Source organism: Moschus berezovskii, chromosome 8 (assembly GCF_049115385.1).
Source record: "Moschus berezovskii isolate FMDL1 chromosome 8, NW_MosBer_1.0, whole genome shotgun sequence".
In the NCBI taxonomy this organism is placed as follows: Eukaryota; Metazoa; Chordata; class Mammalia; order Artiodactyla; family Moschidae; genus Moschus; species Moschus berezovskii.
Window position 1 is genome coordinate 69,231,041 of NC_142467.1, and position 72,089 is coordinate 69,303,129.

At 43.9% G+C, this 72,089-nt stretch overlaps 1 pseudogene; it reads right to left on the minus strand.

Annotated features, from left to right (window-relative positions):
• Window positions 1-10,215: 10,215 nt before the first annotated feature.
• Window positions 10,216-41,361, minus strand: LOC129558924 (histone-lysine N-methyltransferase PRDM9-like; annotated as a pseudogene).
• Window positions 41,362-72,089: the final 30,728 nt, after the last annotated feature.

A 72,089-nucleotide genomic window follows, 5' to 3' on the forward strand; every position in this document is an offset into this window, starting at 1 on the left:
TTGCACTCCCACCAACAGTGTAGGAGAGTTCCCTTTTCTCCACACCCTCTGCAGACTTTATTGTTTTAGGGTTTTCGATGTGGCCATTCTGATCAATGTGAGGTGATACCTCATTGTACATTTGATCTCCCTTTCTCTAAGAACCAGTGACACTGAGCATTGTTTCATGTGCCTTATGGCCATCTCTATGACTTCTTTGGAGAAATGTGCGTTTATTCTTTGGCCGACTTTTCATTGGGTTGTTTGTTTTTTTGGTATTGAGCTGTACAAACCACTAGGTTTGTATGTGTTGGAGAGAAATTCCCTATAGGCGTCTTTGTTTGTAAGAGTTTTTTTCCATTCTGAGGGTTGTCTTTTTCTTTCACTGATGGTTTCGTTTGCTGTGCAGATGCTTTTAATGTTTATTAGGTCCCATGTGTTTATTTTTGTTTTCTTTTCATGATTCTATGAAGTGAATCAGAAAAGAACTAGCTGCATTTTTATGTCAAGGTACGTGCTCTTTTCCTCAAGAGTTTCATGGCATTTGTCCTTTGACTTAGGTCTTTAATCTATTCTGAGTTTGTTTCTGTGTATGGTGTTGGGGAGCATTCTAGTTCATTCTCATTTTCATTGCTAAGGAACTGCCCCGGGTCCCCCCCAGTGGCTGCTCCCAATTTCCGCTCCCAGCATCATTGTAGGAGGGTTCCCTTTGCTCCACACCCTCTCCAGCATTTACTGTTTGTAGTTTCCACCTGTGGCCATTGGGACTGGTGTGAGGTGATACCTCCTTGAAGTTTCGATTTGCATTTCTCTCATGTTTAGCGGTGTTGACATCTTTACATGTGATTTTTTAAACAGTGTGAGTTAAACTTATTCAAATTGGCTTCTTGAACGCCTGCTCTGTTTTTAATTTTTTTCTGTTTTCCTCCCCTAGGACACTTCTTGAGGGCAGGTGTTTTTTACTTACAGCCCACAGGCCTAGTGACTATTAAGTACCCGTGAGCAAAGGTTTCAGTTATTGTTATGGGAAATGGCCACAAGGCAGCAGCATGCCTTTGGGCCCCTACCCTGGTTACTGGGGGAACCAGAGCCTTAGGGAGAGTCCTGTTCCTGGATTGTCAGTTAGAGTGGCATGTGCCAGAAGAAACACCCAAGGCTTGGGTCCCATTCCTTCTTCCTTCCACCCCTATCCCCTGGACACTTCCCAGTCTCTGCAACACCACTTTGTGGAGGGTGCTTTCATCATAGGTGGGGTGACCCTAAGGAAGGAGGCTGGAGGTGGGAACCTCATCATCAGGAGACATGGAGCCCAGGGGGCTTTTCACAGATCTTCCAGCCCAGAGGCTCCACATCCTTTGAGTGCAGTAGGTGTAGTTTCACTGCAGGAGAACCCGCCTGGATCTGGAGATTGTGGACCTGTGCAGAGGGGAACAGGCATACCAGGGCCATGGGGAAGGGCTCATTGACAGGCATATCCTCCCCAACTCCTTTAGCCCCAAGATGGTCCATCCAAGGGACACAAGCCTGCCCAGGCTTCAGGGATGTGACAGTAGCCCAGGTCACTAAGGCCTGAAGGGAAGAGAGTCAGCATTTTCTTTGTGTAATTTGTATTGGTGTAGAGTGACTTACAATGTTGTAGAGTGTGTTTGGTTTTGTTTTAGGTGTACATGTCCTTTTTTTGGATTCTCTTCCCGTGTAGTTTATTATACAGTGTTGAATAGGAGTCCTCATTCTATAGTGGGTTCTTGTTGATTATTTTACAAAGAGTCGTGTATGTATGTCCATCTCCACCTTCTCATTTCCTCTGCCCACCAGTTTCCCTTTTGGTAACCATAAGGTGCTTTGCTATGTTGTGAGGGTGTTTCTGTTTGGTAAAGAAGTTCATTTGTTTCCATTTTTAGAATCCACCACGAAGTGGTATCAAATGATGCTTGTCTTTCTTTGTCTCACTTCACTTCTTATGATCGTCTCTACTTCCCTCCCTATGATCGTCTCTACTTCCCTCCTTAAAACAAAGATCATGGCATCTGGTCCCATCACTTCATGGGAAATAGATGGAAAAACAGTGGAAACAGTGTCAGACTTTATTTTTTTGGGCTCCAAAATCACTGCAGATGCTGATTGCAGCCATGAAATTAAAAGACGCTTACTCCTTGGAAGGAAAGTTATGACCAGCCTTGATAGTATATTAAAAAGCAGAGACATTACTTTGCCAACAAAGGTCCGTCTAGTCAAGGCTATGGTTTTTCCCGTGGTCATGTATGGATGTGAGAGATGGACTGTGAAGAAAGATGATCGCCGAAGAATTGATACTTTTGAACTGTGGTGCTGGAGAAGACTCTTGAGAGTCCCTTGGACTGCAAGGAGATCCAACCAGTCCATTCTAAAGGAGATCAATCCTGGGTGTTCATTGGAAGGACTGATGCTAAAGCTGAAACTGCAATACTTTGGCCACCTCATGTGACGAGTTGACTCCCTGGAAAAGACTCTGATGCTGGGAAAGGTTGGGGGCGGGAGGAGAAGGGGACGACCGAGAATGAGATGGCTGGATGGCATCACCGACTCTGTGGACATGAGTTTGAGTGAACTCCAGGAGTTGGTGATGGACAGGGAGGCCTGGCGTGCTGTGTTATTCATGGGGTCGCGGAGAGTCAGACACGACTGAGCGACTGAACTGAACTGAACTTCCCTCCTTGTTGCTGAACATGGCATGATGTCACCCTTTTATGGCTGAGCGATATTGCTCTGTGCGAGTACCCCATCTTGTTTACCCACCCATCTGTCCTTATCCATTTAGGTTGCTTCCAAGTCTTGGCTCTTGTCCATAGTGCTGCCATGAACGTTGGGGTGCACCTGGCTTTTAAAATTATGGTTTTCCCTGGACCTATGCCCAGGAAATGGGATTGCTGGGTTATATGGTACTTCTCTGTTTAGTTTTTAATGAACATTTGTCCTGTTCTCTTTTGTGGATTTACTGACTTTCAGCAGGTGGGAAGGATCTTTTTCCTTCACATCCTCTCCAGCATTTATTATCATAGATTTTCTATGATGACCATTCTGACCTGTGTGAGGCAATGCCCCATCGTACTTCTGATTCGCAGTTCTCTAATACTTACAGATGCTGAGCATCTTTTCATGTGCTTCATGGCCATCTCTGTGTCTTCTGTGGGGGAAGGTCCGTTTAAATCTTGTGCCCCATTTGACTGGGTTGTTTCTTTGATATCGAGTATGTTTTGGAGATAAATTCCTTGTGGGTGTCTTTGTTTGCACATGTTAGTTCCACCATGAGGTTTGTCTTTTTGTTGTGTTCGTGGTTTCCTCTGCTGTGCTAGCACTTTTAAGTGGAATTGGGTCCCATTTATTTATTTTTATTTTTCATGATTCTAAGAGGTGGGTCAAAGAAAAACTTGCCACATTTTATGTCAAATTGTATTCTGCTTTTTTCCTTAAGAATTTTGTATTATCTGTCCTTTTATTTGGGTCTTTAATCTATTTGGAGTTTATTTTTGTGTATGCTATTAGGCAGTGTTCTAATTTCATTCTTATTACCATTTCTAAAAAAACCCCTGCATGCTGTTCTTCATAGTGTCTGTTACTAATTCACCTTTTCGCTAACAGTGGGGAGGGATCCCTTTTTCCACACTTTCTCCGGCATTTATTGTTTGTTGACTTTTGGACAATGGCCATCATGAACCATGTGAGGAAATGCCTCATTGTAGTTTTGGTTTGCATGTCCCTAATTTTATTTAGTGATGTTGGCATCTTTCATGTGATTCTTTTAAAGGGTGTGAGTTAAACTTACCTTTTGAAATTGGCCACTCGAACACCTGTCTTGTTCTGAATTCTTTTTTCAATGACAGCACCTCGGACATTTCTCAAAGGTAGATGTTTTTTATTTACTGCCCCTTGATCCTTGTGCATATTAAATACCAAGTGGCACTACTTTTTGGATGTTGTTAAATTAAAAGGCCACAAGGAAGCAGCACTTCTTCAGGCCCCATTCTTTTTTTTTTATTTTCCTGTAATTTCCTTGTTATTTTATGTAGGAATATCCTTAATTTCTGATGTGTTTGTTTCAGCAGTACAGATATGTGATTCAGTTATGCATCAGTTCAGTTCAGTTCAGTCGCTCAGTCATGTCCGACTCTCCGCGACCCCATAAATGTTTATTTATTCTCTTCGGGTTCATTTTCATATATAGGTGATTATAACGTGTTTGTAAACTTTCCTATGCTATTTGGTAGTTACTTTTTGATCATCTATTTGGTATATGTTACAGTGTATATGTTAATTCCAAATTCTTAATCTTTCCCACTTGTATCAGGAGGTTAGAGGTTAGGGGTCCTGCAGAGGGCAAGAGGCGCTCCAGGTCCATTGTGGAGGCACACTGCCTGCTACATGCTCCTAGCTTTCTCAGCCCCAGGACACTCCAGCCTTAGTACCCAAGACAAAGGCTCCAGGGATGTGACACCAGCCCAGGTCACTATGGCCTGAGGGGAATAGAGTCAGTTTTTTTTTTTTTTAATGTTTTTATCCTATAATTTGAACTGGAGTATATAGGTGAATTACTATCTGTGGGTCTTTTTTTTTTTTCCTTTTCAATCTAATGCAACTTGATTCACTTCTACATAGATGTACATATATTTTTTCAAGTTCTTTTCCATATAGGTTATTACAGAGAGTGACATAAGTTTCCTTGTGTTACACAGTGGGTGCTAGTGACTTATTTTATAAATAGTAGTGTGCATACAGGGAGAAGGCAATGGCAAGCCACTCCAGTACTCTTGCTTGGAGAGTCCCATGGATGGAGGGGCCTGGTGGGCTGCAGTCCATGGGGTCGCTAAGCGTCAGACATGACTGAGCGACTTCACGTTCACACATTGGAGAAGGAAATGGCAACCCACTCCAGTGTTCTTGCCTGGAGAATCCCAGGGATGGGGGAGCCTGGTGGGCTTCCATCTATGGGGTCACACAGAGTCAGACACGACTGAAGTAACTTAGCAGCAGCAGCAGCAGTGTGCATACATAAGTTAGTCTGAAGCAGCTTGTGTCTCCCTGACCCACGTCTTTCTCAATTGGTGACCAGACATTTACTTTCTAAGTCTTTGAGTCTGAATCTCTTTGGGAAAGAAGTTCATTTATATACATTAAAAGATGCTTTCCTCCTTGGAAAGCAACCTAGACAGCGTATTAAAAAATGGAGACATCACTTTGTCGACAAAAGTCCACATAGTCAAAGCTATGGTTTTTCCAGTAGTCATGTATGGATGTGAGAGTTGGACCATAAAAAAGGTTGAGTTCTGAAGAACTGATGCTTTTGAACTGTGGTGTTGAAGAAGACTCTTGAGAGCCCCTTGAACAGCGAGGTGATCAAACCAGGCATTCATAAAGGAAATCAACCCTGAATGTTCACTGGGAGGACTTATGAAGCCGAAGCTTCCATTCTTGGCCACCTGATGCGAACAGTCAACTCATTGGAAAAGACCCTGATGCTGGAAAAGATTGAAGGCAAAAAGAGAGGGGGGCAGCAGAGGATGAGATTGTTAGAAAGCATCACTGATCCAATGGACATAAGTTTGAGCAGACCCCGGGAGATGGTGAAGGACAGGGAAGCTTGACTGCATGCTGCAGTCCACAGGTCATAAAGACTTAGTAACTGAACAACATCCTGGATCCTCCTGAGTGTTAAATGCCCGGCTGCGGAGTTCTTCATGGTGTTGTAACAGAAAATGGCCTCAAGGTGGTAGCACTTCTTCATGCTGCACTCTTTTTCCCCCTGCAATTTCCTTGTTATTTTTTATTGAAATATAATTGATTTCTGATATTGTGTTTGTTTCAGGTGTACAGGAACTTGATTCATTTATATTAATACATAGACATTTATCTTTTCTCTTTTTTTGCATATAGGTGATTACAGTGTGTTCAATAAATTTCCCTATGCTATTCAGTAAGTCCTTTTTGATCATCTGGTTGATATATATTAATGTGTATATGTTAACTCCAATCCAGTAAATTATCCCACCTGTATCTGGAGGGCCACAGGCACTCAAGTTTCATTTCAGAGGCACACTGTCTGCCACATGCTCTCATCTCTCTCAGTCCCAGGATACTCCAGCCTTGGGACCCAAGCCAATCAGACTCCAGGGATATAACACCAGTCCAGGTCACTAAGTCCTGAGGGAAATAGAGTCAGCATTTCTGTTTCATTTTTGCTGTTTTTATCTCATCGTTTGAACTGGAGTATATAGGTGATTCACAGTCTTGTGGGTGGTTTCTTTTTCCTTTTACAACAACTAGTTTCACGTCTATTAATACACAGATGTATATATGTATATATATATATATTGAGGTTTATTTTCCATATAGGTTATTACAGAGTGTAGAGTAATTGTCCTTGTGTTATACAGTGGGTCCTGCTGCTGCTGCTGCTGCTAAGTCGCTTCAGTCATGTCCGACTCTGCGACCCCATAGACGGCAGCCCACCAGGCTCCGCCATCCCTGGGATTCTCCAGGCAAGAACACTGGAGTGGGTTGCCATTTCCTTCTCCAATGCATGAAAGTGAAAAGTGAAAGTGAAGTGGTTCAGTTACGTCTGACTCTTCTCGACCCCATGGACTGCAGCCCACTAGGCTCTGCCATCCAAGGGAGTTTCCAGGCAAGAGTACTGGAGCGGGTGCCATTGCTGTCTCCAACAGTGGGTCCTAGTCGTTTTAAAATAGTAGTGTGCATATATTAGTCTGAAGCAACTAATTTCTCCATGCCCCACATCTTTATATCTTGGTGACTGGAAGTTTCTTTTCTAAGTCTGTGAGGCTCTGTTTCTGGGCAAGAAGTTCAATGGCATCCATCTTCAGATTACACCTAGAAGTGACATCATATGATACTGATACTTGTCTCTCCCTGTGTCCCTTCCTTCATTCGGAATGATCATCTCTACTTTGTTTCCTGAAGCTGGATTTGGCATTATTTCCTACTTCTTCATGGTTGAGAAATATCGCATTGTGTGTATGTACCCCATTGTCTGGATACACTCATCTGTGCTTCGACAGTTAGCTTGATTCCCAGTCTTGGCTATTGTATTTTGTGGGGCCGAAATCACAAGGTTAACCATCTTTTAAAAAATTTTGATTGTCTCAACCCCACTCCAACCCAGACATGAGACACAAGCCTGCTCAGGCTCCAGGGATGGGATAGCAGCCGAAATCAGGGAGGTTGTAGGGAATAAATTAGGCACTGCTTTTTTTCCTTTTGTTTTCTTTAATGTCATGCTGAAGCTATGTTGGAGTACAGTCAATTTGCAGTTTTGTGCTTGCCGCCAGTGTACAACCGCCTGATTGAGTTATGACATATACATACAGCGTGTCTGTTCTCTTTTGGATTCTTTTACCACAGAGGTTATTGTGAAAGGTCACTCAAAGTTCCACTTGCTGAACATCAGGCCCGTTTTGAGCATCTATTAGACATACAGATTTCTGTGTATATATAGAAGGAAGGAAAGAGATAATCCTTTTGGATTATCTATTACAGCTACAGATTTCTGTGTATATGTAAGTCCCGATGCTTTTGAACTGTGGTGTTGGAGAAGACTCTTGAGAGTTCCTTATACTGCAAGGAGATCCAACCAGTCCATTCTAAAGGAGATCAATCCTGGATGTTCATTGGAGGGACTGATGCTAAAGCTGAAACTGCAATACTTTGGCCACCTCATGCGACGAGTTGACTCACTGGAAAAGACTCTGATGCTGGGAAAGGTTGGGGGCGGGAGGAGAAGGGGACGACAGAGAATGAGATGGCTGGATGGCATCACCGACTCTGTGGACATGAGTTTGAGTGTACTCCGGGAGTTGGTGGTGGACAGGGAGGCCTGGCGTGCTGTGATTCATGGGGTCGCGGAGAGTCGGACACGACTGAGCGACTGAACTGAACTGAACTAAACTGACCTCCTAATTCATCCTGTCCTTTCTCTTCCATGTCTTCCTGGTTTTTCCCTTTTCTTCCCCCACCCCACCCCGCCTTGGGGACCTTTTCTTGGGCGTTGAATTCTCAGACTCTTTTCCGGTTGTAAATGTGTTAGTTTCTACTTTGCCTAGAAGGTACATCAGAGACTACTGTCTTCCTCTGCCTGATGGATTTCCTATAGTGTCTGACCCTTCAAAGTCCATCCGTGTGGCGGCCATTGTCAGAACTCCGTAATTTCAGTGGTGGATTTGTACGGCTGAGCAACAGTCCATCGTATACATAGACCACATTTGGTACAAGCTTTAACCTCTTGGTGGAGATTTTGTTGGTTGTCTGTCTTGGTTATTGGAGTCTGTGCTTCAGTCTTGGTCAGGGTGCAGCTTCCTTTTGATCGATGAATTTCTCGGGATATAGGCCCAGGTGTGGGAATGCCACGGAGAAGGCAATGGTAAGCCACTCCAGTACTATTGCCTAGAAAATCCCATGGATGGAGGAGCCTGGTAGGCTGCAGTCCGTGGGGTTGCTAAGGGTCGGACACGACTGAGCGACTTCACTTTCACTTTTCACTTTCCACTTTCACACATTGGAGAAGGAAATGGCAACCCACTCCAGTGTTCTTGCCTGGAGAATCCCAGGGACGGGGGAGCCTGGTGGTCTTCCGTCTATGGGGTCACACAGAGTCGGACACGACTGAAGTGACTTAGCAGCAGCAGCAGCAGCAGTGGGAATGCCAAGTCCTAGCATTAGTGCCTCTTGAGAGTTTTGTTTCAGATATTAGGAGAGTGTCCATTGCACTGACAGTTGCCAACTTTTTTTCCCCCCACATACAGCATAGGGGATTCATTTTCCTCCAGGTTCTCACCAGCATGTATTCTTTGTAGACTTGTGAGGATGAGCATTGTGACTGATGGATTTGATTTCCCATTGTGGTTCGGATCGACATTCCTGCAGCAATTAGAGATGCTGAGGTTGGTGTCCTGTGGTGGAGGTTTGGGTGCATTCTGTTTTTCCTTAAGGGGTGTGAAGAAAATTTATTGGTGGCAGTTGACTTCCTGAGAGTCGGTTGTGTCTGGAATTTATTTCTGTAATACCCACCCCAGGACATTTCCTGAAGTCAGCTGTCATTCACACAACCCCAGGCCTTGTGAATTCTAGCTGCCTTGAGTGCCTGCCCTGTGGTAAAGTTGTAGTTACAGGAAGTGTTCACAAGGTGGCAACGCTTTTTCATGCCCACCGCCTGCTCCCCGGGGAGGGGTGGGGGTGGCAACCAGAGCCTAAGGCAAATACAGCTTCCTGGGATGTGAATTGAAGTGGAATGTGCCTAAGCAAACGCAGACGGTCTTGGAATGGTCAATGGGAAAAATAATAGAACTCTATATCACCAAAAGTACCATGGAATAGGAAAACCTCTATTCACTTTACAAAATCAGGAGCATATCAGAATTATCTTCGAATTTTTTGAAAAATACAAATGCCCAGGTACTGCTTTCTTCTTTGGCCACAGACCCACATAGGTATCTGCTGAACAGAAATCTATGTTTAAAAACAGCTGAACTGTATGATGACTTTTTCCATTTACCTCATTTGTTTCACTTTTATATTTCCTTTTCAGAGCCCCCATGTCAGTTAGTTGATGTTCTCCAATCTCTACATCTCTCCTTTTTCTCTGGATGTTATTTCTCAAGCCCTCATCACCTGTAGTAGTAAAGCTTCTGTATCCATATATATGAATAATATGTCTATCTATTTTAGAAACCTTATGAAATTTTGCCTTACTAAATTTTTTTTCACATTTGATTTCACTTGTTTGATGTAGTAGGAATAGGATGCTACCTTTTTAATTAAAAAAGAAAGATATGCAACAAACAGCAAGGGTTTACTGTAAAACACAGGGAACTATGGTCAATATCTTGTAATAACATGGAATGGATAATCATTTCAAAAATAATGTGTGTGTATATGGATCACGGAGTCAAATTGCTATGCAGATGAAACATTCAAAGTCAACTATAAGGTAATTTGCCTCCAATAAAATAAATTAAAAAAAAAACAAAAAACAAAGTCAACTATATTCTGTCAAACATATATATATATTAAAATCAACAAAAACACCTGTGGACTTGTTTCTCACTATTTCTTCCCCCTAAAGCATCACACACACAGCCCCCAGCGGACTAATTTCCTGTGGGGTGAGGTGGCATGGGTGTGTTGTGGTCAAGGCCAGGAGCTCAGAGCAGGTGCTCAGTGGTAGGGGGTGGGGTGGGACAGGCCTCCTGGTCACAGTGCATCTCTGGTCTCCACCCGTCTCGCCCTCTCCTCCACATATGGGTAGAAGCTCTCCTGGCCACTCTTCTTCCAGTAGCCCTCGGGGTCGAAGGACAGCTTGTAGGTGTCCGCCTTCATCTGGCCTGGTTGCAGAAGCCCAGGGCAGCGACCATCCAGGTGGGTCTTTGTGACTGGGGAGAGGCGGGGGCGCTGCAGAGCCGTCCAGGCCTGGGTCCGTGTGCCCAGTGGCCTGAGTCGGACCTGGGTGAGCAGGGCCTGGACGTCTCTGCAGCAGGGCAGTGTCGAGGACCAGGGCTATATTGCCTCACTGTCCTTAGGGAATCACAGAGAAGAAAAGGGAGAGAACCTGCTCGTCCCCTAACACAAAGACTTTTCAGATTTTTTCTATGCGTAAGTGTGCTCATTTACAGATTAAAAAAAATTGTTTTTAACTAGCTGTACTGTTTTATAATGTGTCCGTGCGTGCTAAGTCGCTTCAGTTGTCTCTGCCTCTTTGCGACCCTTATAGACTGTAGCCTCAAGGCTCCTCTGTCCATGGGATTCTCCAGGGAAGAATACTGGGGTGGGTTGCCATGCCCTCCTCCAAGGGGATTTTCCTGAACCAGGGATTGAACCGAGGTCTTGTAAGCCTCCTGTGTTGGCAGGGGGGTTCTTTACCACTAGTGCCACCTGGGAAGCCCTTGTAACATGTCCTTGTTGTTTACTACATTGCGCATGGCTTTTTGGGTCAATAACTGTGCCCAGGCTGCCGTCTGCATGGCGGGCTGTTTGCAGCTGCAGCGCTGGAGGCTCTGAGGGCCTCTGCTCACTGCAGCCATGCTCTCAAGTGTCCGTGCTGTGATCGGCATCGGCAGCATTTACCAGCGCAGTTTAGAGAGGTTGGGAGTGGCTCCATGTGCTCCTCCAAGCTCGGATGTGACCTGGACGCCCCTTTCGTGAAGGGCTCCATAACCCGAGGCTCCGAGCCTTTGGGGTCCACCAGGGGCAGGCGTCTCCTGCCTCACTCTCGGTCTCCTCACGTGTGAAGAGGGTGCTTGTGGGGTCTGCACACAGGGTGCAGTGAGCACCTAACAAACGTCCAGTGCTCGAGAGCTGCCCAGCACAGGTCACCCGCCAGTCATGGTGACGACCAGGCCTTGCCGAGTCCTCCTCAGGCTTCAACTGGCCAGTGGGCAGGGAGAGACAGGCCTGTCTCTGTCTCTGGGACCTCCGGGTGTAAGCTCTGCGAGCGTGGCTGAGGCCTGACCAGAACTACTCAGCCCATTGAAACAGAGGCTCCGAGGGTCTGCAGGGGGACCATCTGGCCGGGTCAGCCCTGCCACCTGCTATCCGTGTCCACACCCCTTGCCCTGGTGCAGGGCCACTTGTGGGGGTGGGGTGAGGGGTATTCCCGACTCGAGCCCTGCCCCAGACCACCCTCCTACCTTTTCTTCAGCCCGGTCCACTGCTGGCCAGGGTCCTCCTGTCTGGACAGAGGCAGAGGCCTTGGGCTGGGAGCCCTGAGGCAGCGTCCAGCACATGGGTGGTCAGCAGGCTGCAGCCCGGCTCCATGCCTCTGCCCTGGACCGTGAGAGGGGCAGGCCTGCGCCTGTGGGGCATCCTTGTGTCCACACCCCACGTAGAGGCAGTGCCTTGGAGTAAATAAACTACCTCAACTGAGTGGTGGGGGGCAACTGAACAATCAGTGCGCAGACCTCTGGGTCGCGGGTCGTGGAGGCTCCTCCCGGGAGGAAGTGGAGTGACCCTGCAGCGTGGGGGTGGGAGTGGGGGTGGGGTGGGGCATGAGGGGCTGGGTTGGGGAACCTGGGGGTGGAGAGCTGGGCAGGACCGGCGGGGAGGGGCAGGGATCACAAGAGGGACAGGGACGCAGAACCCAGAACCCGGAGGGATTGCAGGATGGGGGAAGGCGCTTTGGATGGGGAGATGGGGTGCGGGACGGGGGATGGGGAGCGCGGGACGGGGGAGGGGGCGCAGGTCGGGAGAGGGGGCGCGGGAAGGGGTGGGGCTCAGGACGAGGAGGGGGCGCAGGATGGAGTGGGGGCGCAGGTCGGGAGAGAGGGCGCGGGGAAGTGGTGGGGCGCAGGATGGGGAGGGGGCGGAGGGCAGGGTCGGGGCGGAGGGCAGGGTCGGGGCGCAGGACCGGGAGGGACGCAGGACCCCCTGCGGGCGGTGGGGAAAGACCACCGACCACCCCCAGGGTCCCTGAACCTGTGCAACTTGTTTTCCTTCCCTGGACAGTCAGGATTTGCTGGAAGCCCCGACAGGCCTCGTGGAGGTGCCCCAGGCAGGACCGACCCCCGGGTTGAGAGTGACAATGCAGGGTGACACCCTTGTGGTCGTGTTTACCCCCCCTTCCTCCTACCTGCTCTGGCCCTCGACTTCCAAGGTGCAGGGACCCCCTACACCCACAGCATAGGGTCCCGGCTGTGCAGAAATGACAGAAGAGGCAAGGCTGAGCATACAGGTGTGAATCCTGTCATTGTATTAAAATGTCACCTGATGTGCAGCACAGAATAGATTTTTTGTAACAGATTGGATACAAATAAGGGCATTCTGTGTTTACAGTCTGCATAACGTTGCCTGACGGGTTGTGTTGCTCAGGGTGTGGTGTCCTTTTTCTTCTCACTAAGCTGCATGTTCTAATGATTGGATAGTGAGCCAGGTCAGTTTGAGCCTTAAAGATCCCCTCTGAGCTGGGGAAGGAGACCTCTCTGCAAAGTTTGTGTGCTGGTTACAACTGCTTTGGAGGTAAGCGGTAAGTGTGTGTTTGAGATGTAAATAGGATGAGCTTTGGCAGGGCTTATGTCCCACAGAGACACACACTCCTGTTTAGGCAAACGGCCACGGGGACGGGACCAGAAACAATCATGCTGCTCCCACGAGGGACAATTAAATCCATGAACTTCTCCCCACACCGGCAACTGTGCGGCCCAGTACAGAGGGAGGAGGCCTCTGGCCTGTGAGGTGAGGGGTGAGTGGCAGCTAGTGACCACGGGGAGAGGCAGTATAGCTTCATGCTTTGAATCTGCAGCCATTTTCACTCCATTACAAGGGTTAGTTCACCTCGTCACCGTCACAGGCTCAGGCTGCAGCTGTCAGAGTCCCCGTGTCACAGAGGGTGAAGCTGAGGTGCAGGGGGCAGTGTGCCGGAACACCTGAGTGGGACACGGAAGAGTGACTCCAGGACCACGTCTGGGACGAGCAGTGTCGACAGGCTGATCGTTTTCGCTCTGTCACCTTTCCTTGTACAGATGTCAGAAGCCAGTGAGTAACAGCAGTCAAAACTTTTTTGGTGGCTGCCCTGTCACCCTACCCATCTAGACCCCTCGCACCTTCTCTGCCCCAAGGGTCAACCTAGTCATGGGAGAGCACAGGGCAGGGCAGGGCAGGGCGTTGCCACAGGTGTTTCTGAGGCCTCACCAGGGCCCCTGGCCAGCCTGCAGGCTTCCCCTGGAACCTGAGAGGGCAGCGGGCTGACTAAGAGAAGGCAGGTGGTCCAGCCTAATAGGGCCAGCCATGCCATGCTCACCACATGACCCCCCGAGCGGTAGCTGCCTGACTGGGTCCAGTCCGTAGTGGCCACTCAGCACCTTTGGGCTCCTGGGAGCAAAGTGCAGTTCTGCTGGAGGGCCTGCCCTCCTCCTCCCACTCTTCTGACTGTGTGATGTGATGCTGGAGATGCAGCAGCCCCCTGGCACCAGGATGCTAAGGAAGACACAAGATGCTGAGGAGGAGATAAGCAGCTTGCTTCCTGGTGTTACCTCTGGGCCTCGTGGCAGGTGTATGGGGCCTTTTGTGTCTGGATTGTGTTACCTGGATTGTGGAGCAGCAACAAGACACTTGCCCCCTCGTGGTCCCAGGGAGAATGAAGCTCTGCCTGGCATCCAGGTCCGAGCTGGTGCTGGGAGGCCCTTGTCCTATCCTGAACCACTGGAGCGGCCCATGTGGGTCCATCCTCTCTGGCCCACTGAACCCTACTCCACACCTGTCTAGAGAGCTCTCCCAGGCCGCCGTGATGGGAATTTGTGGTGAAAACTCAACAGAAAGTTTGTGAAGGCATCTGGGACCTTCCTTCACCAAGGGCATAACATTGCCAGGTACACTGAGGTGATGCATGTGATGGGGAGGCCATTTCAGATGGTGATATGTACTGAGAAGGACACAGGGCACGGGGTGCAAGAGGCTGACAGGCAATGAGTCCAGAGGGTCACCTTCTTGGAGGAGAGGAGATGCTCAGATGGAACCGTGTCCTTGGGCTGGAGCTCCTGGAGGGCCGGCCAACGGGGTGAGGCTCGGGGCGGTGGCCACAGGAGGGATGCATTTGACCCCTGTTAGAGTTTCTGCTCCTGGACTGGAGTTATTGTCTGTCTCCTCATGGCTGGCCTGGTGTCTGGAACACGACCTGGTCAGAGGCAGGTTCTAAACAAATATCCTTTGAATGAATGGACAGTCTGAGTGTGGAGCTGCACAGGACAGACAACATTAGGCTTCTGAGTAGGGGTTCAGTAGATTAGGAGGCAGAGATGGGAGAGAGGCATACAGGGTTTCTAAGCCTGACCTCCCAGCTCCCACAGGGCTCAGCTCCACCCAAGCCCGTCTGTTCTCCCAGACACTCTGTTTTTTTATGGTGAACTCCCTCTGGCCTTCACTCACCTGTGTGTCCTGCCCTGAATGTCTTAAAAAGCAGCTCCAAGTCTGTTCCCACTACCTGTGCCTGAAACCTCTTTATTCTTAAGCCAGGGGATCCCCAGGGCTCTGGCCAGAGATGGGGCCCCTTTCCTGCCTGGGGACGGCTGGATCTTGTCTGAGCTGTGGACTCTGCTTTCTTCACTCGTCAGCTTGTTTGGGTCACTGCTGCTGCTGCTGCTGCTAAGTCATTTCAGTCGTGTCCGACTTTGTGTGACCCCAGAGATGGCAGCGTACCAGACTCCTCTGTCCCTGGGATTCTCCAGGCAAGAACACTTGAGTGAGTTGCCATTTCCTTCTCCAATGCATGAGAGTGAAAAGTGAAAGTGAAGTCGCTCAGTCGTGTCCGACTCTTCGCAACCCCATGGACTACAGCCTACCAGGCTCCTCTGTCCGTGGGATTTTCCAGGCAAGAGTACTGGAGTGGGTCACTGCCTGGCCCAGAATTGGGAGCGTTCATGGGTCAGTGTGTCCCCACTGATTCTAGCAATCTGCCAGGCTGAGTACTGTTGGCTTGCATTGTGACACTGCTGCTTACCAGTGACACAGGGGCCGCCATAGAGCATAGCTCATGGGATATATGCTGGCCTCAGCTGGACTTCGCAGTCAGGCTGAGAGCTAGAGAGTTGGTGGTGTTGGTGACTGTGTATTTCATGTTTGGAGTCATGTCTGATTAGTTCTGCCCCCTTTTTTTTTTTGATTGGGTTTTTGTTGTTGTTGCTGAGTTGTATAAGCTGTTTGTGTGTTTTGGAAATTAAGTCCTTATTGGTCACATCATTTGGAAATATTTTCTCCCATTCTGGAAGTTGTCTTTTTCATCTTGTTTATGGTTTCCTCTGCTTTATGGTACAAAAGATTGTAAGTTTGATTAGGTCCCCTTTGTTTATTTTTGTTTTTATTTCTCTTGCCTTGGGAGACTGACCAAAGTAACCATTGGTATGATTTATGTCAGAGAATGTTTTGCCTGTGTTCTCTTCTAGGGGTTTTACCATGTCATGTCCTATGTCTTTATCGCTCGTGCCTCTTCTGATTGGCTGGTGTGTCTGTGCCTCGCTGGGGAGGACAAGCGTAGATTTGGTTGCAGCACTGGTGGGCCCCTGCTGATCCCTGACCTGTGGGTCCAGCCCGGCAGTGGGCATGCTGGTGGTCTCCTTGCGCTAGGTTATGTGACATGGCACCGGGTGGTCTTGGCTGAAGGTATCGTCCATGGCCGAGTTGTCTGTGTTGTCAGCTTCATTATTGCCATCTGCATCCGATGCTGGGACTTGCATCACAAAGGTTCCTGTGGGGACCAAGGGGAGGGGAGTTGATAGTTTCAGCCAACGTGACAAAGCAAACTAACATAAAATCCAGGGATAAATGTATCCTCTTGTAGTCCACTCACGATGGAGATGATTAAATGACATCAAGTGATACAAGTTCAAATACTTCACCACAGTATTATAATGATTTCCACATGGTTTGTTTACTCTTCCAGAAATCTTTAGGGCATCCTTTGATGTGAGTGTCACTTTGGGGGAACAGGTTCCCCTTGAAGTGATTAACTTCAGGGACTAGGAAACTGTTAAGTGCTGAAGGGGAGGGTGATGTTCCACACTCCCACCTTCCCATCATGCTCTGATCCCAGGCCCCTTCTGTCCTCCCTTCTCCCCCACCCTGGTCCGGGGAGTCCTGTCTGGACAATGGCCAGAGGGTGGGAGATAGGCCAAGCACACGAACCAGAGGGAGAGAAGTGGTTGGTGGGGGCTGGGCTGAGGGGTCAGGGAGCTGTGTCCTGGTGGTTAGAGCCAAGCTTCTCATGTTTGGTCCATGATGGGTCTGAGACGGCTTTGGCCTCACGTGGGTGATCAGAACACAGCTTGTCTGCCCACTGAGCAGCGTGGGGGCAGAAGAGGCAGCATTACTGGCTGCTGGTTGCAGGCCTGGAGGGGAAGGAGAATACCCTCTCCTGGCTTCCTTTCCTTTGAAACACCTGGTACCTTTCAGTCCCAGGTGTAGGTCGGAGAACTGGGTATATGGCCATGGCACCAACAGAAGCTTCCCAAGAAGCTGCGGCTCAGGGGTCCCTGAGTCTGTGAGCAGGATGGTGCCCCAGGAGGAAGAGTTTGGGCCTGGAATTGGAGGGGCCAGTCAGATTCCTGTTTTTAGGGGCAGAAGTTGGGAGTTGAAAGGACAACTGGCAGCTGAGCAGGGAGGTGTTGGGAGCAGCCATGGGGAGGAGGGCCTGAGAGCAGGAGTGATGCAGCAGGGGTGGGGCTGCCGATGGGTGACCCCTGTCAGTGGGTGACCCTGGACAGAGGATAGCGGCAACCCCACAATCCCAGAAAGGCCCCCTTGCTGTGAGATGCTGCCTCCCCCTCTCCCCTGGCCCTGTGCCAGTCCCAACGCTCTGGACCAGGGTTTCTACTGCTTGAAACCACAAAAGCCCTTTGCAGTCCTGGTGCTGCCCCTGCCCATCTCAAGGGGAACGTTCAGTGCAGTAAGATTTTCTTTGATATTCATACTTTAGTTCCCCAGAGCCTCAGGAAGGAGAAGAATATCTACCTTATAGCAGCCATCAGACTGTAGCCACCCCCACAGAGAACCCTTAGGAAACTCAGGAGAGAGAATACCTGCCCTCTGAGTCATCAGATTGTAGCCACTCCCCATGGTGAGCCCTGAAGAAACTCTGGAAGGAGAATACCTGCCCTCTAGAGCCATCAGCGGAGAAGGCAATGGCAGCCCACTCCAGTACTCTTGCCTGGAGCATCCCACGGATGGAGGAGCCTGGTAGGCTGCAGTCCATGGGGTTGCAAAGAGTTGGATACGACTGAGTGACTTCACTTTCACTTTTCACTTCCATGCACTGGAGAAGGAAATGGCAAGCCACTCCAGTGTTCTTGCCTGGAGAATCCCAGGGATGGCAGAGCCTGGTGGGCTGCCGTCTATGGGGTCGCACAGAGTTGGAGACAACTGAAGTGACTTAGCAGCAGCAGCAGAGCCATCAGACTGCAGCCACTCCCTAAAGTGAGCCCTGTAGAAACTCAGGAAGGACAAGAATACCTGCAGACTAGCAGCCAGCAGACTGCAGCCACTCCCTATGGTGAGCCTTGAGGAAACTCAGGAAGGAGAATACAGGATACTGGCCCCAGATGGTGAGGGGCATATCAAAGGGAATGATTTCAATGAGATGACTCTTGCATCTTCCCATACATAGAAAAGTGCTAAATTCCTTAACTTCAGATGCTGCTTCCTTGGTTTGAAGTCCTAAAAGATTCTCACTGAATAGAACATAACTCTCAACACTTAGGTTATAAATGTTTTTTATATGTGGACATTTAAAAATGTCTACAGATGTGAAGTAGACACTTTCCAAAGAACAACAAAGGAGGACAAATCTCAGCATTTGGAACACTGGTACCGATGGTGGACACTCCCCAAAAGATGCAACTGATGAAACAATTAGGACAATCATCACCACCTTTCCTGTAAAATTGTGGAATGGACACTGACTGTGGGTAATTGTTACAGGGAAGAACAAAATCTGACTCCATGTTGGATTGTTTACTTTAACCTTTGCTTCTCGTTGGTTTGTTTACTACAAGGATACTGTCCCTACATCATGGCCTGCCTTGGGGAACCCTGCCCCTTTGCCTTTGTCCACCAGTGGATGGCTACAGGAATGAAGAAATTAACACATCCCCTCCTGAGGCTGGCTGTTCCAGGAGATATTTGCAAGATTAATGGCCTTTTTCCTTTATTTCCTCACCTCTCCAGCTCTGTGTTATATAAAAGACACTAGCATCCAGACCCTGACAAGGTGGTTACTTTGAGATGTTAGTCTGCCATCTTTTTGAATAAAGTCATATTTTCTGCCTCAGAACCCCACCTCTGCTTTATTGCCCTGATGTCCAGCAAGCAGAGTGAGCCTGGACTTGGTAACAATCCCACATGCCTTGCAGTCAAAAAATGAAAACATAAAACAGAAGCAATATTGTAACAAATTCAATAAAGACTTTGAAAATGGACCATATCAAAGAAATCTGAAATCAGAAACCAAAAAAAACCTCAGTGGTTGTCTGAAATATTTAGTAAAGGAGATGGTGCCCTTCCTGCCAGTACCCCCTGAAGCCACACAGGGGACACAACCTAGGGCGTCTCTTCTGTCATCCAGGGCAGTGTCGCAGCAGCCACCCTGTCTCCCTGCCCATGATAAACACACCGTAATGAGGGTCGTCAGCCCCTGGGCCAGTGATACTGTGAACACATGGACAGCCTTGTCCTTGTGAGATTTGATGTGAAGACAACACAGAATGAGAACCAGCCAAGAAGGATCGGTCAGGAGTAAACCCCTCTTCACAAGGACCCTGTGAGACTCAAGCACTCGCTCTGCTCACCCTGCACTGACTTTTGGGAACTGTCATTCTCTGGACAGGAAGTGGGAAGGATAATCCCATCTCTCTTCTACCTCTTGAGACCCACGTGGGCATCGGGGGCAGCAGCACCTCCTCCTGGGGCCCGAAGAGGGTGTCCTGAAGGGACAGGGCCTACAGTCCAGTGAGGCCGGCTCTTGCCCACAGTGCACTGACCTGCCACAGGGTCTTGGGTTCCCTTGCATCCAGCTCACCAATCACCGACCCTAGCTTGAGGTAACTTGGGAGCCCCTAGCTGGCAGGAATGCAGGAGTAGAAAGCTGCACACTCAGCGAAAAGGAGGAGAAGCAGATGGGGCAGGGATCCCACACCGAGTGTCCAAGACCCCTCTGGTCCCCTGAGAACACCCAGCCCTGCTTGCCAAGGTCTTTCTTCTCTTTAGTATGTATCTTTGTGGCTAATGTTACCAAACACCTTCCTCTGGAAGAGAAGGGTCGGTGATTACGGGAGGGGTGAAGATGACGATGTGCTGTATCCCTAAACCCAGGAAGCTCGAGAACTAACTTCCCTGAGCCCTGAACACACTCCATGTTAAATTTGCACCAACCTAGGCCAAGATCCAGACAGATTCTCTTGGAAGACACTTTACATGTCCAACAAGAGGTTTGTTAACCCACAAGCCTGACCTGGAGACGTAGGATGTGTTGTAACCACGGAAGCCACAGGGAAGGTGTTTGAGAGGCTTCTTCCTGGGTGTCTTTCTGGAGGCCTCCTTAAGTTACTGGACCTGGAGGGGGAGCACTCACGCTTCTCTCCTCACTGCAGGCTGGACGGCACCCGCAGCCTCACAGCCCTCGCTCCTCTGCCTCTCTCTGAGTTAAATGGAAACCTCGCAGTCATGAGGCCAAAGCACCGTTTTCCTGGTGAGAACAGAGGCCTGAGGGAAGGTAAGGTGGAGGCTCAAAGCTTTTGTAGAAAAAAAAAAACACGCACATGCGTTCCTGTGTGTGGTGGCCAGATGCTGTAGTAATTGGTGTTCCCTACACACTTACAGGTGGATTTTAGTTTCTGTATCTTCTAAACTTTTTTTTTAAACAGCTGCATATTGTGAGAAAATTGTTGCTGTCAACCACAAGAACTTACAAAATAAGATCTTTAAGTTTATCAGAATGTTATAGGAGCTTTCTCTGAGTTACGGATGAAATTTTAAGTATTTATTTAATCGGCTGTGGTGGGTCTTAGTTGTGGCACTCAGGATCTTCAGTTGCTGCAGGTGGGATCTAGTTCCCTGACCAGGGATTGAACCCAGGCCCCCTGCCTTGGGAGCCCAGAGTCTCAGCCACTGGACCACCAGAGAATGCTGCAAGCTCCTATTTTGTTGGTTTCTGTTTTTAAAAGATTTATTTATTTTTGTCTGTCCTGGCTCTTTGTTGCTGCGTGGGCTTTACTCTAGTTGTGGCAAGTGGGGGTTGCTCTCTAGTTGCTGAGTTGCTGTGCTTGAACTTCTCATTGCAGTGGCTTCTCTTCTTGTGGAGCACAGGCTCTAGGGCACTTGGGCTTCAGTAGCTGTACACAGGCTTAGTTGCTCCACAGCATGTGGACTCTTCCCAGATTAGGGATTGAACCCACGTCTCCTGTGTTGACAGGTGAATTCTTAACCATTGCACCACCAAGGAAGTCTTCCCCCTCACTGCTGCTGGCAAACCTCCTATTTTAATAAAGGACTAAAAACAGCCTGCTTAGTAAGTTTTCAGGGGTCTGAGCTTTGAGATCAGCGTCTGTGATGTCCTAATCCCAAAGGCAGCCCGGGTTCAGATACTAGCAGGGCTCATAGGACTGGCGACCAGGGCGGGGTATGGCAGCTGAAGACAGGCTTATCCTCTGGTGCTCCCCCTTCACCTGCTCAGCTAGGGTCCCCGAGCCATGGCAGCCAAGCAGAGCAGCGAGCAGGTGGGGCTGGTCCAGCTGCGGGGCCGCTGTGGTGAGAGTGGAGTGTGCGGTGGAGGCAGCTGGCCGTCCTGTCACCGTGACTGCTGTATGTCACACCGTGTCACCGTGTCCTGTATGCAGGGCAGTCCTGGTGTCAGGTGGAGGCCTGGCTGGCGTTGTGGGGACAGGATGGGGCCTCAGACAGCTCACATCCTCACACCCCCATTCCCAGCTCCTCTTCAAATCGTGGCTCGTGGCTGCTGACAGCTCCCCTGGACTGGGAGGGTGTGTACACCACCAGCCCCCTTGCTCGGGGTGAGGTGAGACCCCGGGTGATGGGGGATTTGGGGCTGTTGTGGGCTGGCCCAGGAGTGAGCTTTTTGAGGGGAGGGGAGAGTAGGGGAGGGGAGGGGAGGAAGAGGCATTAAACTACTCAGCCTTCCAGGGGATTCCAGGCCCAGCTCTGGAGGGAGGTGCAGGTGAGAAGCCCCTGCAAGTTTCTGGGACCTCCTTCCCACCGTATTTCAGTTGAAGCCCCTCTGTCTGCATCACCCCTATCTTTTCCTCCCGTGGCGCCTGCCGAAAGCCACAGAAGATGGAGAGTTTGTGCTGCTTTCCTTCCTTTAGGGAAACGAAGCCACAGACAAACATTTCTTTAAGAAAGCATGAAAGAAATGAGAATAGTGGGCGGTTATTATTGACAGATTCATGTAGAGATGCTTCACAAGCCTAGCACAGGGAAGGGACTGAGAACTGGTTGCCCCCGGTCCTGGGGCATGCCTCCCCTTGCCATGGCCCACACTCTCCTTGGTGTCTTCTGGTGACCAGGCAGACTTCAGCCTCCTGAACACATCCTGGAAGGAGCAGGACAGAGCAGGGGTCATTCACGGAGGGGAAGGTGTGGGCAGCTCTAAGAAACACCGTTGCCTCCTCTCTCTGTTGGAACTCAGTTCTGGGTCTAAGCAAGCATGGCTTCCTGGCATGGTCACCACCCTCACTCACCTGGGGGGTGTTTTGTGTCCACCTCGTCCCCACATGCAGCCTGCTCAGCTCCACTGCTGGGGCCCTGAGGCCCGTGCTGTGCGTCTGCTCTGCTCTTAGCGCACTGTGTGGTCCATTAGACTTGACTCATGAAAGTTAAGTGTTAAGGATGAAATATTCCATAGTTAAGAATTTCAAGGGGGCGACAGCATGAACTGAAGCACGTGGGCTCAGGTGCAGGGACCATGCATTAGAGAAGCCGCTGTGTGGGCTTCAAGGACACTCCATGTGGGGGGTGGGGTGGGGGGTGGGCAGGGAGGTTCTGAGACACTTGGCTTATCCGGTTCCTGCACACGCGGCTCCAGGCTCCATTCCTGTGGCACTGCCTGCCTGTGTGGAGGGGCTCTGGGACTGCCCAGCTCAGCAGGAACGGCTGAGAAGGGAGTGGGAAGGGAGGTCACCCTCCCTTAGCATCCCTGACCTACACCTCCTCATCAGGACAGCTGAATGCCTGAACGGCCCCTTCCTTGTCTAGCTCTGAAGACCTGGAAGATGTGGACGCTGAAAGACATGCAGGATGTAACAAAGAACAACAAAAGCAGGGCTTGCATTCTCAGCCAGATTCTGTCTGTACTTATGCATCAGACCAAAACACTGGTGCTCCCGGCCTGTATCACAGATTAAAATAGAGGCACAGAGAGGCTGAGCACCTTGCCCCAGGTCACACAGCTGGTGAGGGCAAGGCTGAGTTGGCCCACTGTGGTTGAATCTGGAGTCCAGATGCTGTGATGACCCTGAGGGAGGAGCAAAGACTGAGTCAAGGAGATCAGATGGCCCAGACTGAGCCAGGCACACATGTATGCACACATGCATGCATGCATACACGCATGTCCATGTGGCCTTCACTTTTGAGGCTACAGAAGTCAGAGGAAACTAGAGGGGAACCAGGAGAGGCCAAAGAAGAGTGTAGGTCTATTAGGAGGAAAGACCACACTTCCCAGGACACCAGGGAATTCCTTTCCCTGATGAGTCTGTCTCAAACCCGAGATTCCTCTCCGTGAACCCAGGAACTGACTGTCCAGTGACCTAGTGTCCAGTCTGAGTTGACTCCAGACTTATGCCTTCCTGGGGGTTCAGCTTCCACTAGACCCCAGTGCTCTCAGTAATAATGGGGGAATGAGGTGTGTAGACTGGGCTTCATATTTGTTTGGAAACAAAATTTATTAGAAGAGGAGTTCAAACAACCATGAAGGGAACTGGCATGAACATCTCCAGAACACTAAAGAAACCCTCTGCTGTTTATCTACCTCCTCTCATGTCATGAAAGTGGTAAGTCTGTTTAATCAATTAGTTCTGTGCTCATCATACTCTTTTTTTTTAAAAAAATTATTTATTTATTTGGCTGTGCTAGGTGTTAATTGCAGCATGTGGGACTAGTTCTATTGAACATGGGTCTTTGCATTGGGAGCATGGAGTCTTAGCCATGAGAACCACCAGGGAAGTCTCTCATCACACTCTCGGGGAGTGTGATGGGTCATAGACCTCCTCTGAGGCCCCGTCAGAGCTGAGGTATGTGGTGGCTATAGTAATCCTCCTGTGGCTAAGACGTGGTTTATTGGTAATGATTCACTCACCCTCCCTAAAAGCACAGGGCTTCTCCCCTGTGTGTGTCCTCTGGTGTGTGATGAGATGTGACTTCTGACTGAAGCTTTGCCCACACTCTGCAAACATAGGGCTTCTCCCCTGTGATGCTTGTTAAGGTGTGAATTCACACTGAAGCTTCGCTCACACTCCCTGCAAACAAGGCTTCTGCCCTGTGTGTGATGAGAGTTAGTTTCTTACTGAAGCTTTGCCCACACTCCCTGAAAACACAGGGCTTCTCCCTTATGTGTATCCTCTGGTGTGTGATGACAGTTGACTTCCGACTGAAGCTTCGCCAACACTCCCTGCAGACATAGGGCTTCTCCCCTGTGTGTGTCCTCTGGTGCTTAATGAGACTTGACTTCTCGCTGAAGCTTCACTCATATTCTCTGCAAACATAGGGTTTCTCCCCTGTGTGTGTCCTCTGGTGTGTGATGAGACTTGATCTATCCTTAGAGCCTTGCCCACAGTCTCCATACTTGACTCATAATTCTTGAGACTCCTTCCCCCGTGAATAATTTGCCTGTGTCCCCTGCACTCACTTCCTTGCCTGTGCTGGGCTCTTCCCTCTTTATCTTGTGCACCCTGGAACCTCCCTCCGCCCCACCCCCCCCGCCATTTGTCCTCTGGATGAGTAGGAAGAGGCCCTTGAAATCCTCCTCAGCCTTATGCTTTTCAGCAAAGGTTGGGGCTTTTCCTTGGACTCTCGATTCTCAGGTTTGTCACTCCAGCTGTGTGGATCAGAATATTGCTACTGCTGACTTTGATTGCCTGGGCAGGGATCCTCTGGTTGGATCTTGCAGATGTTTTCAGGAGGATCTGAGAGGGATGACTACATTTGACATGTTGGCTCAGGAATTTCTGACTGGAGAAGGCCAGAGAGCAGGAGGTACATGGGTGGATCTTGGGCTTTGGTTCTGCTGAAAGAGGAAGCTTTTGGTTAGATAGCTGGTTTGTTATGGTAAGGCCTGCCCCACTAATCATCTACTGTTGACACTGCAAGATCTGTCTCCCATCAAGTGTGTCTGGTTGGATCTCATTGCAGTCCAAGGGACTCTCAAGAGTCTTCTCCAACATCACAGTTCAAAAGCATCAATTCTTCTGTGCTCAGCTTTCTTTATAGTCCAACTCTCACATCCATATATGACTATGGGAAACACCATGGTTTTGAATAGACAACATTTGTTGGCAAAGTAATATCTCTGCTTTTAAATATGCTGTCTAGGTTGGTCATAACTTTTCTTCCAAGGAGCAAGCGTCTTTTAATTTCATGGCTGCAGTCAGCATCTGCAGTGATTTTGGAGCCCCCAAGAAATAAAGTCAGTCACTGTTTCCCCATCTATATGCCATGAAGTGGTGGGACCAGATGCCATGATTTTAGTTTTCTGAATGTTGAGTTTTAAGCCAACTTTTTTACTCTCCTCTTTCACTTTCATCAAGAGGCTCTTTAGTTCTTCTTCGCTTTCTGCCATAAGGGTGGTGTCATCTGCATATCTGAAGTTATTGATATTTCTCCCGGCAATCTTGATTCCAGCTTGTGCTTCATCCACAGCATTTCTCATGATGTACTCTGCATAGAAGTTAAATAAGCAGGGTGACAATATACAGCCTTGATGTACCCCTTTCTTAATTTGGAACCAGTCTGTTGTTCCATGTCCAATTCTAACTATTACTTCTTGACATGCATACAGATTTCTGAGGAGGAAGGTGGTCTGGTAGTTCCATCTCTGGAAGAATTTTCCACAGTTTGTTATGATCCACACAATCAAAGGCTTTGGCATAGTCAATAAAGCAGAAGTAGATGTTTTTCTGGAACTCTCTTGCTTTTTTGATGATCCAACGGTTGTTGGCAGTTTGATCTCTGGTTCCTCTGCCTTTCTAAATCCAGCTTGAATATCTGGAAGTTCATGGTTCACGTACTGTTGAAGCCTGGCTTGGAGAATTTTGAGCATTACTTTGCTAGCATGTGAGATGAGTGCAGTAGTTTGAGCATTCTTTGGCATTGCCTTTCTTTGGGATTAGAAAATTGACCTTTTCCAGTCCTGTGGCCACTGCTGCATTTTCCAAATTTGCTGGCATATTGAGTGCAGCACTTTTACAGCATCATCTTTTAGGATTTGAAATAGCTCAACTGGAATTCCATCACCTCCACTAGCTTTGTTTGTAGTGATGCTTCCTAAAGCCCACTTGACTTTGCATTCCCAGATGTCTGGCTCTAGGTGAGTGATCACACCATCATGATTATCTGTGTCATGAAGGTCTTTTTTGTATAGTTCTTCTGTGTATTCTTGCCACCTCTTCTTAATATCTTCTGCTTCTGTTAAGTCCATACCATTTTTGTCCTTTATTGTGCCCATCTTTGCATGAAATGTTCCCTTGGTATCTCTAATTTTCTTGAAGAGATCTCTAGTCTTTCCCATTCTATTGTCTTCCTCTATTTCTTTGCATTGATCACTGAGGAAGGCTTTCTTATCTCTCCTTGCTATTCTTTGGAATTCTGCATTCAAATGGGTGTATCTTTCCTTTTCTCCTTTGGCTTTCGCTTTTCTTCTTTTCATAGCTATTTGTAAGGCCTCCTCAGACAACCATTTTGGCTTTTTGCATTTTTGTTTTTTGGGGATGGTTGATCATTACCTCCTTTCCAATGTCATGAACTTCCATCCATAGTTCTTCAGACACTCTATCAGATCTAATCCCTTGAATCTACTTGTCACTTCCACTGTATAATTGTAAGGGATTTGATTTAGGTCATACCTGAATGGTCTAGTGGGTTTTGCCTACTTTCTTCAATTTAAGTCTGAATTTGGCAATAAGGGGTTCATGATCTGAGCCACAGTCAGCTCCTGGACTTGTTTGTGCTGACTGTATAGAGCTTCTCCATCTTTGGTTGCAAAGAATAGAATCAATCTGATTTTGGTATTGACCATCTGGTGATGTCCATGTGTAGATTTCGGTATTGACCATCTGGTGACGTCCATGTGGGTCTGGTAAGATTTTTCTATTTTTAGTTCTAATCCTGTTATCTTAAAAATATATATTGTGGTAGCGTGGGTCTGGTAATATTTTTACAGACTTGAGACATTCTTTTGATTTATTGTTAATAACCAATTGAAAAGTATATAGCTCCCTTGCTAAGACTAGCAAGGGGGCACTCTCCATCCCCCTTCTGATGTCTATGTCAGAAGCTTTTTCTGTCCCTTTTCATACTTTAATATAACACTGCTACACAGAAGCTCTTGAGTGATCAAGCCTGGTCCCTGGTCCTAAATCTAAACCTTCTTCTTCAGAGATCACGAATCCAACACTGTTCACCATAAGCTATCACTGTGCCACACCCCCTTTTCTGCTCACACTGATCTGAGGCACTTTTCCTGGACTGTTTTTCCTCAGAGAACCAGCCCCTGTCTGGTATTAAGCACATACTACCCCACATACTACCCTTCTCACTTTCGCACATTGGAGAAGGAAATGGCAACCCACTCCAGTGTTCTTGCCTGGAGAATCCTAGGGACGGGGGAGCCTGGTGGGCTGCCGTCTATGGGGTCACACAGAGTCGGACACGACTGAAGTGACTTAGCAGTAGCAGCAGCAACCCCAGAGCAGTAGTTCCGTCTGTTTCAGTGCGTGGAGCCCTGTCTGGCACAGAGTATGAACTCATATGACAATGACCTGAAACAGTGACTGAATGGAAATCAGTGTACGCATGTCACTTAGAAATGTGGAGGAAATGAGGAAGAAACAGCTAAAGGTGAGAGAGCTGGTAGGTGCTAGAAAACTTGCTTTTTGCCTCTAAGCCTTTCAGCAGAATGTGATGTTACATACTTTTTGCATGAAATATTAAAAATTAGAATTAACATTTTTAATATAAACTTTTTTTCCTAATAGTCATATGAAATGAAACAATTTCTGAGGCATTTTAATTGAGACTTCACTGACTTCTGACTGGTTTGTACTCTGCTTTAGAGCTGGGCCAGGGAAGCTCCCCAGGATGGCGTAGGGTGCTGGAAGAGTGGTGGCGCTTACCTCTCCCGGCCGTGAGCTCACTTTTCCACCTGCTGCCCCACTTGATGCCGAGCTCCTGGTCATACTCATCCCTGTACCAGACCAGCAGCTCACAACCCGGCCTGACCACCCGGCAGGTTCAGTAGAAGATCTGTCTGTGATACTGGAAGGCCACCAGATTCTGCTCCTCGTCATCCTGGGCACAGTTCACATACCTGGGGTTGAGGTCGGAAAAGGGAAAGAAACAACAAGATAATGAGTTCCTTCCACCTGTCAGACCCACACCCAGCTCCTCGTCTTCAGTCTCTGAGGCCATCACTGCCCCCACCGCCTCTCCTGGGGACCTTCTGTTCACATCTTTGATCATGCCGTATGAATTCCTATCTCCAGATTCTGTTTCTTTTCCTTTTCCTGGCTGGAATGCTTTTCTCTCCTTACCTAATTAGTCATTTTCCAGAGCCCAGTTCCAGACTGGTCTCCACCTAGACTGGTCATAAGACTGGTGACCTCTAGCTCCTCTAAACTCTAAATTAAGTTCTCTTGTATTCCACAAAACTTGGTGCTTCTAGGCTGGCATGCACCCCTCAGCATTCACCCCAGCCTGCCTTCTCTCCCAGGGCTTTTCTCCAGTCTCCCCGTGTGTATTCAGGGTCCCATTCATTTGTGCCCCCCCTCCCCATGGAAACTTGGAGAGCATTCTGACTTAGCTCGAGACACAGAACAATAATAGTTTATACACTTTCTGCTTCCCCTGATGAAAGAAGAGGCCCTCAGAGAAAGGCCCTGCTCACAGCCATCCTGCCCTGCATTCCTTCCCAGGCCTCAGGGCCCACTTCTTGCTAGAACTGAGCCTGGGGAGGTTTCCCGCCTCATGGACTCAAGATCCCTCATGGTAGGTTATCCTGGGACTGTGCAGTTCTTCAAAAATAGAAAAAGTTACATATTCCTAAAATCAATTGTTTAATGTCTGTCTGCAGTATGTACTCCAAAAGGACATGGGTTGTGTGAACTGCTTCAGTAATGAACTCCACGTTTAAATTGGAACATAGAAAGTGCTTGGTAAGTGTTAATTAGGTAAGTTAAAGTGTCCCTGGTGAATCCAGACTCCTCAAGGTGCTTTCAAATACCCCAGTTTTGTGCAGCATGGAGATTTATATTTTGAGGGCATATACTATATTTCTATTTCTTTCTTTCTAATGTCTTTTGCAATGAAAGAGCATGTTATGGAGGAAAAAGAGGAAAGAAGATGTGAAAGCTATTGAGGGAAGCAGGATGGGAAAGGAAAGAGATATGGGCTTGAGGAAGGAGCGTCCTCTAGAACCTGCAGACTCACTGCACTCACCTCATCCAGTTGGCCCAAGATGTGTCCCTTCTATCCACATACTCATAGCAGTTTCTCCCTTTGGTGATCTGAGTGTCAGAAAAAGTTAAAAGATTTCTTCTCTCTCTCTTTTTTACTTTTGGTGGGAGGTAATAGAATCCCTCTGCTGTCATCAGTGCTCTTCAGCCTGCATGGATTCAACTGCCAGTCACAACCATGTGGTAAGCTCCTTAATCATCACCTCCATGTCTGAGTCTATTGGTCCACTCAGGGCAAGGGCCCTACAGGGGAGGAGCCACTTCTGTGTGCCTGTACCACTGTGCCGTTCCTACCTCTCCTCCGATCTTTAGATAGAAGTCCCGTGTTCATGCGCAGTGCACACAGTACACAGGGCTGACTGTGTCATCACCATCCACAGCCTCGCATGTAGACGTGAGGTTCCCCCCTGCCCCCGCCACACAGCGATGGGAGGTCAGAGAACAGGGGAAGAGGGGTGTTTCTCACCAGCCAGGAGTATCTGCTATTGGTGGCCTCTTCATTGTCTGTAATCTGGCCCTCGTAGGGGCCAAAGTGCAGGCCCAGTGGCAGATCAGGTGCCTCGTTCCACACTCTAAGCCCAGCCTCAGGGATGCCTGATGGTCTGATACTTAACCCAGGGGGCAGAGTGAGGGCTGAGCAGTTGGCATGCCCCTTCTCCACTATACAGTCCTTTACAAAGGTAGGGGGCCTGTGAGCAGCACAGCTGTTGATGAAGTTCTGACACTTCTCACAATCTGGAAGTGAGAGCAACAGGGATGAGGAGAGGTATAGTGATGTTGCTGGTCATAAAGACCTTCAGAAAGAACCAGGGCGCTCAGGGCATTTGGCCTTGATCCTGTACCCCATATCATAGAGGAAGAGGATGATTGGGGGACCAAATGGTGAGGTGAGATTATTGTTCCAAGGTCTTGTCTGTGAATGGGCCAGCGGGGTCACTCACAGAGGTAGTCGTCATCCTGGGAGTCACTGACCTCTTGGTACACATGGCCCTTTGTTTTTTGCAGGCTGTACATCTTCACTTTGGTCTCCTTTCTTCTGAGTTCTAAGATGGAGAAGAGAAGCTGAGCAAGGCTGGTGGGGTCTGGAGAGTTAGTCGCTATTTTATCAGAAAGTGTGCGATCTCCCACCTGTCCATCTATACAATGTATTAAATTGTTTTTTACATTTATTAAAAATTTTTTTATTTACTTATTTTTATTTTTTAGTGTTACATTATTTATTAATTGGCCAAGCCACATGGCATGTGGGATCTTAGTCCCCTGACCAAGAATGGAACCCATTCCTCCTGTAGTGGAAACATGGAGTCTTAGCCACTTAACCACCAGGAAATCCCTTCTCTATACTTTGTTTCATCTCCCTTCATCTACTGGTTCAGACAGGCTGAGGCTCCACACTGACCACAGATGCCCAGTTCAGTGTTAGCTTCCTGTACTTCCCATTAGTAGGTTTACCCTCCCAACCTTCTTACTTAGAAAATAGTTCACTGACACATCTGCTCAGAAAATATATGTTGAGGGCACATATATTTATGCCCAGAGGCCTAACAAAGCATGGTCCCTATTATCACAGCTGGATTTTTCGAACAACTTGTCTGTGTCAGCACTTTTATATTTAGTGTAATGCTTTCAAACACTGTATGAGTTATGTTTTCTTAGCTTCACTTTACAGATGAGCAATCAGGACCTCAGAAAATGTATAAGGCTTTCCCGTAGCCCTAGTGCTAACTTCAGGTCTCAGATCAGTCCAGCTTAAACCCATGCTTACCCAAAGTCCACCCCACATACCCATGCCATAATTAGCCTTTCTATAGGAATTAGAGGAACTAAACTCCCCCAAAACGAAACTCCTACCCACTTTTTGTCTGGGGTGCTGTTCAGAGGTACTTGCTTTTCTGGGAGGGGGTACTGGTTTCTGGGCCTGCTTAGAGCCACTTGTCAGCAATTTTGCGTCTCCTGGCAATTCCTTCATAGATTCATTACTTAATGGCACCCTGGACATTCCCTTCTGTATAAGAGTCACATAGTAAAGGACAACATGCATTTCTTTAGTTCTTTAGGACTTTATGAGGTGTTTTTACATGTATGACTTTAGTTAATACTTTGACAGTTCTTGAAAATACCTGGTGCGAGTGTGTGTGTGTGTGAACACTGGAGTGTAAATAAAGGACCTAAATGGGTAGTGAATCAAAACTAGAACTCATATCTTAAGGTTCTTTCACTTCAATTTTCTCCATGAAAGTGAGAGCGAGGCAGGGAGAATAGCTGGAGAATCAATAAGGTCAGGGAAATAAAGGGGTAAGGGCTCATAGAGAAAACCAGGGGCATTTTCTATTCAATAGTGGCCCTTTGATGGACGAAGAAGTGTGGAAAAGTACAGAGGGGACAAAACACATCTGGAAAATGAGGTTACAAAGCAATGAGATTGGGAAGAGAAAAGATGATTGGCAGAAACTTACCTAGACAATAGAGAAAATGAGCTGAAAATTGCAGGTTGCTACGTGCTAGAGACAATGTTCGGAATTAAAGTAGCTGGTGTCATCAGTTCTGCTTGAACAAGGCTGTACAACTAGCTGGTTCTCCTTAGCTTCCTGATCCATAAATTGGTATACATGCTAATTCTTAATGTTACAGTGGACATGAAATTTAATAACATTCAACAAATTGTTGTGTGAACTTAATAGAGTATGAATGTGAGAGTCTATTCCTGCCATCAATTTACCCCCTCAACTCTTTCTGTATTTGCAGTCTAGCTCACAGATACTATCTTCAGCATTCCTTGATCTTCTTATATCTAGATGAATATTTAAATTGGACACACTCACTCAGAAAACATTTAGGGGGCCCAAGGGGCTTTGAGCTGGGCCTGGACTTCTGAGAATTAATGGTATGGGTTAGGCTCTCAAAGCTCACGAATCAGATGATTCCAAACACTAAAGTTGCCTAATCAGAGCTCAGAGGAAGGAGTTGTTACATCCTCCTTCAAGAAAGAGCATATGAAATCAGTTCCAGATGATGAGTTTCTACTCAAAAGGAAGGGGGTAACCTATGTGAAGTCCTTCAGTTATTTTCTTATTTGTTGTTTTTCAGTTATCAAACCTGAGGTTTGTCAGGGTTGTAAGCTGATTCCTCTTATTGGAGTCGGAAGGTCTGAGGGTGGGAATCCTACCTCCTTCACGTTGGACCATCCACTCTACAAATTGCCCAGTATATCTGTAAGCTTCCTTTAGTCAGATGTCCTAGCATATCTCTCATTTTACCACAGTACCAAAGAACTGAGGTTGAAACCATCCCTCAGATGAATGATATAAAGATGTATAAATAAGGGAGCGTAAACTTTATAAAACTATGGAAGTTTTAATCGGCTTATAAGTCGTTTAGAGAAGGCACTTTGGATTAGATTGCACTACCAGTGATACTGTGATCTCAGGCATATAACCAAACATTTCTTTACCTCAGTTTCTTGATCTATGATGGTCATAGTTATAGTACCTACCTGTAGGTACTGTAGGATTATTTTAAGGTTTAAGTAAGTTTATTCACGTAAAATGCTTAAAGTCTGAAATATTGTGAAAATAATGTAACAATAGAACAGCCTACTATTGTTGCTGTTCTTACTAACTATAAAAATGGTGATGATATCAGATATTGTGCTAAAGACTCCAAAAAGGAAAGCAGCAGTTTCTAGGATCTTTGCATATTCTCCTATTCTTACCTGTTATTGGATCCATGAGAAGGATTTTCTTGTCAATGAAATTTGGGAGATACCTGCTGGTGTTTACCGTGCTCCACTCTAAAGGCCATCCAAGAAGGTTTTCCTAAAGAATGATGAGAATCAGTGTTTTGATTGTAAATGTTTCCAAACTCTGGGCATTCTAATTAAGGACAAGAATTTTGAGCCAGAATGTGACAAGGACAAGGATTATCAAAGGAGGAATGGAAAATGATTTCTGTATCATCAACTCCTATGCTTCCACTAGGTAGGAGCATCACATAATTTTCTTAAAATCAAAAAAGACAAAACTTCATCTGTGCTTCATCTGATGTTCATAAAATATCTAACAAATTTACTACCCTTTCATGACAAAGATACTCAACAAACTTGGAATAGAAGGAAGTAACCACAATATAATAAAGGTCATATATGAAAAGTCTACTTCTAACATCATTTTCATCAATGAAAAGCTGAAAACTTCTAAGATCAAGAAAAAAAAAGGCAAGTATACCCACTCTCAACACTTCTGTTCAACAAAATATTAGAAGTCCTAGCCAGAGTATTATCTTAGGAAAGGAAACAAAAATCTACCAATTTGGAAAGAAAGAAGTAAAATCATGTCTGTTCACAGAGGACATGATTTAACATGTAGAAAATCTTTAAAATTCCACACAAAACCTGCACAGAAAATCGCAGGGTACAAAATCAACATTCAAATATCTTTCCAGGCACAAACGATGACGATTTCAAGAAGGAAAATAAGAAAACAATCCTATTTATTTTTAATTTTTTTAAAGCTATAGTCAAGAAATACGTTTAAATTTAAAAAATTTATATTTATTTATTTGTGCCAAGTTTTTGTTGTGGCATGTGGGATCTTTAGTTGCAGCACGTGGGATCTGGTTCCCTGACCAGAGATTGAACCCAGGTTCTCTGCCTTGGGAGTGTGGAGTCAGCCACTGGCCCATCAGGGAAGTCCCAACAATCTTATTTATATTAGCATCAAAAAGAATAAAATAATTAGGAGTAAACTTAAGGAGACGAAAGACTTATACACTGAAAACTACTGAAAGGAATTTGATAAAAGTAAATAGAAAGGCATCCCATGTATATGGATTTGGAGTCTTAATATTATTGAGCTGTTCATACTACCTAAAGCAATTTAAAGATTCAATGCGATTCCTATTAAAATCCCAAATGGATTTTTTTTTCAGATATAGAAAAATCCATCCTACAGTTAATATAGAATCTCAGAGGACACCAAAACAATCTTAGAAAGAACAGCAAAGCTGGAGACCTCTGATTTCAGTAATCGAAAGAGTGTAGTATTGGAATAAAGTGTGTGCTTAGTTATTTAGTTATGTCCGACTCTGCGACACTTTGGGCTGTAGCCTGCCAGGCTCCTCTGTCTATGGGATTTTTCAGGCAAGAATACTTGAGTGGGTTGCCATTTCCTTCTCCAGGGGATCTTCCTGACCCACGGGTTGAACCCGTGTCTCCTGCACTGCAGGCAGATTCTTTACCTGCTGAGCCACTGGGGAAGCCCACTGGCATAAAGACAGACATATCAATCAATGAACAGAATAGACATCCAGAAATAAACTGAAATAAACTCTTGGATACATGGTCTAATGATCTTCATCAAGGGTGTCAAGACAATGGGGAACGCTTAATCTGGGTGACGAATGGTGCTGAGGAAACAAAATATACACATGCAAAATAATGAAGATCTTACATCATGTAGAAAAATCAACTCAAAATAGACCAAAGGCCTAAAGTTAAGACTTGATAACACTCTTAGAAGAAAACAAGGGTGAAACTTCACAACACTGAATCGGCAATGATTTCTTAGATATGATACCAAGTGCACAAATATTAATAACAAAGTAAAAATAGATAAATGGGACTACAGTAAACTTAAAACACAGCATATTAAAAAGCAGAGACATTACTTTGCCAACCAAAGTCCGTCTAGTCAAGGCTATGGTTTTTCCAGTGGTCATGTATGGATATGAGAGTTGGACTATAAAGAAAGTTGAATGCCGAAGAATTGATGCTTTTGAACTGTGGTGTTGGAGAAGACTCTTGAGAGTCCCTTGGACTGCAAGGAGATCCAACCAGTCCATTCTAAAGGAGATTAGTCCTGGGTGTTCATGGGAAGGACTGATGCTAAAGCTGAAACTCCAATACTTTGGCCACCTCATGCGAAGAGCTGACTCATTTGAAAAGACCCTGATGCTGGGAAAGATTGAGGGCCAGAGAAGAAGGGGACAACAGAGGATGAGATGGTTGGATGGCATCACTGACTCGATGGACATGGGTTTGGGTGGACTCCGGGAGTTGGTGATGGACAGGGAGGCCTGGAGTGCTGCGGTTCATGGGGTTGTGGAGAGTCGGACACGACTGAGCGACTGAACTGAACCGAACTGAAACTTAAAACTTCTGTGCAGCAAAGGACATAGTGAACAGAGTGAAAAGGTAACCTACAGAATGGTAGAAAATATTCGTAAAATACATATCTGATAGAAAGGGAAAGTGTAGTTGCTCAGTCATGTTTGACTCCTTGCAACCCCATGGACTGTAGCCTGCCAGGCTCCTCTGTTCATGGGATTCTTCAGGCAGAATACTGGAGTGGGTTGCCATTTCCTCCTCCAGGGGATCCTCTCGACCCAGGGATTGGACCTGGGTCTCCAGAATTGCAGGCAGATTCTTTACCATTTGAGCAACTAGCCCATTCTACATATCTGATAAGGGGTTAATAAGCACAGACCAATATGAAGGTTGCCTATAAGCCAGGAAGAGAACTTGATTGACCATGATGGCACCCTGATGTCAAACTCCCATGCTCCAGAATTGTAAGAAAACACATTTTTGTGGTTAAAGCAGTGCAGTCTGTTTTGTTATGGCAGCCTGAACTGACTAACACAGTGGGAGAAGGAATTGAATAGACATTTCTCCAAAGATATAAAAATGGCCAACAAACCAATGAAAAGATGCTCAATATTACTAGTCAACAGAGAAATACAAATTAAAACCACAATGGAAATTATCTCATACCTTTTATGAAAGTGAAAGTGAAGTCACTCAGTCATGTCCAACTCTTTGTGACCCCCATGGACTGTAGCCTACCAGGCTCCTCTGTCCACGGGATTTTCCAGGCAAGAGTACTGGAGAGGGCTGCCATTTCCTTCTCCAGAGGATCTTCCCAACCCAGGGATCGAACCTGGGTCTCCTGCATTGTAGACAGATGCTTTACCATCTAAGCCACCAGGGAAGTCACCTTTTATGATGGCCAGTATTAAGAAAAAGAGACAATAGCAAATTGTAAGGATATGGAGAAACTGGAACCCTGACACACTATTGTTGGAAATGTAAAATGTTGCAACCTTTATAGTAAACAGTATGGAGTTTCCTCAGAAAATTAGAAACAGACTGCTATGTGATCTAGCAACCCAATTCCTGTGTATATATCCATGAAAAATTGAAAACGAGATCCTGAATAAATATGTGCACATTTATGGTCATTGCAGCATGATTCACAATTGGCAAGATGTAGAAGCAACCTAAATCTTCATTGGTGGATAAACAGATAAAGATTATATATAAAATATACTTCATATATTTTATATACACATGCACACAATGGAATATTTTTCAGCCTTAAAAAAGAATGAAAAAAAATGAATGAAATTCTGTCATATGCTACATCAGGATGTACCTTGAGGATATTATGTTAAGTGAAATGAACCAATCAATAAAAGACAAATATTGCATGATTCCACTTATACGGGGTATATAAATTAATCAAATTCATGGAAATGGAAAATAGAATGGTGGTTGCCAAGGGCTAAGGAGGAAGAAATGGAGAATTGTTGCTCAATGGATGTAGAGTTTCAGTCATACAAGGTGAAAAAGTTCTACAGATTTGTTGCACAACAATGTGTATATAGTTAGCAGTAGTGTGCCATACACTCAAAAATTGTTAAGAGGGTAAATAAAGATGTGTAGAGATGTGGTGAACCATGGGGTATGTGTTCCCTGTGAAGAATCTCTTTTCATGTCAAAACCTTTGCAGACAACCAAATGTTTGGTTTTCATCTCTCTTATACTAGTTTTGGTAACCAAAGGGAACATATAGACTTCCCTGGTGGCACAGTGGATGAGAATCTGCCTGCCAATGCAGAGGACACAGGTTCGATCCCTGGTCTAGCAAGATTCCAAATGCTGTGGGGCAACTAAGACTGTGTGTCACAACTCCTGAGCCTGTGTGCACGCTGCAACAAGAGAAGCTACTCAGCACAACCAGAGAGAGCCCATGCACAGCAACGAAGACCCAGCACAGCCAAAAACAAATAAATAATAAAAAAGAATCTAGGAGAACAGAAATCCATAGATGGAGAATCACAGAACTAATCTTGGAATATGAAGTCAAGTGGGCCTTAGAAAGCATCACTACTAACAAAGCTAGTGGAGGTGATGGAATTCCAGTTGAGCTATTTCAAGTCTTGAAAGATGATGCTGTGAAAGTGCTGCACTCAATATGCCAGCAGATTTGGAAAACTCAGCAGTGGCCACAGGACTGGAAGAGGTCAGTCTTCATTCCAATCCCAAAGAAAGGCAATGCCAAAGAATGCTCAAACTACCGCACAGTTGCACTCATCTCACATGCTAGTAAAGTCATGCTCAAAATTCTCCAAGCCAGGCTTCAGCAGTATGTAAACCGTGAACTCCCAGATGTTCAAGCAGGTTTTAGAAAAGGCAGAGGCACCAGAGATCAAATTGCCAACATCCGCTGGATCATGGAGAAAGCAAGAGAGTTCCAGAAAAACATCTATTTCTGCTTCATTGACTATGCCAAAGCCTTTGACTGTGTGGATCACAATAAACTGTGGAACATTCTGAAAGAGATGGGAATCCCAGACCACCTGACCTGCCTCTTGAGAAACCTGTATGCAGGTCAGGAAGCAACAGTTAGAACTGGACATGGAACAACAGACTGGTTCCAAATAGGAAAAGGTGTACGTCAAGGCTGTATATTGTCACCTTGCTTATTTAACTTATATGCAGAGTACATCATGAGGAACGCTGGGCTGGAAGAAGCACAAGCTGGAATCAAGATCGCTGGGAGAAATATCAATAACCTCAGATATGCAGATGACACTACCCTTATGGCAGAAAGTGAAGAGGAACTCAAAAGCGTCTTGATGAAAGTGAAAGAGGAGAGTGAAAAGGTTGGCTTGAAGCTCAACATTCAGAAAACAAAGATCATGGCATCTGGTCCCATCACTTCATGGGAAATAGATGGAAAAACAGTGGAAACAGTGTCAGACTTTATTTTTTTGGGCTCCAAAATCACTGCAGATGCTGATTGCAGCCATGAAATTAAAAGACGCTTGCTCCTTGGAAGGAAAGTTATGACCAACCTTGATAGTATATTAAAAAGCAGAGACATTACTTTGCCAACCAAGGTCCGTCTAGTCAAGGCAATGGTTTTTCCCGTGGTCATGTATGGATGTGAGAGTTGGACTGTGAAGAAGGCTGATCGCCGAAGAATCGATGCTTTTGAACTGTGGTGTTGGAGAAGACTCTTGAGAGTCCCTTATACTGCAAGGAGATCCAACCAGTCCATTCTAAAGGAGATCAATCCTGGATGTTCATTGGAGGGACTGATGCTAAAGCTGAAACTGCAATACTTTGGCCACCTCATGCGACGAGTTGACTCACTGGAAAAGACTCTGATGCTGGGAAAGGTTGGGGGCGGGAGGAGAAGGGGACGACGGAGAATGAGATGGCTGGATGGCATCACCGACTCTGTGGACATGAGTTTGAGTGAACTCCGGGAGTTGGTGATGGACAGGGAGGCCTGGCGTGCTGTGATTCATGGGGTCGCGGAGAGTTGGACACGACTGAGCGACTGAACTGAACTGAACTGAACTGAAACTCTTTACTCAGAGCAGCAGAAGAGTAAGTCAGCTGCTCACTTCCATTTTATAATGAGTGTACTTCATTTTATTTACGTGATGCTGTCTCTGGTCAGTGAAATGTGGGAAAGATCAGGGAGACTAAATAGTTCTCTCAAACCCTTTCCCAGAATCAAGACAAATAATTAAGTTCACTGTAGGTAAGAAGATCATGTGGTGTGGTTTTATATATATACATAAATAATGTATCTTGACATAATGGTAATCATTTCCTCTTCTAAGAGATTTACTCCAATAACCAAATTATTATGAGATTAGTATTAGAAAGTTCTTTGGTGAATTTATAGTCTACGTACAGTTTCTTTAATTGCCCTTTCATTAAGAATGGTTAGCAAACATAATCATTTTTAAAAATAAAAAGAAAGATAAATTTTAAACATAAAACTATTGAGAATCATATTGAAAAACCTATAGATCCACCTTCATTCAGGCTTATGTCAATATTCTGCCACTTCAGATCTTTTAATTTCCAGTTCAGAATTCAAAACAAAAACAAAATAAAAACAAACAAAAAACTAACCAAGACACAGTGAAGCCACCTGTCAACCCTTTCTCCTCTGGTGCTGAATGGTACTTCTTATTCACATTTAGATTTTTAAATATTCACCATTTTTCACTGTATAAATAATACATATAATTTTTCCAACAAAAGACCTCATATTTATTACTGAGCCAAAGGACTAGCACAGAAACACTGACACAAAGAGAAAAATCATTTTTTCAATAAAACAAAAGGATGCATTAGTGATGTTTTCAGAGTGATATCAGAAGATGCAAGTGACCCTGACACAACATAAATATGTGTGCCACCTCATGTGTGGCTCCTTATAGACCTAGTTTGGTTCTTCTGCAATGTCCTCTTTTGTTTTATTACCAGTTTTCATTCAAATCCACTGGGGAATGGGACGATTCTGCTTTTGTTTCTTGGCCAGGAATCACTTGATTCTGAAAGTCTTGTGAGAAGAGCTGGTGAGGAGCAGAGTCAACTGCACGTGCGATGTCAGAGAAGGGGAGGCTAATTATATTCAATTCAGTTCAGTTCAGTCGCTCAGTCGTGTCCGACTCTTTGCGACCCCATGAACCACAGCACGCCAGGCCTCCCTGTCCATCACCAACTCCCGGAGTTCACTCAAACTCATGCCCATCGAGTCGGTGATGCCATCCAGCCATCTCATTCTCTGTCGTCCCCATCTCCTCCTACCCCCAATCCCTCCTAGCATCAGACTCTTTTCCAGTGAGTCAACACGTCGCATGAGGTGGCCAAAGTATTGGAGTTTCAGCTTTAGCATCAGTCCTTCCAATGAACACCCAGGATTGATCTCCTTTAGAATGGACTGGTTGGATCTCCTTGCATATTTAAAAAATTCATATGGATAGTCTCGTATTGTATAATACAGTGCTTTGCATCTTGCTAGTTTGCTGAATATTATGTTTTCTTTGCTAAAGCCTGAGATGCAGCTGAGACCTAAACCCAGTTTGGTTTCAGGAAGACACCTCTAAATCCTCCTGGCCCCTCACCTTGCTGCCTTGGTGTCCATTCTTCATCAGAATCCTCAATGTCATCTACCTGGGGTTTGATGACCTGTCTGCGGTGATGCATGAAAGCTGGTTGAGGGGCTCTGAGACCTGGAAAGAAGCAAAATTTTTGCTCTAAGAAAGAGGAACAAAGCATAGAGGCAATGGAAAGTGTCACAAAGTCAGGACAATTAGCAGGATGGGCTGGGAGGATCTAGAACAAAGGAAGAGGTGAGCTCTGTACTGCCAGGGCCAGACCTACATTGATACAAAATAAAAATTTCTTCCAGGTTCATCTCCACACAAAAGGGAACTGTGAGTAGATGAAGGCCAAGTTAACACTGAGGCTGAAGATCTGTTTCATGTTTCCTAGGCTCACAGGCAGCCAGCATTTCCGGTTACCTATAGTAATCAGTGCTTCGTAGTTTCTTTTCACATTCCTATATCAGATTTTTTCCTATTCTCCCATCTCTGCCCATTCTTCCTTGGAGAAGTATATGGAAATGTCTTTGAAAGCATCTTTGGGCTAAAGAAAATAATAGATTTAATCAGTGACTTACTAATATAAGTCAAACCTTAGAGGTGGGCCTTCTCCTCCACCTTGTGTGCAGGGAGTAGGCTGAAGCTACTGGATGGTCTCTGTGAGACAAGCATGAAAACTTTCCTTCCTGACTGTGTCCTGCTCAACTGAGCATTTTCCTAACTCTCCCTGGACACAGAGCAGTCCACGATGCTAGTGTCCTGTTCTGCCCCACTATACCCTACTGTCTTAGACAGGACCAGCACTCCCTTACTGTGTATATTGACAGAGAAGCTCACTCAGTGGTTCAGGCAAGCAGTCTGTGGTCCTTCAGGGACCAGGTCCATGTCCTTCCTATAGAGCTGGCTTAGAGCCCCCTCCACCTCTCAAGGTGGGCTTCCACTCTGTTCTCCCTGCATCTCCCTCAGTCCTCTCCTCCAGGGACCTGTTGGAGCTCATGGCCCTGGGACTGCCTCAATGCCGAGGTGCCTGTGGAAGGAGAAGATGCTGAGATAGCCCACTGTTTAGACTCAGGTCTGTTTGCCCTGGGTGGAGTGTCCAGGGCAGGAAGGTGCAGGGAAAGTCAAGGTAGGGGTTGGTGGGATGGACTGATCCTGACTGGCCATGACAGAGCAGCCTAATATGAACTAGATTTGGTTTCTTCGGTTCCCCTACAACTCAGCCTCTCTAAGGAAAGGCACCCAGAAGGACGTGTCTGTGGGTGATGGAGGGAATTCTGAGGAGACCTGGAAGCCCCTAACAGCTGGACTGGTATCAGGCTGAAACCAGGGCTCTGTTCCAGTGTGGGAGAGGGAATATTTCTCCAAGAAGGGTTTTGGGGCTCTCTGCCTGGGGACTCCAGGAAAATCTGGACATAAGGTGGGTTCTACTTATAAGGGACAAGTTGCTCAGCTTGATGAGATCTGGGTCACAACGGGCTGAGAGAACTGGGGTTCCTCAGACGGAGGGGATTGGGGGTCTTTTCTCTGATGTAAAATGAGCAGGTTGAGAGAACTTGGGATCTTTGAGGCTAAGGAAATTGGGGTTCTCTCAAGCTAAGGAGCTCTGGGGGCTCTCATTAAGGGGCTGTGGGTCTCCGACATGCAGGACAGTTAAGAGTCTTGAGGATGAAGGGATTGAGGTATTCAGGGTCTCTGAGTAGGGGAAATTTGGTCTCTCTGCGGGTGCTATTTTTAGGGTGCCTCAGGCGGAGGGGAATTGGGATTCCTTTAGGTATTTGGGGGTCTCAGCTCTACGGGATTCAGTGTTTCTGAGGGTGAAGGGACTTGTAGTCCCTGAAGCTGAGAAGACGCAAATTCCCTTCAGGTTAGAACCCGGGTTCCTCAAAACTGACGGGATCTGGGGCTCCTCAGCCTGGAATTTGAAGAGTTCAGGCTAAGGGTTTACGAGGGTTTCGCATAGAGCGTTCCCGTCAGTCTCCCCGCTGTCCTCCGGCGCTGCCCACCTCGGCCCGGTGCTCGCTCGGAGCTGGGAGGCGTTCAGTCCTCCCCAGCTGAGGCGAAGGGAAGGGCGAGGAACCGGCTTGTACTGCCCTGTCAGGCACCGGCCACCAACCGGCATTGCGACGGAAGCTGTCCCTTCAGTAGGTGCAGGGAGGCTGCGGAGCGCACAGAAGGTCCCGCTCCGCCGATCCGGGATTGGCTGCTCTGGGTCCCCAGCGTTGTCTGTCAAGAGGCCTCCAGCGCGCAGGCGCATCTTGGCAGTTTTTATCGCTGGTTTTCTCCACTTGCCTTTAGGCAGCGCGTTTTAGTTCTGGAGCCTCAAGTGGGCGGTGCGACCTTCAGTTCAGTTCAGTTCAGTCGCTCAGTCGTGTCCGACACTTTGAGACCCCATGAATCACAGCACGCCAGGCCTCCCTGTCCATCACCAGCTCCCGAAGTTCACCCAAACTCATGCCCATCGAGTCGGTGATGCCATCCAGCCATCTCATTCTCTGTCGTCCCCTTCTCCTTCCGCCCCCAATCCCTCCCAGCATCAGAGTCTTTTCCAGTGAGTCAACTCGTCGCATGAGGTGGCCAAAGTATTGGAGTTTCAGCTTTAGCATCAGTCCTTCCAATGAACACTCAGGATTGCTTGAGCTAGAATCTTGGCTCCACCAGAGTGTAGTCGTGCTCCTGAACTTTCTCTTAGGCTCACCTGTGCCCTACCTTGTAAAATCCAGTTTTGGCTCTAAGAACTGTGTATGATGAGTACTGCTTTTTTTCAGGGGAAAATTGCCTAATCAACTAGATTCTGATGAGACACAAGAGGAACAACATATGGTCAAAGATTTAAACGCAACGCATGGAATAATAAGAATATTAGAAAAAATTTGGAGGATTTTTAACCTCATAGTAGAAGTTGGCACTGATGAGTAATCTGTATGTTTAATGTAGGTATTAAAAGACTTCAGAAATGAGATATAAATAAACCCCCAAAGCCCTGCAAGGGTTTTCCATGAGAGGAGGCATCCAGTGGGAGGACGATGGATCCACAGAGCTGAGTTTGCTTGACACCTACTGGCTTCACAAGATAAAATAGGGATACTTTCTGGCCCTTACCTAGCTTTACTCATAGAAAAACAACATTATTTTCATGTATTGGAAGCAAGACGACTGACTGTAGAAATTATTATCAAGTGGGGCCAAGAGTGCTGGTTGGGAGTCTGGATGGAGAGATGTTACCAGAAAAGTGGGTTTGCCTCTTAGTGGGTGTTGAGCCACAAGGTACAACCTAGCCAAACCTCATGGGAAGGAAAGGTGTATTACTTGCAGAAGTATGGAGAACACCAGGGAACTTTCCAGAGCAGTGTCTTTCCAAACTGCAAAGTTGGGGAAGTTTAATCTATGGGAACAGGCATGCTCAGGTTTTAATGGTGGCTAAGATGGTAAAGAATCCGCCTGCAATGCAGGAGACCTGGGTTCGATCCCTGGTTTGGGAAGATCTGCTGGAGGAGGACGTGGTTACCCACTCCAGTATTCTTGCCTGGAGAATCCCATGGACACAGGAGCCTGGTGGTCCATGGGGTCACAAAGGTTCTGACATGCTTGAGTGACTTTTCCGTTTACAGGCATGTTCATGAAAGGCCTTGGGCCAGTGACAGAGCCCAAGCTTCAGTTGATTGAAGCCTTGAGTCAGAACCAGTCACCATCAGCATCCCTTACATTCCAGCTGACCAAGTCTTGATATAGATATCTATCCTTCTTCATATTCCTTCCCCTTATAGGTTATTACAAAATATTGAGTGTAATTGTCTATGCTATACAGTAGGTTCTTGTTGATTATCTGTTTTACTTTAAGTTTTTAAAATGTTGAGTTTATTTTATTTATATTTTTGGCTGTGCTGTGCCTTTGTTGCTGTGCATGGGTTTTCTCTCGTTGCAGCATGTGGGGGCTACTCTTTGTTGTGTTGCGAGGGCTTCTTGTTGTGGTGGCTTCTCTTGTGGAGCACAGGCTCCAGGGCTTGTGGGCTTCTGTAGCTGCGGCATTTGGGCTCAGCAGTTGTGGCTCCCGGGCTCTAGAGCACAGGCTCAATAGTTGAATGAGAAGCCCTCATACTGCAATGAGGAGAAGCACCTGCTCTCCTCAACTCAAGAAAAGTCCACGCAGCAAGGAAGACCTAGTACAGCCAAAAATAGATAATAAACAAATAAAATTATAAAACAACAACATCAGAAACCCACAAAAGTCAGAGCTAATATCAGGTAGCTCAATAATTAGGTCTGGTTGTCTCTGGTTTATCGCACTGCAGCCTTTTTTCTGAAATGCAAAAAGAAAGAAAACTACAAGGGGTGGTCTGCAGTAAAAGTAAGCACCAGGATATAAGTAGAATAGAGTTAAAGGATAATCGATGCAAGATGTAGCTCATGCAGAGTTAGGGAGCAGAAAAGCAAGCTTAGTTACAGACTATAGATTAGGAACAGTGAAGTAAAAGCTTGGAGGGATCAGGTCTGCTCACTGTTCTCTTTATCTTCTTTATTCTCAGGAAAGAAAAAAAAAATCATTTCTCTTTTTTCCTTTTCACTGCAACACTGATAGACGCAACTTAGACCAGAAGGAGTGGCCTTCAAGAGCCCAGCTTCATTCTCTCGTTCTTTTATAAAAGCATGGTGTCCGAGTTTGAGACACCTCCAGGAGAAAAACAGAAGTTTAATAGCTCCAAAATCACTGCAGATGGTGACTGCTGCCATGAAGTTAAAAGACACTTGCTCCTTGGAAGAAAAGTTATGACCAACCTAGATAGCATATTAAAAAGCAGAGACATCACTTTAATGCAAAGGTCCATCTAGTCAAAGTTATGGTTTTTCCAGTAGTCATGTATGGATGTGAGAGCTGGACTATAAAGAAAGCTGAGCACTGAAGAATTGATGCTTTTGAACTGTGGTATTGGAGAAGACTCTTGAGAGTCTTTTGAACTGCAAGGAGATCAAACCAGTCAATCCTAAAGGAAATCAGTCCTGAATGTTCATTGGAAGGACTGATGCTGAAGCTGAAACTCCAATACTTTGGCCACCTGAGGCAAAGAACTGACTCATTTGAAAAGACCCCGATGCTGGGAAAGATTGAAGGCAGGAGGAGAAGGGGGTGACTAAGATGAGATGGTTGGATGGTATTATTGACTCAATGGACATGAGTTCGAGTAAACTCTGCGAGCTGGTGATGGACAGGGAGGCTGGGCCTGCTGCAGTCCATGGGGTCGCAGAGTCAGACATGACTGAGCAACTGAACTGACTGACTGACTGATAACTCCTGTGTATAAGGGAGCTACCCAGGAAACCTGAGTCACTCCCTGAAATGTCCAAAGCCATCACCTCTAATACCATCTTCAGATAAAAATAAAAGAAAGACCTTGGGGAAGGGGGAAAGCCCATTATGACACGTTATCATGCAAAACACAGTAAAGAGGCATGTGATTGTTGCAGATTTAGGTCTGGACTTCTCCATTGATAAGTTACTTGAATTTTAATTATCCTGTTTCTGGCACAAAGAGGGACAGCCCTTAAATATGGAGATTTCTTTTTTGTAAATGTCTTTCACAAAAGGGTAATCACTACTTAGTTTTCTGAGAGTTCTGTATTTACTTTTTAAAAAATTAGACTGAAATAATCCTTGTGCCAGAGAGACATATTTTGGGGTGGCACATTCTACTCACCTTGACATGGATATACCCCACCTTTCTTATGCATTAATCTGTTGAAGGATATCCTGATTTTTTACAATTTTAGCTATTATGAATAGTGCTGCAGTGCACAATTGCATCCTTGTATGAATTTGGGATAAATTTTCAGAGCAGTTGACTTGATACTGAAAGCATGATTGTTGGATCTCGCTGTTTAGCTTTGGAAAACACTGCCCAACTGTGTTATAAAGTGGCTGTATGTATATCCCACCAGCAGTGAAGGAGAGTTCTTGTTCCTCACTCTCCAGCAGTTGATATGGTCTTATATATGGAATTTAGCAGTCCTAATAGGTGTGGTGTGATATCTCCTGATTTTAACTTGCTATTCCCTAGTAGTATGATGTTTTTATCTAATTCTTGTGCAATATTTATTATCTGTATATCTTTTTTGGCCAAGTGTCTGTTCACATTCTTACCCATTTTTTAAATGGGATTTTTTTAGAGGTCTTTGTCTATTTTGAGTCCAGATCCTTTATTAGGTATGTAGTTTACAAATATTTTTCTCCCAGTTCGTGGGTTGTGTTTTGACTTTGGATAAGGTCTTTCAGAGTAGAAATCTTTAACTTTATAAAGTCCATAACATTTTTTCTTTCTTGCACTTGCTTTTTGTGGGCTAAACTCAAAGCTCATGACCTGCAGACCAAAGCCAAGGTCATATAGATTTTCTTCTATGTTTTTCAGTAATTTTGATAGTTTTTCATTTTAAAGTTTGTATTTATAATCATTTCATTCCATTCCATATGGTTTTCAGTTAATTGTTCTGTAACAGTTTTGGAAAAGTCATGGGATATTTGGTTCTGTTTCGATTTGATTTTCCCCAGTTTAATGGAGGCGGTGAAACCGCCTTCAGAAAGCCGGGTCTCCGCTGAACAGGGGAGGGTGGTTTGGTCTGCGCTTTCCCATTGGCTGGAAGGGAACGTGAGCCCGCCTCCCTGAGCCGCCCTGGGGATGTGCATTCTGCCTGAGGACTTGGCTCCCAGCAAAGCTGACGGGAGCTCCATCTCCTCAGAACCTGTTCCGACTCTTTGGCCTCTGGATCACGGGGGTGGTGGTGCGGTGGTCAAGAGCACTCTAACAGGGGCCGCGTCCCCTCAGGACCCGCCAGGGCTTCAGCTTTGGGACTTTGTGGGGTCCCGTTCACTCTTACAGAAGCTGGGTGTCCTCAGGACCTGCCTGGAGGTGGTGCTGCTGAAGGAAAAGTGAAGAAAATTGAGGAAAAGTGGGGAGACGGTGCCTGTGCGTGGTTGACTGCTGAGGAGTGTCTGTCTTCAGAGGACCAGGGGAAGAATGACTTGGTGTGGAGAATTCGGTGTGTAGCCAGTGTTTTGTGTGCGGTGTGGACAGAGTACAGTGCTGCTCTTTGGCGTGTGGTGTCGTTTTCCCAGCACCGTTTGTTGAGGAGACTGTCCTTTCCCTGGTGTATGCTCTTGACTCCTTAATTCTTGTGAATTGACTGAGTACATGCCCCTAGGGCTTTTCTGGGTTCTCTGCCCTGGTCCTCTGGTCTGTGTACCTGTTTTTGTGCCAGTTCCACACTTCTTTATGGTGGTTTCATAATGTAATGTGAAATCCAGGAGCGAGATGCTTCCAGTCTGTTTTCCTTTCTCAGATTTGCTTTGGCTATTCTGGGTCCTTTGTGGTTCCTCACACATCTTAGTATTGTTCTGTTTCTGTGAATGTCATTGGAATTTAGGTTATTGTTGTTTAGACGCTCAGCCGTGTCCGACTTTTTACGACCTCACGGACTGTAGCCTGCGAGGCTTCTCTGTCCATGGGATTTCCCAGGCAAGAATACTGCAGCGGGTTGCCATCTCCTTCTCCAGGGATATCCCACACCTATCACCTTCTAACTCTGCATAAGCCACACTCTGCATCTATTATCTTTTAATTTTATGTTAGTCATATCCTGATGCTTAATTTTACAGCACTCTCTCTGCAAACCACCCCCTTGTAATTTGTTTTTCCCTCTTTTTTTTTTTTTTTTTATTACAGAAAGAAAGCCACAGTGCAATCCACAAAAGACAATAGACCCAACTACTGAGACTGATTGCCAGACCCAGGTTACCTGGCTACCTGAAGCCGGTATATTGACTGTTTTGAAACAATGCAAAAAGAAAGAATACAGAATTTTTATACTTTTGCTTTTTACCTCCAGCCTCTGACTATGAGCCCCAACTATATGATCGCCTTAATTCCCCATGTTGGGGAAGACACTGTTCCTGAGACATGAGCCTACTGTGTTCTCTACTCTGCTGGCTTGAGGATTAAAGCCATCTTGCTATTTCCTCCAAAATTTTTTTATTTCCACACAGGTGTAAGGATTCTGCATTCTTTGTTCTTTTTGCATCGTTTCAAAACAGTCAATAGGTTAGTCTTCTAAAAAGAAGGACACTTAGTTATCAATTCAGACTGTAGATCAGGAACAGTTAATGTAGAGGAGGACTCAAAAGGCAAAAGAGAAAAAGGGAATTCTTCACTGCAACATAAGAAATATCTTTAAAGTTGCTGTTGTGGGAAATGGCCACAAGGAGGCAAGATTTCTTCATGCCCTACTTCTGTTTTTACAGTAACCAGAGCCTTAGGGTTTCTCCTAGTTCATGGTTGTAAGTTAGAATGGCATGTGCCAGAAAAAACCACCAAAAGCTTGTGTCTCATTAATTTTTTTTTTAAGTTATATGTTTGTTTTTTTTGGAGGATAGTTGCTTATATTTATGTAATTAAAACAAGATTTGATATTCCTACACTACCTAAGGGTCTCCTGAGGTGGCTCAGATGGTAAAGAATCTGCTTGAAATGCAGGAGAAGCAGGTTCGATCCCTGGATCAGGGAGATTCCCCTGGAGAAGGAACTGGCAACCCACTCCAGTATTCTTGCCTGGAGAATTCCATGGACAGAGGAGCCTTGTGGGCTAAAATCCAGGGGGTCACAAAGAGTTGGACATGACAGCAACTAACACCTTCTACTTTTTTCAACACTACCTAAAGTGGGCTTCCCTGGTGGCTCAGAAGGTAGAGAATCCACCTGCAATGCAGGACACCCAGGTTCGATCCCTGGGTTGAGAAGATCCTCTGGAGAGGGAAATGGCAACCTACGCCAGCATTCTTGCCAGGAGAACTCTATGGATAGAAGAATCTCTCAGGCTACAGTCCATGGTATTGCAAAGAGTCAGACACAACTGAGCGACTAACACACACACACATACACATAAAAGCATAGGCAATGTCCCTTAATGAAAAGAGTCCAAAAGAAAAAAAACAGGAGTTGCTTTAGATGCTGGGCTCATTGACTTCCTCAGAAGGCACCCTTCAATTTCTAATAAATCTTCAGACACTAACAATCCACCTGTTTCAGAATGTTTGTTATTATTTTGATTTGGAACAACAGACTAATATCAATAATAAAAAAATACTTAAAACATATCCTACCTGATCAATATCCCTCACAAAACTGTGTATGACATTGGCCAGGGCTTTAAATTACTTTCTTCACAGATTTTTATTCTGAGCATGATACAGAGCACAGGTCATGCTGGAATCAAGATTGCTGGGAGAAATATCAACAACCCCAGATATGTGGATGATACCACTCTAATGGTAGAAAGCAAAGAGGAACTGAAGAGTCTCTTGATGAAGGTGAAGAAAGAGCATGAAAAAGCCAGTTAAAATGCAATATTAAAAAAACTAAGATCATGGTATCCAGTCCCATCACTTCATGGCAAATAGAAGGGGAAAGGTGGAAGCAGTGACAGATTTCCTCTTCTTAGGCTCTCAAAGCACAGTGGATGGTGACGGTAGCCATGAAATTAGAAGCCAATTGCTTCTTGGCAGGAAAGCTTTGACAAACCTAGACAGCATGTTAAAAAGCAAAGACATCACTTTGCCGACAAAGGTGCCAATAGTCAAGGCTATGGTCTTTCCAATAGTCATGTATGGATGTGAGAATGGACAGTAAAGAAGGCTGAGCATTGAAGAATTGATGCTTTTGAACTGTGGTGCTGGAGAAGACTCTTGAGAGTCCCTCGGACGGCAAGGAGATCTAACCAGTCCATCCTAAAGGAAATCAGTCCTGAATGTTCATTGGCAGGACTGATGCTGAAGCTGAAACTCCAATACTTTGGCCACCTGATGCAAAGAACTGACTCATTTGAAAAGACCCTGATGCTGGGAAATATTGAAAGCAGAAGGAGAAGAGGTCAACAGAGGATGAGATGGTTGAAAGGCATCGCCAATTCAATGGGTGTGAACTTGGGCAAACTCCAGGAGATGGTGAGGGACAGAGAAGCCTGGCATGTTGCAGTCCATGGGGTCGGGAAGAGTCAGACATGACTTGGTGACTGACATTTATTCCAGTACCACACTGTATTAATTACTTTGGAGTAGCCTTTTAGGATATTTTCTCATTATAAGATTTAATACCTCTAACTCTGATCTGCCTTTTCAAGATTCTTTGATGTATGCAGGGTGCCTGCACTTTTGAAACAAATTATAGGATAAATTTTTCTATTTCTACAAAAATATCTTTGGAAGTTCAATAAAGATTGCATTGAGTTTATAGTTCACTTTGTATAGTATTGATATTTTAATGTATTGTCTTCCAGTCAATGACATGGAATGTCTTTCTATGTATTTGTGTCTCCTTAAATTTATTTCAGCAATAGTTCATAGCTTTGGGAATACAACCTTTTGCCTAACTGCTTAAGTTTATTGCTAAGCATTTTATTTCTTTTTCAGTTGTTCATTGTTAGAATATATAAGAACAATAACCAATAACTTTTGTGTGTTGATTTTTCTGTCCTTCAATTTTACTGAATTTATTTTTTGGGTCTAACTGTGCGTGTGTGTGTGCGCATATGTGTGTCTTTGTGTCTGTGTCTGCATTAATCTAAGTGTTCCTACATATTAAACCATTTCATCTGTGAACAGAGATCATTTTATGTCCTCTATTTGAATTTAGGTGTCTTTTCTCATAGTCCTTCCTTGACTATTTGTTCTAGCAAGGACTTTGTGTTATGTTGACCTAAATGGCCAAAGCTGGTATCTTTATTTTTTTCATAGTCTTATAGAAAATGATTTCAGACTTTTTTTATTGACTAAAATGACAGCTGTGGGTTATCATCTTTGGCTCTTATTATATTGAAATGTCCTCTTTTCTTCTCTTTTGAGTGTTTTTGTTTTAAAAGGGCATTAATAGTTTCTTATTATGTATTTCATGAATCTGTTTTCATGCTTGGAGTTTCTTTGATTCCAGGAAAATCTCATTTGGTTACTGTTCAAAGTCAATTTAATGTGTTGCTAAATTCAGTTTGCTAGTATGTGTTGAAGATATTTTTTGAAGATATTTGTATTCATGAGTATACTCATTTATAGATTTCTTTGTTTTTCTTGTATTGTCTTTCTCTGGCTTTGTTTAAATGGTAATACTGACCTCATGGAGTGAGTTAGAAAGTGTTCCCTGCTTCAAGTTTTTGGAAGCACTGAGAATGATGATCACTTATTAGTTTTTTATGTTTGGTAGAATTTTTAAAATTCATATTTTCTCAGTACTTTACAGTGTAATATTAGGCTGTTGATATAATAAGTCTGAAAGAAATAAAACTGTCTTTGAGATAAAGAACATGGCTTCTTATCATAAATGCCATGATCAGTAATTGATAATTAACATTTCCCATCTTGCTAAAGAGTCAGTTGAAATGATGCTAACATGTTGTATGTTGATTCCAAATCTGTCAAATCCATCAAAGCAGTGGTGACATGACAGTCGTAAGCTCCCTGGAGGGACATCAGTCATGGACACAGGATGGCAGAGCTCTCTGTGTCAGGATGGACTTGTCTCTCCCACACCTCAATTTGTCCCCAAGCCTTGAAGTTTGAGAGTCACAGACTATGATGAAATCAAAGAAGCAATGGGAAACACACATTTCCCCCCATTGTTTTTCATCAGGATAGAGGGAGACAGGTGCAGGGCCCCAGGGCAGAAGCCTCCTCAGACATCCTCCATGGGACTGATATGAAGCAGTAAAAAGAAGGGGAAGCCAGGCTGCTCCTGTCACAGCGACACTGAGGGTGAGGTCTCAGCACTGTGACTCCCTCATACACACCTACTTTCTGATTCTAACTGTGCGCTTGTCTGGGACACCAGCATGCAACGTGCCCTGTAGGGTTCACACAGGCTGAGAGACAGAGGAGTAGTGGGCATATGCTATGCTGTATGTGAGGGGAAATTTTCCTATTTGAGCAGAGCCTTATAGATTCGAACCTGATCCAGCTTCCCCTCAGCTCAGCTTAGACACAGATTTTTGTCTCCCTCTGGCAGACCCTGCCATGTCATTCTCTCCGGTTAGTGTTTTCCTAATCATGCAGCTTTTACACATAACATGTGAGATGGGTCAGGATGGCTGTTTACATCACCATAAGCTAAGTGCCTATAGAGATGGGGATCTAAATGCTAGTGGGTTTTTCCCCCTTTTTTTCTTTGGGCTGGAAAGCAGAAATATTCCTGCTGTCTTTTGTGCACAAGCCAGAAGAAATTACATCCATTTGGTAAATTACTGTTTGTATGTACATCCGTGTGTGTTTCATCCCCTTGAAATGACCTCAGTAGTGCACAGAAATGGCAGAAATTTGGCCCATGGGATTTAGAATGGTCTATTGCTTCTGTTACACACACACAGGCAGTTGTGTGGAGAAGGAAATGGCAGCCCACTCCAGTACTCTTGCCTGGAGAATCCCATGGACAGAGGAGCCTGGTAGCCTACAATCAATGGGGTCACAAAGAGTCAGACACGACTGAGCGACTAACACACACACACACACACACACACACACACACATTACTTCTGTGTCCCTCGACTCTCTGAAATGTTTTATCTTGTTGCTCCTTTCAAGACAGAGGAGAGAATGATGTATCATCCCTGTTCACTCCACCAGCAGTGTATTGAAGCTGTGTTCCTGGAGGTCTTAGAATTAGTGAGACTGCTGAACCCTAGTCCCTCCTACTGCTAGGACCCCTAGACTGAGGCACACAAGGCCTTTGAGACACTGATGCCCTGGCTTGAGGTCATCAGTAAGCCTGGCCCTGGCTTAAGAGAAAGTGGCTCAGTCGTTATGCTCACTGCTGACACAGAAATTGTTGAAATGTTCCTCCTATAGAGACCCTAAGTGCTTGGATTCTCCAGCATTAAAGATAAGTCTCCTAAAGGTCATTAGTTTAATCTCATCAGTAATGTGGCATTCACCTCTTTCTCAGAAGCCAAAAGAAGAAAACAATATTTCTGAGGAAGTGTAACCCCTTCATTTTGATTTATAATTTCAAATTCTCCAGGAAAAATTAGGAACTGCCTCAAAATCTGGCTTTATCTAATCCTGTGGCCTGCATGTTTCTGGTTGAGTTTAGCACCAATGCTTAAAAACTGGTTTTTCTCAAGAAATCTGTGTTCTGTTCCTGCTTTGTTGGTTGAAAGAATAAGCAGTGCTTCTGCACCATCTATCAACATGTTGGTGTCCTCAGAAGAATGTGGAGATATTTATAATCTACATACTTTATTTTGTTACTAGTTCTTTTTGGAATTTTGTTTAACCCTAGCCATTTAAATAGGGGTCCTTGCACGGGAGGGCTCTGACCTTCTTCTCATCTGTGTGATGACCTCTTGTGCCCAATCTTTGTCCCTTCCAGTTGTCTCATTTCATGTCTCCTTTCTTCTTGGTTTGCTTCTGTGTATTTTACCAAAACATGAATTGAAATGTTTTATATAAGTTGTTAGATGAGTGTGCATTCTCCAGTTTGGTGAAAGCTACTGATTATTGGCCTTCTTTGGCCACCTCATGCAACGAGTTGACTCACTGGAAAAGACTCTGATGCTGGGAAGGGTTGAGGGCGGGAGGAGAAGGGGACGACCGAGGATGAGATGGCTGGATGGCATCACCGACTCTGTGGACTTGAGTCTGAGTGAACTCCGGGAGTTGGTGATGGACAGGGAGGCCTGGCATGCTGTGATTCATGGGGTCGCGGAGAGTCGGACACGACTGAGCAACTGAATTGAACTGAACAGGGTTAGGATGGCAGGAAGTGAGTATCAGGCCATAAAGAACCTCTCTGATTCTTGATACTGTGAGGGGAAAGAGAGAGACTATTTTGTCCATGAGGTCTGTGTGGTGGAGGGTTTGAGTTTTAGTAATGTCAAGTGGCTGGAGGTCAAACTTTCAGAATTACTTCTGTACAGTACACAGGGATCTTTCTGCATATCTTCATTCTGGGCACAATGGCTGCAGGTATCATGTGACTGTCAACTCTGGCATGTTTTTTCTAAGCTATGTGGTTTACTACGTGAATATATACTATCAACTTGATTCTGTAAATGGCTTCTTTCACAAAACAGTTTATCATAAACATTATTTGTCATGAGTTATTGTTATTTATGTTATTGTTTAATGTATACGAATGTGATTTCATATAGATATGGCATATTTATTAATTCATTGCCATTAATTTTTTCAGTAATAAATTAGGGATTGTTAATTCCTTAAAGAAACTGAGAATATTTCTGTTATTTTAATACTTAAAAATTTTTGGACCAAGACATGCACTTTTCATACAACATGTGTTGTCAAGAAATCTGCTGGGAACTAGCACTTCACAATACAGCCAGCAGAGGGCAGGGTCATCCTTTTTCTGCATCCTTGCCAAACTGAATATTCAAATTTTGCTTTGCTTCAGAGGCACATAATACTAGCCCATGATATTACAGTGCACATTTTTGCTGATTAGAATCTCAGTATCATTGCCTATGGTTTTTGGCCATTGCATCTATTTTTCAACACTGTGTTCATAGTCTTTTGTCTTTTATGTTATCTCTACTGAAGTGCTGGCTCTTTGTTTATTTATTCATATATTCCTATGTAATAATTACCTAAGCCTATTATTACAGATTTCACAATTATTTATCACAATGGTTTATTTAGAGCTATTTAAACATCAAAAACCTTAAATATTCAGAAAATGCAATTATCATAATATCAGAAAGTGTAAGTTACTCAGTTGTGTCTGAGTTCTGAGTCTCAATTTCTGATGTTACCATAATTGCATTTTCTAAATATTTATGATTTTTGATGTTTAAGTAGCTCTAAATAAATCGTTGTGATAAATAATTGTGAAATCTATAACAATGGGCTCAGATAATTATTATATAAGGAGTATTATGAATAAATAAACAAAGGACTAGCACCTCAGTAGAAGAAAAGTCACATATAAAACTAAAAATGATAGAAGACAAAGATAGGAAGAGTTTGTTGAATAAAAACAAGACTATCTGAATGGATGCATATATCTCAAAGACAATATAATTAGGCAAAATTGGTTTCATAAGAGTTGACTAATCAGAATGGAAAATAAGAGTGATATTTGTTTTTCTCTTTCTGACTTCAGTCTGTATTACAGACTGTAGCTTTGCCCACTTCAGTTTAACTCACTCAAATTTGTTCCTTTTTAGCACTAATATTCCATTGTATGTATGTACTGGAACTTCTTTATTCATTCAAATATTGACAGACATCTAGGTTGCCTCCATGTCCTGGTTATTGTATATAGTGCTGCAGTGAGCATTGAGGTACATATGTCTTTTTGAATTAATGAATGTTTTTTCAGGATATATACTTGCATATACATATATATATAAAGAGAGAGAGAGAATCTAGAAAAATGGTACTGATGAACTAATTTGCAGGGCAGGAATAGAGACCCAGACGTAGAGAACAAACTTGTGGACACAGCAGGGGAAGGAGAGGGTGAGATGAATTGCAACAGTAGCGTTAAATTATATTCATTACCATGTGTAAAATAGATAACTTGGGAAGTTGCTATAAAACACAAAGAGCTCAGCTTAGTGCTCAGGGACAATTTAGAGGAGTGAGATGAGGGCTGGGGTCATGAGAGGGAGGCACTATTTGGAAGGGATGTATGTATAATTATGACTGATTCATGTTCTTGTATGGCAGAAAGCAACACAATATTTTAAGCAATTATCCTCCAATTAAAAATAAAAATTAAAAAAGAAAAAAAAAAGAAAATAATAGTGAAAGTCCCTTTTAATGCATCAGCTCAATATGATGTCAGAAAGAAATCCCCCCAAATTTAGGAACTTTGAAATCTGATGTTATTTAATGTATTTGAAGTATGGGAAAGGTGCTTGCATCTTGACTTTCAGCCCTAAGAAAAACAAGATGACATTTGAGAATCAACTATATTTCCAAAATGGTTTATGAACTGTTCTTTTTACTCCTTACTTACATATGTAGAGGATAATATATTGCTATCTTGATGCACTTGATCTTTAAAGAGCCAAAAAAAAAAAATCTATTCCATTGACAGCTGTATATTCCAAATAAATACCACCTCACACCACTTCCAGTGTGCTATAAACCACTCTAGGTGGATTGGCCACAATTTGCTTCCTCACAATAAGATCTTGCCAGTGTCTTCCAGACCCCTGGGAACCTTATTCATACCATCTCCATATGAGAAGACAGGAGAACCTCTGTGGGAAACCTTGACTTAAAGTCCTTCCTTTCCCTTGGCTTGACTTATAATATATCCCTGAATTACTTGACCATTCTGCCTAATGCTGTCCCCACTGTTTAGGTTCTTCATGAAGAGCTACCAACATGTTCTGGTCTTTGGCATTGAGGAGATCAACAAAAACCCTCATCTCCTTCCCGAAGTGACCTTGGGTTATGATCTCTACAATGCCTTTGAAAGTGACCACAGGACTCTGGATAGTTACAGGTACTGCATGAGCATTTTCAGTGAGATTGGACCACTTCTGGAGCTGTACAAAATTCCACAGGTGAGTGGACTGAGTTCTGGTGAGAGACGCTGCTCTTCCCCAATGCCTTTCCCTCTCATCACAACGATGGTAAAGGTGGAAGCAGAGTGTGTGCTTCCCACAGAGTTATAAACACCTTCCAGAGTTCCAGAGACTTCATCGGATTGTGAGGGCTTTCCCTGGGTTTGGAAGGAAGAGGGAAAATGCAGTCAATACTCTGAAGCCCAGATCTGTGCTCAAGGCCAAATTATCCATCCCACAGCTACTGGGAATATTGAGTTGTCATGGATCAGAAACTTTTACATCATAGCAAATGCCCACAGTATTAGGGACTACCTCACCCAAAGACAGGGTCTCTCAGAGCACAAGCAGAAGCCAGTGTCTCGCAGATATGACATTTGAGAGCTTGGTTCTCTTGTCTCAATCTGAGAGAAAACTGAAGGACCATCCCAGCTTCAGAGATTACTGATGATTGACTGAGACTCAGTTACAACTGTTTTGTGCTTCAGCATTTCCTTCTGCCCATTTCTGCCTTGCTCCAGTCCTATGGGTTTATCTCTGGAGGACACCCCCGTGAACTTTCCACATGTAACACTCCATTTCAGAATTTCATTCCAGGGAAAGACCTGACCAGCAAAAGTCAGGCGACATTACTTTTTAGCATAGCTGCATTAGCTTTCTGAGAGAATAGGTTATTGCAACTTCCAAGATAATCTAGGTAAGGCTCAGGCAATAAATTTATCACTGTGTTTAATGAGAAAAACTTTATTAATTCTCGGAGTTTATATGGAACATTGTTTGCTGGTGGAAATGAATCTCTTCTTCAGTAGCCATGTTGTTGTTTTCATTGTTGTTAAGCTGCTAAATCATGTTCAATTCTTTTCAACCCCAAGGCCGGTGGCACACCAGGCTCCCCTATCTTTCACTATCTCTCTGGTTTTGCTCAATTTCATTTCCATTGAGTCTGTGAGGCTATCTGACCATTTCATACTCTGCTGTACCCTACTCTTTTGCCTTCACTCTTTCCCACCATCACGGTCTTTTCCAGTGGGTTGTCTCTTCACCTCAGGTGCCCAAAATATTGGAGCTTCAACTTCAGCAACAGTACTTTTATTGAATATTCGTGGTTAATTTCCTTTAGGATTGACAGGTTTGATCTCCTTGTAGTTCAAAGGACTCTCAAGGATCTCCTCTAGCACCACAATTTTTAAAAATTAATTATTTCAATTGGAGGATAATTACTTTACAACTTTGTGATGGTTTTTGCCATACATTGACATGAATCAGGCATGGGTGCACATGTGTCCCCCCATCCTGAACCCTCCTCCCTACCTCTCTCGCCACCCCATCCCTCCGTGCTGTCCCAGAGCACCAGCTTTGAATGCCCTGTTTCATGCATCAAACTTGCATTGGTCATATATCTTACATATGGTAATATACTTGTTTCAGTGCTATTCTCTCAAATCATCCCACCCTCCCCTTCTCCCGCATAGTTCAAAATTCTGTTCTTTACATGTTTCATCTCTTTTGCTGCCTTGCATATAGGATTGTCATTACCATCTTCCTAAATTCCATATATATTCATTAATATACTGTATTGGTGTTTCTCTTTCTGACTTACTTCACTCTGTATAATAGGCTCCAGTTTCATCCACCTCATTAGTACTGACAAGCGCTTTCCTTTTTATAGCCGAGTAATATTAACAGAGAATGAGATGGCTGGATGGCATCACCGACTCTGTGGACATGAGTTTGAGTGAACTCCGGGAGTTGGTGATGGACAGGGAGGCCTGGCGTGCTGTGATTCATGGGGTCACGGAGAGTCGGACACGACTGAGTGACTGAACTGGATATTCCATTGTATATATGTACCACAACTTCCTTATCCATTTGTCTGCTGATGGACATTTAGGTTGCTTCCATGTTCTAGCTATTGTAAATAGTGTTTCAGTGAACACTGGGGTACATGTGCCTCTTTCAGTTCTGGTTTCCCTGGTATGTATGCCCAGCAGTGGGATTTCTGGGTTGTATGGCAATTCTATTTCCAGTTTTTTATGGAATCTCCACACTGTTCTCCATAGTGGCTGTAACAGTTTGCATTCACACCAACATTGTAAGAGGGTTCCCTTTTCTCCACACCCTCTCCAGCATTTATTATTCATAGACATTTTGATGGTGTCTGTTCTGACTGGCATGAGATGATACCTCATTGTGGTTTTGATTTGCATTTCTTTAATAATGAGTGATGTTGAGCCTCTTTTTATGTGTTTATTAGCCATCTGTATCTCTTTGGAGAAATGTCTGTTTAGCTCTATTGCCCACTTTTTGATTGGGTTGTTTGTTTTTCTGGTATTTAGTTACATGAACTGCTTGTATATGTTGGAGATTAATTCTATGTCAGTTGTTTCATTTGCTATTAGTTTCTCCCATTCTGAGGGCTGCCTTTTCACTGTGCTTATAGTTTCCTTTCTTGTGCAAAAGCTTTTCAGTTTAATTAGGTCCTATTTGTTTATTTTTGCTTTTATTTCCATTACTCTGGGAGATGGGTCATACAGTATCTTGCTGTGGTTTATGTCAGAGAGTGTTCTGCCTATGTTTTCCTCTTGGAGTTTTATAGTTTCTGGTCTTACATTTAGATATTTAAACCATTTTGTGTATGATGTTAAAAAGTGTTCTAGTTTCATTTTGTTACATGTGGTTGACCAGTTTTCCCAGCATCACTTGTTAAAGAGATTGTTTTTTCTCTACTGTATATTTTGCCTCCTTTGTCAAAGATAAAGTGTCCATAGATATGTGGATTTATCTCTGGGCTTTCTATTTTGTTCCATTGACCTATATTTCTGTCTTTGTGCCAGTACCATACTGTCTTGATGACTGTAGCTTTGTACTATAGTCTGAAGTCAAGAAGGTTGATTTCTCCAGTTCCATTCTTCTTTCTCAAGGTTGTTTTGGCTGTTCGAGGTTTTCATGTTTCCATACAAATTGTGAAATTATTTATTCTAGTTCTGTGAAAAATATCATTGGTAGCTTGATAGGGATTGTGTTGAATCTATAGATTGCTTTAGGTAGTATACTCATTTTCACTATATTGATTCTTCCAGTCCATGAACATGGTATATTTCTCTATCTATTTCTGTCATCTTTGACTTCATCAGTATTTTATAGTTTTCTATACATAGGTCTTTTGTTTCTTTAGGTAAATTTCTTTTTCCTTTTCATTGCAATGGTGAATGGGATTGTTTCCTTAATTTCTCTATTTTTTTCGTTGTTAGTGTATAGGAACACAAGGGATTTCTGTGTATTAATTTAATATCCTGAAGCTTTTCTATATTCATTGATTAGCTGTAGTAATTTTATGGTGGTATCTTTAGGGCTTTCTATGTAGAGGATCACGTCATCTGCAAACAGTAAGTGTTTTACTTCTTCTCTTCCAATCGGGATTCCTTTTATTTCTTTTTCTTCTCTGACTGCTGTGCCTAGGACTTCCAAAACCTTGTGGAATAGTAATGGTGAGAGAGGGCACCTTTGTCTTGTTCCTGATTTTAGAGGAAATGCTTTCAATTTTTCTCCATTGAAGATAATGTTTGCTATGGGTTTGTCATATGTGGCCTTTATTATGTTGAGGTATGTTCCTTCTATGCCTGCTTTCTGAAAAGCTTTTTTTTTTATTATCATAAATGACTGTTGAATTTTGTCAAAGGCTTTATCTGCACCTATTGAGATAATCATATGGTTTTTATCTTTCAATTTGTTAATATGGTGTATCACATTGATTGATTTGCAAATATTGAGGAACCCTTGCATCCTTGGAATAAAGCCCATTTGGTTATTATGTGTGATCTTTTAAATATGTTGTTGGATTCAGTTTGCTAGAATTTTGTGGAGGTTGTTTGCATCCATGTTCATTAGTGATACAGGCCTGTAGTTTTCATTTTTTTGTGGTGTCTTTGTCTGATTTTGGTATTAGGGTGATGGTGGCCTCATAGAATAAGTTGGGGAGTTTACCTTCCTCTGCAATTTTGTGGAAGGATTTGAGTAGAATAGATGTTAATTCATCTCTAAATTTTTGGTAGAATTCACATGTGAAGACATCTTGTCCTGGGCTTTGTTGGAAGATTTTAGATTATAGTTTCAATTTCAGTGCTTGTGATTTGTCTGTTCAGATTTTCTATTTCTTCCTGGTTAAGTTTTGGAAGGTTATGCTTTTCTAAGAATTTGTCCATTTCTTCCAAGTTATCCATTTTATTGGCATATAGTTGCTCATAGTAGTTTCTTATGATCTTTTGTAGTTCTGTGTTGTGTGTTGCGTGATTTCTCCATTCTCTTTTCTAATTTTATTGATTTGATTCTTCTCCTTTTTTTTCTTGATGAGTCTGGCTAATGATTTGTCTATTTTGTTTATCTTCTCAAAGAACCAACTTTTAGTTTTGTTGATCTTTGTTATAGTCTCCTTTGTTTCTTTTTCATTTATTTCTGCTATGAGTTTATTATTTCTTTCCTTCTGCTAACTTTGGGGTTTTTCTGTTCTTCTTTTTCTAGTTGATTTATGTGTAAAGTTAGGCTGTTTATTTGATGTTTCTCTTGTTTCTTGAGGTAAGCTTGTATTGCTATGAGCCTCCCTCTGGGCACTGCTTTTACCGAATCCCATAGGTTTTGGGTTGTCGTGTTTTCATTTTCATTTGTTTCAGTGCATATTTTGATCTCCTTTATGATTTCTTCTGTGATATGTTGGTTATTCAGAAGTGTGTTGTTTAGCCTCTGTATGTTTGTGTTTTTAATAGTTTTTTCTCTGTAAGGTTCAGTTCAGTCGCTCAGTCGTGTCCGACTCTTTGTGACCTCATTAATCACAGCATGCCAGGCCTCCCTGTCCATCACCAACTCCTGGAGTTCACTCAAACTCACGTCCATTGTGTCGGTGATGCCATCCAGCCGTCTCATTCTCTGTCGTCCCCTTCTCCTCCTGCCCCCAATCCCTCCCAGCATCAGAGTCTTTTCCAGTGAGTCAACTCTTCACATGAGGTGGCCAAAGTATTGGAGTTTCAGCTTAAGCATCAGTCCTTCCAATGAACACCCAGGATTGATCTCCTTTAGGATGGACTGGTTGGATCTCCTTGTGGTCCAAGGGACTCTCAAGAGTCTTCTCCAACACCACAGTTCAAAAGCATCAATTCTTTGGTGCTCAGCTTTCTTCACAGTCCAACTCTCACATCCATACATGACCACGGGAAAAACCATAGCCTTGACTAGATGGACCTTTGTTGGAAAAGCAATGTCTCTGCTTTTTTAATATGCTATCTAGTTTGGTCATAACTTTCCTTCCAAGGAGTAAGTGTCTTTTAATTTCATGGCTGCAATCAGCATCTGCAGTGATTTTGGAGCCTCCCAAAATAAAGTCTGACACTGTTTCCACTGTTTCCCCATCTATTTCCCATGAAGTGATGGGACCAGATGCCATGATCTTTGTTTTGTGAACGTTGAGCTTTAAGCCAGCTTTTTCACTCTCCTCTTTCACTTTCATCAAGAGGTTTTTTAAGTTCCTCTTCACTTTCTGCCATAAGGGTGGTGTCATCTGCATATCTGAGGTTATTGATATTTCTCCCAGCAATCTTGATTCCAGCTTGTGCTTCTTCCAGCCCAGTGTTTCTCATGATGTACTCTGCATATAAGTTAAGTCAGCAGGGTAGTTGATATTTAATCTTACTGCACTGTGATCAAAAAAGATGCTTGAAATGATTTCAATTTTAAAAAATTTACCAAGGGTAGATCTGTGGCCCAGGATGTGATCTATCCTGGAGAATGTTTCATGTGCACTTGAGAAAAAGGTGAAATACATTGTTTTTTGGTGAAATGCCCTGTAGATATCAATTATGTCAGACTGGTCCATTGTATCATTTAAAACTTGTGTTTCCTGATAATTTTCTGTTTGGTTGACCTATTCATAGGTGTGAATGGGGTATTAAAGTCCCCTACTATTATCGTGTTACTCTTAATGTCCCCTTTCATACTTGTTAGCATTTGCCTTACTAATGAGGTGCTCCTAATGTTGAGTGCATATATATTTATAATTGTTCATCTTCTTGGATTGATTCCTTGATCATTATGTAATGTCTTATGTCTCTTACTGTAGTCTTTATTTCAAAGTCTATTTTATCTGATATGAGTATATGCAGAGTACATCATGAGGAACGCTGGGCTGGAAGAAGCACAAGCTGGAGTCAAGATTGCTGGGAGAAATATCAATAACCTCAGATATGCAGATGACACTACCCTTATGGCAGAAAGTGAAGAGGAACTCAAAAGCCTCTTGATGAAAGTGAAAGAGGAGAGTGAAAAGGTTGGTTTGAAGCTCAACATTCAGAAAACAAAGATCATGGCATCTGGTCCCATCACTTCATGGGAAATAGATGGAAAAACAATGGAAACAGTGTCAGACTTTGTTTTTTTGGGCTCCAAAATCACTGCAGATGCTGATTGCAGCCATGAAATTAAAAGACGCTTGCTCCTTGGAAGGAAAGTTATGACCAACCTTGATAGTATATTAAAAAGCAGAGACGTTACTTTGCCAACCAAGGTCCGTCTAGTCAAGGCAATGGTTTTTCCCGTGGTCATGTATGGTTGTGAGAGTTGGACTGTGAAGAAGGCTGATCGCCGAAGAATCGATGCTTTTGAACTGTGGTGTTGGAGAAGACTCTTGAGAGTCCCTTATACTGCAAGGAGATCCAACCAGTCCATTCTAAAGGAGATCAATCCTGGATGTTCATTGGAGGGACTGATGCTAAAGCTGAAACTGCAATACTTTGGCCACCTCATGCGACGAGTTGACTCACTGGAAAAGACTCTGATGCTGGGAAAGGTTGGGGGCGGGAGGAGAAGGAGACGACGGAGAATGAGATGGCTGGATGGCATCACCGACTCTGTGGACATGAGTTTGAGTGTACTCCGGGAGTTGGTGATGGACAGGGAGGCCTGGCGTGCTGTGATTCATGGGGTCGCGGAGAGTCGGACATGACTGAGCGACTGAACTGAACTGAACTGAACTCCTGCTTTCTTTTGGCCTCCATTTTCATGAGATATTTTTTTTCCAGCCCCTCACTTTCAGTCTGTATGTGTCCCTATGTTTGAGGTGGGTCTCTTATAGATAGCATATATAGGGGTCTTGTTTTTGTATCCATTTGGCCAGTCTTTGTCTTTTGGTTAGAGCATTTAACCCATTTACATTTAAGGTAATTATTGATAAGTATGATCCTGTTACTATTTACTTTGTTGTTTTGGGTTCATTTTTATAAACCTTTTCTGTGTTTCCTATCTAGAAAAGATCCTTTAGCATTTGTTGAAGAACTGATCTGGTGGTTTTGAATTCTCTCAGCTTTTGCTTGTCTGTAAAGGTTTTGATTTCTCCTTCAGATTGGAATGATATTCTTGCTGGGTAGAGTAATATTAGTTGTAGGTTTTTCTCTTTCATCAGTTTAAATATGTCCTGCCATTCCTTTCTGGCCTGAAGAGTTTCTATTGAAAGATCAATTTTCATCCTTATGGGGATCCCCTTGTGTGTTATTTGTTGCTTTTCCCTTGCTGCTTTTGATATTTTCTCTTTGACTTCCCTGGTGGCTCAGATAGTAGAGCGTCTGCCTACAATATGGGAGACCTGGGTTTGATCCCTGGGTCAGGAAGATCCTCTGGAGAAGGAAATGGCAACCCACTCCAGTACTCCTGCCTGGAAAATCCCAAGGATGGAGGAACCTGGTAGGCTACACTCCATGGGGTCACAAAGAGTTGGACACGACTGAGTGACTAAACTTTTATTTCTTTGTGTTTAATTTTTGTTAGTTGATTAATATCTGTCTTGTGTTTTGTCTTAGGTTTATCCTGTTTGGGACTCTCTGGGTTTCTTGGACTTGGGTGGCTATTTCCTTTCCCATTTTAGGGACGTTTTCAACTCTTATCTCCTCAAGTATTTTCTCATGCCCTTTCTTTCTTTTGGGACACCTTGGAGAAGACTCTAGAGCATCCCTTGGACTGCAAAGAGATAAAAGCAGTCAGTCCTAAAGGAAATCAACCTTGAATATTTATTGGAAGGACTGATGCTGAAGCTCCAATACTTTGGCCACCTGATGTGAAGAGCTGACTCGTTAGAAAAGACTCTGGTGCTAGGAAAGATTGAAGGCATGAGGAGAAGGGGATGACAGAGGATGAGATGTTTGGATGGCATCTCTGACTCAATGGACATGAGTTTGAGTAAGTTCCAGGAGGAGGTGAAGGATAGGGAAGATTGGGGTGCTGTAGTCCATAGGGTTACAAAGAGTTGGACACGACTGAGTGACTGAACAACAACAACATGGTACACACAAAATCTCATACATTCTGAGACCCAGGACAGAGGCAGGAATATGAAAGAAGCATGCATGTAATTTCCTTATAAATTACAATGAAGAGTCTATGTTAACTAGACTAGAATTGATACTGTGGTGCTGGACAAGACTCTTGAGAGTTCCTTGGACAGTAAGGAGATAAAATCAGTCAATCATAAAAGAAATTAACCCTGAATATTTATTGGAAAGACCAGTGCTGAAGCTGAAGCTCTGGTAATTTGGCCACTTGATTTGAATAGCTGACTCATTTGAAAAGACCCTGATGCTGGGAAAGATTGAAGGCAAGAAGAGAAGGGAACGACAGAGGATGAGATGGCTGGATGGCATCACTAACTCAATGGATATGAGTTTGAACAAACTGTGGGAGATAGTAAAGGACCAGGAAGCCTGGTGTACTGAAGTTCATGGGGTCTCAAATAGTCAGACAGGACTTAGTAAAGAACAGCAACAACAATAATATTATCAGCTATATTTCAGTTAAAAATGTTTATTAAAAATAGTTACAAATTCAGTAATACTGCAGGGTACAAAAACAACATGGAAAAATCAGTTGTGTTTTTGTGCACACATAGAGAAATTAACAAAACAATCTTGTTTATAATTACATCGGTGAGAATAAATATCCAGTAAACAAGGAATTTAAAGATACATACTGAAAACTATAAGAAATTAATGAAAGAAATGAGAGGCCCAAATAAGTGGAAAGATATTCCATTCACACATATAGGATGAATTGATGTTCAAATATAGAAACTACCCAAAACAGCCTATAGATTTCCTGAAATCTTTTTCAGTACTCCACTTAAAGAAATAAACAATTCTATAGTTTATTTTGTATGAAACTACAAAAGATCCCAAAGAACTAAAGTACTCCTGAGAAAGAAAAAAGGTGGTGGCATTACGCTCCTTGATTTCAAACTGTATGACTAGGCATACCAATCAACAAATGATATGCTATTGGCATAAAAACAGACACAAATAAACTGAACAAAATAGAGGTCCAAGAAATAAACCTACACATATATGGTCAATGAATATGCTAGAATGGAGCCAAGAATATTCAATGAGAAAAATTTGTATTTTCAAGAAAAGGTGTTGGGAACACTGTGTAGTTACATACAAAAGAATGAACCTGAAGCAATATCCTATCTCATACACAAAAGTTATCTCAAAATAGATTAAAGATTGAACATAAGATTTGAAACTAAAAGAATCCTAGAAGAAAACAAAGGTGGGAAGACACCAAAAGCAAAGACAATAGAAACAAAAATCAACAAATGGGGCTACTTAGAAAGTAAAAAAAATAAAAACTCTGCACAGCAAGGAAAACCATCAACAAAATGTAAGAGCAATCTCCAAATGGGAGGAAATATTTGAAAATCATATATCTGATACGTGTCTCAAATGTTTTGTTAAAAACTCATATGAGTCAACAGCGAAAACACAAACAATAGTATTTAAAAAATAATCAGAGGATCTAAATAGACATTTCCCAAGGAATCCATACAGATAGCCAACATGCTCACTTTCAATAATCATTCAAGAATTTAAAATCAAAGCCATAATGATATCACATAACACCTGTTGGAATGGCTGACATCAAAAACAAGAAACAACAACTGTAGGTGAGGATAGGGAGCAAGGGGAACCCTTGTGGCTTTTGGTGAAATGTAAACTGGTGCATCCATTATGGAAAACAGTAAAACACTTCCTCAAAAAAGTAAAACTACCATATATATGATCCAGTACTTCCACTTCAAGGTATTTATCTATATATATCTGCATCATTATTTACAATAGTCAAAACTTTGAAACAACGTATTTGTCTGTTGATGAGTGGGAAACATATATATATATATATATATATAATTCGGTCACAAAAATAAAGAAAATTATAGCATTTTATACAACATGAGTGGATTATGAAGACACTGTGGTAAGTAAAATAAGTCATACAGACAAAGACAAGTACTATATGATTTCACTTTTATATGAGATCTAAAAATTAAAAAAAGAAAACAAATGCTGAGAAGAGATTGGTTGTTACCAGAGGCAGGAGTTGGCAGTGGGTGAAATGGGTCAAGGTGATCAAGAGATACAAACTCCCAGTTATCAAATAAGTAAGTCATGGGGATGTAAAGTACAGTATGATGACAATAGTTAATAATACTATAACATATATTTAAAAACTGTTAAGAGAGTAAGTCTTAAAAGTTCTCATCATAAGAACAAATTTCTACGTGTTGTAACTTCATTGAGGGCTTCCCAGGTAGCACTAGTGGTAAAGAGCCCACCTGCCAATGCAGGAGATGTGGATTCAATCCCTGGTCCAGGAAGATCCCCTGGAGGAGGGCATGGCAACTCACTCCAGTATTCTTGCCTGGAGAATCCAATGGACAGAGGATCCTGGCGAGCTACAGTCCATAGCGTTTCAGAGTCAGATATGCCTGAAATAACTTAGCACCCACAAGCAACACACGTGATATTCCCTTATCAATTACAATGAAAAGTCTATGTTAACTAGACATACTGTGGAGATCATTTTATAATATATATGCATATGAAAATACTATCTGGTATATGTTGAACTAATATAACATTATATGTTATTTATACCTCAATTTAAACTTTTAAAAAATAAAATTTTTGGCATGTTAGTGGGCCCTAGAGGAGATAGGACGCACGACCATGGAATACTCAGTGACATTGCACCTGAAATTGTTCATTAAAATCTGAGTCCTTCAGACCCACCAAGTGAAACCAGACCAGCAGCAGTCCCTATAAGATGGAAATGGTTATCTGGGACCAGGCCAAAGCAGGACTAGAGGGCCCAAACTGCGTGTACACGTAGCCCAGGGAAAGCAGGAGAGTAAAGGTGTTTTCTTTCTGCACTCCATGAATCCCACTGGTTTAATACATAATTACAACCAGGGTGAGGAGAGCTCAGTTGTGTCCAATTCTTTGCAACCCTGTGGACTGTAGTCCACCAGGCTCCTCTGTCCTTGGGGATTCTCCAGGCAAGAATACTGGAGTGGGTTGCCATGTCCTCCTCCAGGGGATCTTCCCAACCCAGGGATCGAACCCAGGTCTCCCACATTGCAGGCAGATTCTTTATCATCTGAGAAAAATTAGACTGTAATCACACTTTTTCAACTTATTTCGTCCTTTAACAAAGAGATGGGAATACCAGACCACCTGACCTGCCTCTTGAGAAACCTATATGCAGGTCAGGAAGCAACCGTTGGAACTGGACATGGAACAACAGACTGGTTCCAAACAGGAAAAAGAGTATGTCAAGGCTGTATATTGTCACCCTGCTTATTTAACTTATGTACAGAGTACATCATGAGAAACGCTGGGCTGGAGGAAGCACAAGCTGGAATCAAGATTGCCAGGAGAAATATCAATAACCTCAGATATGCAGATAACACCACCCTTATGGCAGAAAGGGAAGAAGACCTAAAGAGCCTCTTGATGAAAGTGAGAGTGAAAAGGTTGGGTTAAAGCTCAACATTCAGAAAACTAAGATCCTGGTATCTGGTCCCATCAGTTTTTGGCAAATAGATGGGGAAACAGTGGAAACAGTGTCAGACTTTATTTTTCTGGGCTCCAAAATCACTGCAGATGGTGATTGCAGCCATGAAATTAAAAGATGCTTGCTCCTTGGAAGGAAAGTTATGACCAACCTAGACAGCATATTAAAAAGCAGAGCCATTACTCTGTCAACAAAGATCTGTCTAGTCAAGGCTATGGTTTTTCTGGTGGTCATGTATGGACTATAAAGAAAGCTGAGTGTTGAAGAATTGATGCTTTTGAACTGTGGTGTTGGAGAAGACTCTTGAGAGTCTCTTGGACCACAAGGAGATACAACCAGTCCATCCTAAAGGAGATCAGTCCTGGGTGTTCATTGGTAGGAATGATGTTGAAACTGAAACTCCAATACTTTGGCCACCTGATGGGAAGAGCTGACTCATTTGAAAAAACCCTGATGCTGGGAGGGATTGGGGGCAGGAGGAGAAGGGGACGACAGAGAGTGAGATGGTTGGATGGCATCACCGACTCAATGGACATGGGTTTGGGTGGACTCCAGGAGTTGGTGATTGACAGGGAGGTCTGGTGTGCTGCAGTTCATGGAGTCGCAGAGTCGGACACGACTGAGCAACTGAACTGAATGCTTATTTTCTCCTGTTATTTAAAATTCCTGATTTATCCCTTTAATGGTTGTCTAGTGATTTACCATATGGTATATTGAAACACACATAGACATTTCCTTTTTGTTGAACACACACACATATATGTATATAATAACAACACACTTCCCTGTCCTTCCCTATTTCTTGTAGTTTGCTCAAACTCATGTCCATTGAGTCAGTGATACCATTCAACCATCTTGTCCGCTGTCACGCCCTTCTCTCTTGCCCTCAGTCTTTCCCAGCATCAGGGTATTTTCCAATGAGTCAGCTCTTTTCATCAGGTGGCCAAAGTTTTGGAGCTTCAGCTTCAGCATCGGTTCTTCCAATGAATATTCAGGGTTAATTTACTTTAGGATTGACTGGTTTCATCTCTTTGCAGTTCAAGGGACTCTCAAGAGTCTTCTCCAACACCACAGTTCAAATGGATCAATTACTCAGCGCTCAGCCCTCTGTATGGTACAGCTCTCACATCTGTATCTGACTACTGGAAAAACCATAGCTTTGACTAGACAGACCTTTATTGGCAAAGTGATGTGTCTGCTTTTAAATACACTGTCTAGGTTTGTCATAGCTTTCTTCCAAGGAGCAAGTGTCTTTTAATTTCATGGCTGCAGTCACCTTCCACAGTGATTTTGGAGCCCAAGAAAATAAAGTCTGTCACTGTTTCCATTTTTCCCCATCTATATGCCATTAAATGATGGAATCAGATGCCATGATCTTAGTTTTTTGAATGTTGAAGTTTTAAGCCAGCTTTTCCACTCTCTTCTTTCACCTTCATCAAAAGGCTCTTTAGTTCCTCTTCACTTTCTGCCATTAGGGTGGTGTCATCTGCACATACGAAGTTGTTGATATTTCTCCTGGCAATCTTGATTACAGATTGTGATACATCCAGCCTGGCATTTCTCATGAGGTACCCTGCATATAAGTTAAATAATCAGGGTGACAATATACAGCTTTGACCTACTCCTTTGTCAGTTTGAACCAGTTCATTGTTCAATGTTTGGTTCTAACTGTTGCTTCTTGTCCTGCATACAGATTTCTCAGGAGGCAGGTAATGTGGTCTGGTATTCTCATTTCTTTAAGAATTTTCCACAGTTTTTTTGTGATCCACACAGTCAAAGGCTTTAGTGTAGTCAATGAAGCAAAAGTAGATGTTTTTCTGGAATACCCTTTCTTTTTCTATGGCCAGCAGATTTTGGCAATTTGATATCTAATTCCTCGGCCTTTTCTAAATCCATCTGAAAGTTCTCAGTTCATGTACTATTGAAATCTAGCTTGAAAGATTTTGAGCATTACCTTGCTAGCATGTGAATTGAGTGCAATTGTTCAGCAGTTTGAACATTCTTTGGCATTGCTTTTCTTTGGGAGTGGAATGAAAACTGACCTTTTCCAGTCCTGTGGTCACTGCTGAGTTTTCCAAATTTGCTGGCATAATGAGTGCAGCACTTTAACAGCATCATCTTTTAGGATTTGAAATAGCGCAGCTGGAATTTTATCAACTCTAATAGCTTTGTTCATAGTAATACTTCTCTATGCCCACTTGACTTCACACTCCAAGATGTCTGGCTCTAGGTGTATGATTACACCATCATGGTTATCTGGGTCATTAAGAGCTTTTTTGTACTGTTCTGTGTATTCTGGTCACATATTCTTAATATCTCCTGCTTCTGTTATGTCCATACTGTTTCTGTCTGCTATTGTGCCTATCACTGTATGAAATGCTCCATTGGTATCTCTGATTTTCTTGAAGATATCTCTAGTCTTTCCCATTCTAATAGTTTCCTATATTTCTTTGCCTTGTTCACTTAAGAAGACTTTCTTATCTCTCCTTGTTATTCTTTGGAACTCTGCATTCAGATTGGTATATCTTTCCCTTTCTCCTTTGCCTTTAGCTTCTTTTCTTTTTTCAGCTCTTTGTAAGTCCTCCTCAGACAACCATTTCACATTTCTTTTCCTTGGGGGTTATCTTGATAACTGCCCCCTCTACGATGTCACAAACCTCCACCCATAGTTCTTCAGACACCTTGTCTATCAGATCTAATCCCTTGAATGTATTTGTCACTTCCACAGCATAATCATAAGGGATTTGATTTAGGTCATATCCGAATGGTCTAGTGGTTTTCCCTACTTTCTTCAATTTAAGTCTGAATTTTACCATATGGTGTTCATGATGAGAGCCACAGTCAGCTCCAGGTCTTATTTTTCCTGACAGTATAGAGCCTCTCCATTTTCAGTCACAAAGAATATAATCAATCTGATTTCGGTATTGACCATCTGGTGATATCCATGTGTATTGTTGTATTTTGTGTTGTTGAATAGGGTGTTTGCTACGACCACTGAGTTCTCTTGGAAAATCTCTATTAGCCTCTGCCCTGCTTCATTTGGTAACTAAGGCCAAACTTGCCTGTTACTCCAAGTAGGTCTTGACTTTTTACTTTTGCATTCCAGTCCCCTATGAAGAAAAGGACATCTTTTTGTGGGTATTAGTTCTAGAAGGTCTTTTCTTGAAATATAGATACATATCTCAAGAAAATTTACAAAAGTTATTAAATTTAGGCTACTCTTGTAGCTTAAAATGAACAAGGAATTCTCACTGTCTAAGGGGAAGCAAATCAACTGTGGAGAAGTTC